The 71,412-nt window shown below is 46.3% G+C and overlaps 1 protein-coding gene and 1 long non-coding RNA gene across 3 annotated transcripts; one reads left to right on the top strand and one right to left on the bottom strand.

Annotated features, from left to right (window-relative positions):
• Nucleotides 1-15,026: 15,026 nt before the first annotated feature.
• ERRFI1 (ERBB receptor feedback inhibitor 1) lies at nt 15,027-28,757 on the bottom strand. Of its 2 annotated transcripts, none has more exons than XM_047872412.1 (4): nt 28,610-28,757; nt 18,762-18,954; nt 18,573-18,649; nt 15,027-17,682 (listed from the first exon to the last, which is right to left on the bottom strand). In XM_047872412.1, the coding sequence occupies exons 2-4, from the start codon at nt 18,881-18,883 to the stop codon at nt 16,499-16,501; spliced, it is 1,383 nt and encodes a 460-aa protein (XP_047728368.1). In that variant the 5' UTR covers nt 18,884-18,954; nt 28,610-28,757; the 3' UTR covers nt 15,027-16,498. The 2 variants fall into 2 exon arrangements, with proteins under 2 accessions (XP_047728368.1, XP_047728369.1); XM_047872413.1 differs by lacking the exon at nt 28,610-28,757 and adding an exon at nt 25,517-28,375.
• Nucleotides 28,758-30,595: 1,838 nt separating this feature from the next.
• LOC125173109 (uncharacterized) lies at nt 30,596-43,902 on the top strand. The gene is made up of 3 exons (XR_007154930.1): nt 30,596-30,769; nt 35,678-35,729; nt 43,254-43,902. It is a non-coding gene; the product is annotated as an uncharacterized LOC125173109 (long non-coding RNA).
• Nucleotides 43,903-71,412: the final 27,510 nt, after the last annotated feature.

Raw genomic sequence — 71,412 nt, 5'->3', positions numbered from 1 at the left:
GAGTCAGACACTTAACTTACTGAGCCACCCAGTGTGGCCCAAAGCATGCAACCCGCGGTCTCGGAGTCGTGAGTTCAAGCCCCACGCTGGGTGTAGAAGATACTGAAAGATAATAATAATAGAGGTTAAAAAAGTGTTTATCCCAGCCCCATTTATGCTGCTTGCAAGGAGGCAACAATCTAAATATCCATCCACAGAAGAATGGGTACGTGTGGCTTATTCATACAATGGAATGAGAATACAAAGACATTTCTACACACATAAATCTCTCAAACATAACATTGAGCAAAAGAGTACTGCTGTATGATTTCGTCGATAGTCAGTCAACATGGGCAAAATTAATCCACAGTGTTAGAAGTCAGAAGGTGGTTTCCTTTAGCATGGATTGTGACTGGGGTTGGTGCGGTGGCAGAAAGAGGGGTCTGAGGGTGCCATAAAGACCCATTTCCCGATCGAATCCGAGTACTAGGTCTGTAGTGTGTCGACTCCATGAGAATTCATTTGATTCGAGAAACACAACAGATGAACACAGGGGAAGGGAGGGGAAGGGAAGGGGAAGGGAAGGGGAGGGGAGGGGAGGGAAGGGAAAATATGATTAAAACAGAGAGGCAAACCAAAGGAGACTCTCAAAGACAGAGAACTGAGGGTTGCTGGAGGGGGGATGGGCTCATTGAGTGATGGGCATTAAGGACGGCACTTTTGGGGATGAACACTGGGTGTCATATGTAAGACGTGAACCATTGGGTTCTGCTCTTGAGGCCAAGACTACACTGTATGTTAACTAACTTGAATTTAAATCAAAAAGACAGGATTCCTTTGAGTTATATTTTTGATTTGTGTACTCTTCTCTATATATCTTCTTGTTCAAGAAAAAGTTCAGTGGAAAAAAAAAACCAAATGGAAGCACCTGGGTGGCTCAATCAGTTAAGGATCTGACTGTTGATCTCAGCTCAGGTCTTGATCTCAGGGTTGTGAGTTCAGGCCCCACGTTGGGCTCTGTGCTGGGTGTAAAGCCTACTTAAAAAAAAAAAAGTTTGTTCCTTAATTGCTAGGTGCGATGTTTATATATTCATTAAATCAAACTTGTTAGGGGCTCCTGGCTGGCTCAGTTGGTGGAGGGTGGGGACCCCTGATCACAGGGTTGTGGGTTCAAGCCCCGCTTTGGGTGTAGAGATTACTTAAAAATAAAATCTTAAAAAAAAAATCTCTTTAAATCAAACTTGTCAAGGTTCCTGTCAAATCTCTATCCTTACTTCTTACACACTTGATCTGTCAGGTATAAGAGAGGTCGCGTTAAACTTTCCCGCCTTAACAGTGCATTTGGCAGCTTCTTCTCATAAATCTGTAAATATTTGTTTTACATCTCTTGAGGCTGTATTACTGGATGCTTACAAGTTTAGAATCATTATCTCTTCCTGATGAATTGGAAGTTTGTATCATTATATAGTCCTCTTATCATGGGTAATGATTTTTGCTTTCTTCTCTGTTTTGTCTGATGTTTAATAGCTGTTCCAGCTTTCTCTCGGCTACTGTTTTCCAGTTTATCTTTTTCTACGTTTTCAATTTTTTACGATCCTTATGTTTTGGAACCACCTCTTGTGACTAACACGTAGAGGAATTGTTTTTAAAAAGTTTTTAATGTTTATTTGGTTTTGAGAGAGATAAACAGATAGACATACAGAGCATGAGTGGGGGAGGGGCAGAGAGAGAGGGAGGGAGACACAGGCTCCAGGCTCTGAGCTGTCAGCACAGAGCCCCAGTGGGGCTCGAACACACGAACCATGAGATCATGACCCGAGCCGAAGTCAGACACTCAACCGACTGAGCCACCCAGGTGGCCCTGTATCCAATAATTCTAAAATCGGGTCTTTGTAGTTCTGTGTCGCTGTCTGGTTTCTGCTGTTCTTATTTATGGTGCTTTGGCTCCTTGTGTGTCCTGTGGTTTTTGCTTGGGAAGTGTTCATTTTCCTCTCTTTTTATTGTTCATTCTGTAGGAATTCTTTGAGGTTTGGGCTGAGGTTGAGTTCTTCCAGGGAGGGTTCACATTTGCTTCTGAAAGTCACCTGAGGGCCCTATTCTCCCAAGATGGTGTGTGTGTGTGTGTGTGTGTGTTTCATATGCACACACTTTGTATCAGTTTTGGAGTCCAGTGCAGAAAACAGAAGCCAGTCAGTGTACATTGAGCAGAAAGAAGTTGAAAACAGGACATCAGGCGCTCGTAAAATCCTTGGAAAGACGGACGAGTGGTCATCAGCAGGCCTCCCCGGAACTGTTGAATTGATTCAGGCATAAGGAAGCGAGGGTTATGTGGCCACTAAGGCTATTGAAGCTGTTACCAGAACAACCGTATCTGCCCACAAAGCTGCTGATAAAACCTTGAAATGCCTAGTCCTGCCACTGCCATGGCTGCCTTTCACACTCGTTTCCATGACCTTAGTTAAAGAAAGACCCGCCCCTGTCTCGCTTCCGTCTACCAAATCTGATGCAGGTCTGGGCAACCGGCCAGACCTAATTCACGTCTAGAACCTAGCTGCAAAAGAGCCTCAGAAACGAAGCGTGTACTTTCTAGCTTCTGCCGGGTCCTTTGGTCCTATTCAGCTCAGAACCACCAGACAGCTCAGTTCTTGCTAGCCTTTGGTCAACTTTCCCCAGTGTATCTTTTCCCTCCCCTTATTTTGACTGGGGGAGACACTATTCACCGGCTACTGAACACTCGTGATTTCCTTCTCTCTTGTATACTTTTACCACCTGGGCTGGGGGAGCGGGGCGGGGGGGGGGGGGGGGGGAAGACTAGCTTCTTTTGTCAGGTGACAACAGTTTTGATTAATGAAACACAAGCCGAAGTCGGTTGAGATTCTGGGAGGGTGTTTGCTTTTCCCGAAAAAGGAAGCAATGTGACTAGTTTTTAGCTTTTCCTTTCCTGCTTTGAGTGTGGATGTACAGGCTGGAGTCTTGGCAGCCTTTCTGTGACCACGAAGAAAAGGTAAAGAGAAATGCTGAGACACCATCCCTATACTACTGAACAAAGACCAGCAGCCACATACTCCCAGACTTCTAGAAGAAAAATAAACCCACTTTGTTAGCTATTGTTAGGTGGTGTTTCTGTTATTTGTACTCAAAAGTAGCCCTAACCAATACAGAGCTTTCTTTTTATGTGTGTCTTCTGTGAATAACATAGAGATTTTGTTGTTGTTAACTAAATCTGAAAGTCTCTGTATTCTAAAATGGGGATTCAATCCATTCTCCTTTTGTTTTGCTGATATGTTTTGACTTATTCCTGCAATGTCATTTGGTTTACTTTTTACCATGATTTTTTTTTTTTTTTGAGATTTTAAGTCATCTCCTCACCCAACCTGGGGCTCGAACTCACAACCTTGAGATCAAGAGTAGCATGCCCACTGACTGAGCCAGCCAGGTGTCCCTACCATGATTTTTTAAATGTTGAAATGTTTCCCTTTTTCTTTCCATTTGTTGGATTGATTTTTTTTTAAGTTTGTTTATTTATTTTGAGAGAGAAAGAGCATGAGTGGGGGGGGGGGCAGACAGAGAGGGAGAATCATCCCAGATCCCAGGCAGGTCCCACACTCAGCACGGAGCCCGACACGGGGCTCAATCCCACGAACCATGAGATCATGACCTGAGCCAAGACACTTAACCGACTGAGCCACCGAGGCGCCCCAGGATTGATCATTTTTTAAAGTTTCATTTTCTTTTTCTTCAAATGGTTTAGAAGTTGTACATCCAATTTCTAGTATTCCCAACTAGGGAATTTTCTGACGGCTTTTCTTTTTGTGTCCAAGACTTTCTACTCATCTGTCTTTATGTTCATGTTATGATCCTTTCTTTTATCCTCTGCTGTCAATCCTCTGAAACAAAAAACGTATTTTTTTTAGATATGGCATTTTTCAGGCCTAAGATTTCCATTTGGTTCTTTTTTATGGTTTCTGTACTACTCCTAAAAACTCCCTATATCTTCATCCATTCTACCCATCATTGCCTATAAAATCTTTATTTTTATGATAATTATTTTATTATCTATATTAATTTAGCATCGGGTTATCTACGGGTCTGCTTCTATGGCTTCTTCCTCCTGATTACGACATGCATTCTCCTGCTTCTTTTCGTGTCTCATAAATTTGTATCATACACCGAACACTATGGATGATAGACAGTTTCTGTGACCTTCCTCTGGAAAGTGGTAAGTTTGGTTTTAGAAGACAGTTAAATTCCCAGCAGATAACCCTGATCTTGTGGTGGTTTGACTATAGGCTTTTTTAGGGTATTTATCTCAGTTTTGCCCTCAGTCTGGGATATGGTGCTCACTTCTTTTTTTTAAATTTTTTTTTCAACGTTTATTTATTTTTGGGACAGAGAGAGACAGAGCATGAACGGGGGAGGGGCAGAGAGAGAGGGAGACACAGAATCAGAAACAGGCTCCAGGCTCTGAGCCATCAGCCCAGAGCCCGACGCGGGGCTCGAACTCACGGACCGCGAGATCGTGACCTGGCTGAAGTCGGACGCTTAACCGACTGCGCCACCCAGGCGCCCCTCACTTCTAAACCATGGCCTTTCTGGGCTTTATCAGAAAGCCCAATGGGTTTACCAAGTACCTCGAAGTTGGCTGGACTCGATATCCAAACTGCTCAAGTTCCTGCTCAGTTCCTTTGGCCTTCTGGTTGCTTTCCACCGGATTCCTTAGAGAGGCACATGTACGTGCACATGCACAGTTCAGAGTTCAGCCAACGATTCGGGGGATGCTTGTACACAGATTTGGGGGCTTCCCCCTTTCCACGATCTGCCCTCCCTCTATTCCTATCTACTCTGGAAGGAAACCCTGAAACGGAACCTCTGTCTTTTCAGTCCAATAAGACTGCTACTTGCTGTTTGAATTCTATTTCTTTAAAAAAAAACAGTTTTAGTTTATTTATTTGAGAGAGAGTGGGGGGGCGGGGAGCACAAGTTGGGGAGGGGCAGAGAGGAGAGACAGAATCCCAAGCAGGCTTTGCACCGTCAGCACGGAGCCCGATGCGGGGCTTGAACTCATTAACTTGTGAGATCATGACCTGAGCCGAAAGTCGGATGGTTAACCAACGTCGCCACCCAGGCACCCCCTGAACTCTGTTTCTTGTAGGCTGAGAGAATTAAGGAACTGTCCGGGGGAAAGCTGGTTACACATGGATCTGCATTAGTTTGATTCCTTTTTTTCCCAGGGCACTGGTTGCTCTCTACGACCTTCACATGGCTGGTTTTGTGTTTGTTTTTATCCTGGGTTTATCATTGTCATAGGCAGGATGGCTAATCCGATGCAAGTTTTTCTATTACCTGAAGTGGAATTTATCTCCCCAATTTTTTATGTACATTTAATAGTTATTCAATTATTTCCGGAGTTAATCAATTCTGTCCTCTTCTCTCGAGAGACCAAAGCATTAATCTGTCTTCAGTTTCTTCCTCATTCCCTTCCTGCTGGGATTAACCTGGGATCTTAGTTCTCTATTGTTCTCGATTCTTTAGCAATGCATAAAACATTATTTAAACTTCACTGTAGGTTATAATGTCTTCTCTTCTCTCCATTGCCCATCGGACACATCTTCCTCCTCCTTGGATCCTTTTTGTCTTGCTGTGTTGCAACCCTTGAGAAATTCTTTCAAAAAGCCAATCTGAGAGTGACAGACTTTCTGAGGTTTGTATGCCCCAAATAGTTCATTCCGACCTTTCACTTGAACGCTATTTTGGCCGAGTACAAGACTGTGGGTTCAGAATCACTTTTTCTTAGACTTGATAATATGGCTCAAGCCATATTTTCTCATTTTCTTATTTTCTTCCAGCCTATCCTGTGTTGCTGGGACTCCTAGAATTCTTGCTCTGTTGTGGGTAACTTCCTGCTCGTTTTTCCCTTTAGAAGGTGTTTTGTTTTGTTTTGTGTTTTCCAACCTCGGTATCCTGCAGTTTTGGGAAATGTGTCTGGGTGTGTCTTACTTTCAGGTAAATCATTTGACCTCAGAGAGTCCTTTCCATACGAGGACCCATGTCTTTCTTCAGATCTGGTGAATTTTTTCCTATTATTATTATTTTTTAACTTAAAAATGTTTAATGTTTATTTATTTTTGAGAGAGAGAGAGAGAGAGAGAGAGAGAGAGAGAAACAGAGTGCAAGTGGGCGAGGGGCAGAGAGAGAGGGAGACACAGAATCCGGAGCAGGTTCCAGGCTCTGAGCTGTCAGCACAGAGCTCGACGCTTGGCTTGAACCCATGACCTGAGCCGAAGTTGGATGCCCAATGGACTGAGCCATCAGGCCCCCCCATTATTATTTTTTAAGTTTTTAATTGAAGTATAGTTGATGTGTAACATTCTATCAGTTTCAGGTGTACAACATAGTAATTCAACAATTATATACATTACAATATAGTATATGCTTTATTTACTTGATGTTGCTCTCTATGCTTGTCTTCTCAGATACTAAATGCATCTTAACTCTTCCTCTGATTTTCTGTTCCTTGGCTCTTTTTTACAATAGCCTGTTTTCGTGGATGTACTATGCTGTCTAATGTCGGAGGATTATTTTAACATCTTGTTGGCTTTGTGAAGTGTTCGTATGGGTGCTGGTCTCTGTTTATTGAATTTTGTTCCTTCCTTGACACTAATTTTCCTCAAGTGCTCGGTGATGTTCGATTTTATGCTCATATTTATGTTCGAAAACCCCCTCTCTCCTATCTGTGGATCCAAGTTCTGATCACATGGGCTTGGAAAGCGGAAGGGCCGTGCTTCCAGACAGAGTGTGTGGTCGGAATGAGCACTCTCCAGCAGATGGGTTTCCAGTCCCACCTGGACATTCCTTGCTTTTATTTATTTTTATTTTTATTTATTTATTTATTTTTAATTTTTTTTTTCAACGTTTATTTATTTTTGGGACAGAGAGAGACAGAGCATGAAGGGGGGAGGGGCAGAGAGAGAGGGAGACACAGAATCGGAAACAGGCTCCAGGCTCTGAGCCATCAGCCCAGAGCCCGACGCGGGGCTCGAACTCGCGGACCGCAAGATCGTGACCTGGCCGAAGTCGGACGCTTAACCGACTGCGCCACCCAGGCGCCCCTATTTTTATTTTTTAATGTTTATTCATTTTGAGAGAGAGAGCTAGCGAGTGCATGAGCGGGGGAAGGGCAGGGCGAGAGAATCCCAAGCAGGCTCTGAGCTGTCAGCACAGAGCTCCACACCGGGCTTAAACTCACCAACCATGAGATCATGACCTGAGCTGAGGACATTTCTTGCTACCTGGGACCTTGATAGGTTTCTGTCACCAACGCTCCAGCTTATGGAAACTCACACTCACTAACACAGCTTCGTACAGGGGGACAGGGGAAGAACGTGGCTGGGGGATACCCTAGAAGGGGCTCCCTAGATAATCACCCTGACGACCGCCCCAGGGCTCCTTCCTGTTCTGTGTCCGTAAAGGCACAGTTTTTCCAGAACTCTCGGAGCTGCTTTCACAAAAGTCGTGTGCTATGGCGACTTCCTTGATCCTACCTCTCCATTGTATCACACCTGTCTGCTCTGTATCTTTCATGAACCCCTGCAACAGTCAGGCATGCCAATAGAGAGGTTTTTGGGTTTTTTAAGTTTATTTATTTATTCTGCGAGAGACAGAGACAGCATGAGTGGGGGAGGGGCAGAGAGAGAGGGAGAGAGAGAGAGGATCCTAAGCAGGTTTCTGCGCAGAGCCCAACGTGGCTCACAAAACTGTGAGATCGTGACCTGAGCTGAAACCAAGAGTCAGACGCTTAAGCGACAGAGCCACCCAGGCGCCCCGAGAGTTTTGTTTTGTACTTACAGACTGAGCCTTCATTTCAGGAGTTTTCAGGCGATGCTTAGCGGGGTGGCAGGGGCCTCCCTGCGTCCGGCGAGGGACTGATTCTCGGTCACCCTACTGCAGTGCATTCCTGGCTGTGAGCCGCACAACAGGATGCCGCACCACTCTGAATAATTAGCAGTTTGCCTCGGATGAGGTTCAGACTTAGAGGAAAGAGGCCTGCCAACATCAGGATTTACAGCCAGAAAAGCAGTTGAAAATATATCCTCAACGTTAGGCTACCAAATTTTAGAAGAAAATCTTTCGGGGGGGGGGGCGGTGGGGAGAAGTCCCACCTGGAACCAGTTATGAAGGAGTGAGGTGATAATTCCAGAAACGTGGAAGGCGACTTCTAAGTCAGCCACAGCTGTGGCACTACACACTGGCATTTAAGTAATATGGCAGAGTTTTATGTGCAACTCAGGGTGTGGCACTTAGGTATGATTCAGAAAGAATAATATGAGATTGTATAGCTGGAAATGGGCATTCGGGTGGGGATTAAGCAAGGACAGAATTATAATGCCAGTGGGTGGTAACACCTCTTTTTGCCCGTACTAAGGCTGTTCAGAGGAGACTCTGTATCTAGAAAACTTTTTTTTAAATGTTTATTTATTTTTGAGAGACAGAGAGAGACAGAGCTCGAGCGGGGGAGGGGCAGAGAGAGAGGGAGACACAGAATCCGAAGCAGCACCAGGCTCTGAGCTGGCAGCACAGAGCCCGACGCGGGGCTCGAACCCACGAACCGTGAGATCATGACCTGAGCCGAAGTCGGACGCTTAACCGACTGAGCCACCCAGGTGCCCCAGAAAATTTTTTGTAATTAATGGATACGTGGAATCCTTAGGAATATGATTTAAGAAAAAGAAAAAGAAAAAAAAAGCCCCGACATGAATAGACGTTGCGTAAAGACGGATAGAGAAGGTTTTAGAGAAAAACGTTTTCAACAAGCCTTTCAGTTTGGTAAATCAATTCCTTAACGAGATCCTCATCAATGCCCAGACGACAAATGACAATCTATTCCCACCATTAAAATTTGTGGATTCTTGTGTAAGGAACATTTGGACCGATTCAGCATCCACGAAACTCTGAGGAAAAAAAATGGGGCTTCGGAAACAAAAAACCAAAACAGATTTCTGGCTGTGGTCCTCCAGATCCTCCCACACGCTGATTAACTACAGGATCAACATCAACAACTGTTTTGTTACACCACTCCCACAGCACAGCCTTCCTCAGCCAGCCACCAACCGGCCCCGGTGACAGTGGGCTCTGGACAGGTGTGTTTTCTTTCGGACCAAGTCCCTTGGTTCTAAGGCTGATTCTGGGGATGTCACCAAACCACACTCAGTGCGCCCAGCACGGTACCTGGCGCGTGACAAGTTTCTGACAACCGGGGGCCGTTCACGGGGTGAAGGGCCCCCCACGGGCAAGTTAGATCAGCCCAGATCCCGTCATGCGGAGGGAACCGCGGCGGTGCGGGGACCCGATGCTGTGCTCTTTGGCACGCCCGTTCAGGCGTGGTGCTCGGGGGTTTTCTGCGGGGCCAGGTAAGGGGGCAGGAGAAAAGTGCGGATACAACAACCAAAAAGGCAGATGGGAAGATAAGACTGTGGCAACGCTTTGGGAGGAAGGGCTTGCGTGGTTAAACGCACTCTTGTTGTCTTTGGAACGCAGTTATTATAATTTGTATCGAAATGACGCACGGGGCTCGGGGGTGCCTCCCCCACCTGGGCGCACAGGCAGTGAGAACCCGGCCCGCGCTATCTTCACAGTTCTGGGATCATGTGAGCCCGGCCACCTGGGCTCCTGCAAGCCCCAGACGTGTAATTAGAGGCTCCCGGCCGGGATGATGCGTAGACAAGTCTTATCATGCGTCTGGGCTGCCGTGGGTGCGTGAGTTCCCTCTGCAGCCTGGAGCTGGTGAGCCGGCGCCTGGGCCTCCCTGAAGCGCCAACCGTCCAGGCTTCTGCTCAGCCAGGAACGTCGATCGGTCGCGACATAGAAACAGCGTACAAAGACACGAGTTCATGCGAGAACACTAGGGCAGCGGGGGGCGGATCACGCACACCCGAAATACAGCCTTCTGTGAGCCGTGGTGCCGGAGGCCGCTCAGGGTTCGGGCCACAGAGACTCATCCCGCCTTACACAAGAGGGGAGTGTATAAAAGTCACGCAGTCCCGGGGAGGTGGGGGGGGGGGGCGGGGAGGCACGGGGCTGAGCCCTCATGACTGTAAAATGAAGAAATATGCACAGAGCATGTGCTTAAGATGTTTATTTGACGCGGATCCGAAGTTATTTCCAAGGAACGAAGTTGCCGCCTTTCTCCATAAGGGCACAAAGTCAAGTGGACGGACAAAGAATACTCCCAAAGACCGCTCCCAAACAAATTGCCTCGTCCCCCTGGCCTTTTTACTTCGTGTGTGTGTGGCGGGGGGGGGGGGGGCGGGGGGAGTAGTTTTATGCCTGGTCACGGATGCTGTTTTAGTGAACTTGCCACAGGCCCACCTGCTGAGGGTTCCTGGCAGTTTTCTGGAATCACCAGGTGAGGGCTGACAGCACTGGGGAGGCACACGTAAGCCCAACAGCCTGATGGCAGCTCTTCTTCTCGTTCTCAGAAGAGCCCTGTCCCACTGTCCCCGGCTCCCTCACCATCCCCAAAGCCCTTCCGCTGCCCAGTGGCGGTGGACGTCGAGGGACGGTTTACAGGGCTGCTCTGATGTGAAGGGTCTCCTCAGACACACCAGGTATGTTTGCCATTGAATTCTGGGCAGGTACCAAGCAAGCAGGGGTGAGCGTGTTTAGACACGCTCCCCTGACAGATTCTCAGCAGCTTAGGCAGAAGGTTCTTGAAGTTCAATACATTCAAGTGAAAAGCAAGCATGAAAATTCACACCCTCAAATTGCATTAGACATGCCTAGATCGTGTTATTTCACTCAGTTGCGAGGGATAAAAGGGAAGGCTGACCAAGTTCAGGCACATCTGAACCTTCTTCCCCGTTCTCCTCACCTTACCCCCCTCTCTGCTTTCCCCAAATAAGACACAGAGAGATTTCTCTTGAAAGTTGTAGGGGCGGGGGTGGGGGGTGCCTGGGTGACTCAGTTGGTTGAGTGTCCGACTTCAGCTCAGGTCGTGATCTCACAGTTTGTGAGTTCGAGCCCCGTGCTGGGCTCTGTGCTGACAGCTCAGAGCCTGAAGCCTGCTTTGAATTCTGTGTCTCCCTCTCTCTCTCTCTCTCTCTCTCTCACTCAAAAATAAATAAACATTAAAAAATTTAAAAAAATCTTTTAAAAAAAGTTGTAGGATTCAGGGGAGCCTGGGTAGCTCGGTTAAGTGTCCGACTTCAGCTCAGGTCACGATCTCTTGGTTTGTGGGTTGGAGCCCCGTGTCGGGCTCTGTGCCGACAGCTCAGAGCCTGGAGTCTGCTTCGGATTCTGCGTCTCCCTCTCTCTCTGCCCCTCCACTTCTCATGCTCTGTCTCTCGAAAATAAAAATAAACATTAAAAAAAAAAGTTGTATGATTCACACGTGGAGAGGAAAAGGAGAACGTCTGCCAAATGATCTAGTCTGCAAAGAAACATGTCTCTGAGTGGATCCTACTTTGAACCAGACTTACTTTCTAAAGACAAGGATACCTCAGAGCTTTGGTACTGGTTTGTTACACATTTCAAAGTCGGGGCGCCTCAAGGCTCTGGGAAACTATTCCTGAATCCTCGAGGTCTGAAGTACTGGCTTTACTAGAGCTCATGCAAATTCATCTTGCAGAAAATCTTGGCCCATCAAAGTTCACATGCATCAGTTTTATCTCAGTTACTATCTGCATAATGAATATTGACACAGCAACATATTTTTAAAGCTTGATTAGCTTTTCACCAAATGCCTAACAGAATGCCAGAATCAATTTATAAATTAATTTTAAAAAGTGGGACCTAAGTCCATTTTGATAGGAACTCGTTCTAAATAAAATACCGTCTGGGAATATTGTGACAAGGTCTATTTCCTGGTTTTGATAATGGACTATAATTTTGTAAGATGTTATCTTTGGGGGAATCTGGGTAATGGGTACAGGGCATCTTTCTGTACGAGTTTGAAACTTCCTGTGCGTCTATAATTACTACAGAACAAAACGTGAACAAACTATGTGTGAAATAACCACACCAAGAGCTTATTTTTTAAGAAAAAGTCTCCATGTACTTCAAAAGTACAAATTAGGTGATGAAATTAAGAACTGAAATAGAGTATAGCTTAATATGTATTTTGATACTCGAGCCAGTGGACAAAGGGATACTGCTCTTTTTTCTCCAACCATGAGATGGTCTAGAAGAATCTGTCGGCCTCTTTTTGGAACAGGGCCCCTGGCAGTGAAGAGACATCCTCTTACAGACAGTTCTTTTCCTAACATGGTTAAGATATCCCTAGAGACGTAGGGAGAACTAAGCAACGTATAAACAAGATGGAACCTTCCATTAGTATGTACGTGGCATTTAATAACAGATGGGCAACACACGATCGATTCTTGCGGCCTGGGAACACTTCACAGTTAGTTCCCCCCACACTTTGAATTGACTTACAAATGAGTCCTCTTGACCTTAGCGTCTGCCTTCTGCCGCGAGACAGTCCCTCATCATAAATCCCTGTGGTTTGTGTGGTACTGTGTCTGCTGGGGCACGGTCTCAGGTTGAGGGGACAGCAAGGCTCGGGGACGTGAAGGGGAGCCTTGGCGTCGGATGTGGGGGGTTGACCGGAGCCTACATTTCCTGACTTTCGGCCAGCACTTTGTTACTAGGTAGTACCTGCCCGATAACCGTGTATCCGGCAGCAGCTAACAGCCGTTTCCCCTGGTGCGGGGGGCTCAGCAGCAGCTGAGAGCACAGGCCCTGCCGGCCTGTGCCCGGAGAACCCCCCCCTTCCCGAGTTCACTGGCTCCTTGCGTCTGTTGAGGATTGAGCTGGCACTCCAGACAGCGTTTAGTTGTGTAGCATATAGCGTTAGCTCCATGGCGAGGTGCACTTGGTTGGCCATGAAAAGACAGGGAGAAAGTATATTCTTGCAAAATCAAGGAAAAACATGAAAGTTCAGAGGGAAGCAAATAATGGAACTAAAGACCGTCTTAACCACAAGGAAAGGGGATGGGGGGGCGGAGAAAAGAGGCAAAAACAACAAATGAAGCACAGGGAAAGATTAATGGGAGTGCTCTGTTCACATCTCCCCTGACTCCCTGCACCCCTGGGGGCTGGAGGGTGGGGCACTGGAGCCGGGCACCCCCTGGCTCCTCCCACTGCTGTCCAACCGGCTGCCTCTACCTTGAAGGATCTCTCAAAGCCGGTTTTCTTCTTCTCCCATCCTGACACCCCCCTACCGACGCCCCCCCACCCCCGCCACCGACACCTTTGTTTCTCTTGGCTTCTCTCCACACAACAGCCACTGTCATCTTAAGACAAATCAGATCCCGTCACTCCCCTGCCTAGACCTTTGCACAGTTACCACCCTGCCCAGCGTCCATCTTCCTGCTGCTACTTCTGGCTTCTGGAAAATGCCAGACTTTTTCCCAGCCTTGGGGTCTCACACAGGACTTCTTTCCTGGGCTCTTCCTCCCTGTTGGCTCCACCTCCTGAGGTTTAGCTTCCCTTCTTATCACCTTGGAGAAGAGGGCCCTTTGTGACGGTCACTGTCACTGTCACTGCAAATTGTTATTAGGTACTGCTTTAAATCCAAGCGGGCAGGGAGTATGCCTCTCTCCCAGGGTCTAGCAGGGGGTGGTATTCCCCAACATGTGTCTGTTGAACCAACTCCCTGAGCTCATTTCTTCATCTGTAAAAGGTCAGAAGTAACACCTTTCAGGGCAATTGCGAGCAACCGATGACCACAGAATCCATCCCTGTGTTGGGCCTTCACCGCGTGCCAGCTGCCACGGTTTACAGGCAGTTGTCACAGATAATTCCACGTGGTGGGTATCATGGCCCCCCCCAACCCTCCCCCCCAACAAGTTTTACCCAAGGACTGAGATTTTAAAGAATATGCCCAGCGGGGCGCCTGGGTGGCGCAGTCGGTTAAGCATCCGTCTTCAGCCAGGTCACGATCCCGCGGTCCGTGAGTTCGAGCCCCGCGTCAGGCTCTGGGCTGATGGCTCAGGGCCTGGAGCCTGTTTCCGATTCTGTGTCTCCCTCTCTCTCTGCGCCTCCCCCGTTCATGCTCTGTCTCTCTCTGTCCCAAAAATAAATAAAAACGTTGAAAAAAAAAAAAAAGAATATGCCCAGCACTGGGGCACCTGGGTGGCTCAGCTGGTGAAGCGTCTAACTTCGGCTCAGATCATGATCTGGTTTGTGAGTTCGAGCCCCACATGGGGCTATTGTCAGCGCAGAGCTCGCTTTGGCTCCTCTGTCCACCCCTACCCCACCCCTCCCCTGCTCGCACTCTCAAAAATAAACATTAGAAAAATAATGAAAAGAATCTGCCCAACACAGACGGAGGTGGAGGTGGCCTTCCAGCCCAGCTCACTGACCTCCGAGTCCTCACTCCCGACTGTGGAGGGTACCAAGTTCAATTAAGGTCATGGAGAGCCTCACCATATTGCCCAGCAGCCTGGGGAGTGGGAGGAGCAGCTGGGTTTTGGCTACAGGGCCCAGGAGAGGGGGGAGCCGGGCGCAGAGCCCCACGGCACCGGGGAGGGGCGCCCTCAAGCACAGAGGCCCAGCTTCCTCCTGCACCTAGAAGCTGCGAGAAGCAGGTCCGTCCTCTTCGTGAGAGGCCAGGACGGGCTGGGGTTCCTTTGGTGGCCTCACATCAAGCAAGAAGCAGAGCCTCCCAAGGGCCCCCAACAACCCGGACCTAGTCCTGAAACTCAAAGTCACGTCCAGTTTGTACCTACGCTCGTTTCTTCCGTACGTTCCCCTTGACGGGGGAGCCCCTCCCCAGGCAGGACCTGCTTTGACAGGGACACCCCAGCATCTGCCCCTTGCTCCCTTTCTGAACTGTTAAAGGGAAATACGGACAGCCCAGCCGTCTTCACTGTGCATTCGTATAATATTAAACATTAATTGCTCAAGTTACTTTCATTTTAGGGACCAACCATAAATTTCAAGCATTTATGAGGCTGCAAAAAAACTTTCCCTTGTGCTTAAAGACGGTAATGGCTGTGAACGTACTGGAGACATCAACTTTTATAGAAGAGCTTAGGCAAGAAACGCGGTTAACGGTGTCATAAATAGTATTATAACTTTATTAAAATGGAAAGACAATATTCAAAATAATGCAACAAAAATGAATAAAATCCTTTGTCCAACACTGTACACATAATGCAGAAATCAGTGCATTTTTCTAAAGCATGTCTCAACCTTCATGTAGTTCATACTAAAATATAAGCTTTAAATAGCTCAAATATTCAGCAGTTTGAATTGTAAACAGCTTGTTTAACTGTTAAGAGAACATTGCAGTAATGTACCTCCGTTAGTGAGCACCTTCTCTTTCGTGCTTGTCTACACAAGATACATGCATCGAAGCACGCGGGTGTCTGAGCGCAGGCTGCGGGTCTCACCGAATCCAAGGGAAGCGGCAGCCGGGAGGGTCTCCAAAGCGGAGCGACGCGGACGCGGCCTGTGGCATCAAAACACACTGCGCTACTGGGCAAAAGCGTTTTACGTGGAAGGCACACCACCCCCAGGAAATACTGAACGGGAACCAGCAACACAAGGCCAGCTTGTGCTGTCCATGTTCATTCACACAGTCTACGGAAACCGACACGGAAACACAACACGGGCCCCCCCAGGGACTCTGTCACGTGGCCGGTGGTTTCACGATCGCTTCAACGGGACGCCCGGAGCCCTGGCGACCGGTCTGCTGGTCCAGGGGAGTCTAACGCGGTGCCCCTGTGGCTGCGAGGCGCATGCCAGACCGGGCCACCGTGGCGGGCAGAACAGAGCAGGGACCGTAAGGAGAACGGACGTGCGAATTCTGTTAGCTTCGCATCTTTCGAGAAGCAGGGCACGTGTGGCTGCCAGATACGCTGCTGTCCTCCCTGGAATGAAACGGAAGGAGCCGGGTCTCGGGGTGACTTTTAGGCTGGGCAGGTAGAGCCTCGGCAGGGACTGCGCCCTGCCCTGTGGGACAAAGGCTGCTTGCAAAGTTTAAAGGAGAACATCACAGGGCCCAGGAGCCTGAATGCTTCAAAGTTACTAAACTAAAAAAAAAAAAAAAAAAATTTTTTTTTTTTTTTTTTTTAATGATTCTGATCTAAACAATACTGTGTTTTCTTCCATTCGCTCAATTTTCAGTCAGGAGTTGCCCCCCAGCTTTTACCATCTTGAATATATATTACTCTAAGGTAGCAACTAATTGGTTACCCTGCAGCTACGGTCTACGGTTACAGCACGAGTTTCTACACAGGCCTATAATGTATGCACATGTCCAAGGTTCCCCAGCCTTCCCTGCCTGCCTGCCCACTTTTAAATTACGGACCGGAACAGACTTTTCTCCAACGCCGGCACGATCGGGGATTCTCGGCCCGAGATCGCCCCGCGACCGCCCCTACCCTTTCTAAGACGGAGGGTTCAGCTGTTCTGTTCTGCAATCCGAGACCTCTTCCGGCCAACCTCAACCGGCCTGGAGGGCGGCTGGGGAGCCACTCGCTCCCACGGAACCCCCGCTGACCCGCGACGCCGAAGCCTAAGGAGAAACCACGTAGGACGAGTGTTTACGCCTCACGTGGCCCCCCAGGTCCAGTCTTGTCTTGGAGTCCAGCTTTTCTGCGGCCGAGGCTGTACCGCGGTCAGCAGACAGCGGCTGGGTGTGGGTGCTTGAGTTTGTTTCCTCTGCTTCCCGGAAAAACTTTTCAAACTTGTCCAGGTACGGCGGTCTCTCAGGTAGTAGGTAATAGTGTGTCGAGCTCACCTTCTTCCCGTTTTCGATGACGGGCAGGATGCAGGGAGCCTTACTGGCGGACCCTTCGCTGTTCTGTCTCTGCAGAGCTTTGCTGCTCACGTACTTGGGGTCAGGGGCAAAGCTCTGCGTGGGGGGCATGACCCCATTGAGGTAAGACGGAAGGCTTTTGGGGCTTGGCGTGCGGGAGTTACTCCGTGATAACGGTTCTCTCGGTGGTACCTTGGGAGGCCGGTCTTCGTCGCTGTAGGTGCTGGAAGTGACTTCCGCCGACCACCTTCTGTAATCTGGCTTCACGGGCCGAGGAGGAATGGGGACCCTGGGGGGCACCTCGGGTTTGTCTTCGTCGGAGTTCGGAGAAGCTCTGTGGATGTAGCTGGATATCCTGATGGCCGGCTTGTTGAAGGATCCAGCTGGTCCCGAATGAGACCTTCTTAATCGCCGGTGGGTCTGAGGCAGAGGAGGATTTGAATTTTGCACACCTCCATTCTGCTCAGGCGCCTGGCTGAGATCTGCCGCGGAGACAGCTGGGGTGTCAAAATACGCGTAGTTGATCTGTCCACACCCACGGAAGCTTCGCCTGCCAGGAACATCGTATTTGAAGCCAGAAAGCGTACCGTCTTCCAAGAGGAAGTCCGTGTCCGAGCTGGTTAGGAACTCGACCTCGCAGTCTGTCTCGTCCAGAGAGAGGTCTTCGGAGATGGGCAGTGGCGGGAGGGGCCGGGAACCGCGTTCACAGAGGGCCGTGCAGGGGAAGGGGGAAGGGGGGCTCTTTATGGGTGTGAGCGGAGGGGGAGAAGCACACACGCCGTTCACCGAGAGTTTCCTAAAACCACACGCGACTCGCTCCTCTTCCCGCGGACCCGGGTGCTCGCCCGGGGGAATGATAAGAGGGGCCAAGCTGGGCTTCTGGGAGGGGCCATGCTCTGCAAAGTGGCTGCCGCTCCTTGGCGCGGACGTCGCAGCGCGCCCTGCAATGCACGAGACAGAAGTTAGCCAAAGAGCCGCCGTGCCCTCCCCAGCCGCCCGGGCTCCGGCAGCTTTCTGCTGGGGTATCCGACCCTCGGTCGCGGCGATCCCGAGGACACCCAGGCGACGGCCACAGGTGTAATTAGAGGCCAGAAGATTGCTAATGCGCATGATCTGGTTCAAAGAACAAATTATCTCTTCTATCTTCCTTGGCCGTGTGCACGGTGCACACCCACACATCTCGGGCAGGTCTGGTGACGTGCGCAAAATTCGCAGCAGGGAGCAGCATATAATTTACGTGAATACCACACCACACCGGCCTAGCCATTTAAGAGACGCGACAATACGAGGCACGCAGGCTGAGAGGGAGATAAGACCGGGTCCTCACGGTTGGAGCCGTCACGGCATTAGGAGAGCGTGGACCCGCCTGCGATGCGCTACGCGCTCTTGACAAAAATCTAAGGACCACAGCGGTCACGTCACAAGCACCAGACAGCAGAGAACACCCTCGCAAGTGTTCATCCACACGTACACTCCCTGATCTCCCTCACACGGGGATCCAACACCAGTAAGAAAGGGGAGGGATCTGGCCCAAGGTCTCCACAAGTTAAACACGGAACAGAGCCGGGCTTAGAACCCGCGGACTGTGGACGACGGCGCTTCTGCACCCAGGTCGTCAGGGCATCAGTGAGTCAGGGTGAAGGCGGGGAGGCTGAGGGCCCAACGCGTTCTCTTCAGAACCTGCCGCCACTAGGGGTCAGGCTACTGCTGGAAATAGTTCAGGTGGCTTCCTCGCTTAAAAGTCACCCGGGAGGACGCACCAGCACCATCCCCACTGTCAACTTCCCCTCGAAGCACCAGCTCCCTCCCCGTGGAGTTTCAGGACACGTACCAAGAGATGTGAGGTGCTCCTGGGCCGAAGAGTTGAGGCTGTAGGCCATGGTTATCGGGTCGATGTTCAAAAAGTGACTGAAAGGGAAGGAAAAACACCTTGTTCGTGAGTGAGTAGCCACCATATTCTCGGTCTTGTTTTAAAATCACGGGCTGGGAGATTCCAGGGGACGTTCCGTCCCGCACTCACTTTTCAAACTCGCTGCGGCCGCCCCAGCAGGCCCTCACGGTCCTCAAGGCTTGGCCATCGTGCAGGAATCCGGTTTTCAACGGGACTCGAATCTCCTGGGCAGCAACTCCTGCTGTGGACATTGTGCCTTACTCTGGAGGTCTCCTCACTGGGGACGCCTAGGGATCTGTCACCAACCAGCAGCTCGAGGTCCCTAGGGGTGGGGATGACAAAAAGACGAGAGAATAAACAATTCCGAAATACCCACACTAGCTAGTACCAGAGAACTTCAGGGGATGCCGGGCAGAAAAACGTAGTGACAGGTGTTCATTCAGTTCCGACATCTTCGCACGAGCAAATTCTCACTTCCCATCATGGTACTTAAATGGAGACGTCAAGAACAATTTTGGGGGGAAATACTAATCAAAGCTTTGAAACGTTTTCAGCAAAGTGAGCTATAATGTACGATGGGCAACAGAGGACTCCCACTGCGGCCAGACGGCTACACAGCACATCGCGCTCACTTGTCCCCAGCACGCAGTTCTCTAACTTCCCATCCGACCTTCCAGGGTGCGGAGGTCACGGCCATGGGGCTCGCCGTCCCCCCAGCCAACAAAGCAATCTCAGAAATTACTGCGTTCAGTACTGCGGCTCGAACGTTCACTAAAACCCAGAGCTTCGACAGAACGAGAGATCCCACTGCGGCCCCAGGTTACCCCCCTGCCTGGCAGCTGTCTACAGGCTGTATTTCAGGCTTGGCCCCAGGAGGACAAATTCTCCAGGTACTGCCTGTTTGAGAATAAAGAAAGAGTTCCAGGTGAAGATACTAATTTCCATTATCCTGTAAAAATCAAGTTCTGCAAGGCCACTAGCTTTGTCGGAGGACTGGACAGCTTCCTCCTCCCTCTAGAAAGACAAACTTAAAGGCACATTCTTCACATTCTTCTGTACGAAGTGCCTGGGGATCCGAGTCTTGCCTCGCTGCAAGGCAAGGATTACAGAGGTGAAGCAGGCGCCTTTTCCTCAGTCTAGTAGTGCCTCAGTGTGAGGGCCCTCGTCCTTGTCAGATGGCCAGTGTCTGCGGCCCCCCAGGCCCCACACCCTCTTTCTAGAAGGGTTCATTAGCATCCATCTCCGCTTTCTTCAGATATTCATGTTTGCTTATAGCCAGTCGAGACTTTTTCTTGTAGACACTAGGACGCAATGTGTCAACTCTCTGTGCAACACTGACCCCCTCTGGGATGTGCACAGCCACCTGGCGAGGCTTTCCCATCCTCTCACCAAGCATGTGTGCGCCCCCCGAGAGCCGGGTGGTGTGCCAAGGACCCGGGGTGACTCAGATGAGCGACACATCCGCGGTGGAGGGCGGAGGGGGTACACGGGCCATTTTGTTGTTGTTGTATGGACAAATCTGTCACCCGCTAGACTGCAAGTCCAGGAAAGAGGCTGGGTCCCGATCATCACTACCTGGAACACCGGAAGTGCTCAAGAGGTGAATGCTCGCTGGACGATTACTACCCGACCCCATCTGACTTTTACCATCGTCAGCATCCAATGTCTACAATGAATAAAGCACATTTTTTTTTTTTTTTTTTTTTTTTTAGCTACAGAGCTAAAACATAGTCTGCGAGTGTTTACCGTTTTGTTTTCACGCAAAAGGAAATGGAGAGCCAGCAGCAATGTTTCAGGGACAAAGTGCAGATGGGTCCTGGTCACTGGTCCTCACCTTTTTACCCTCCTAAAGCCAGCTGCCTCGATACGTTAGGCAGAGACTTAAATAGGTTTCAAACATTATTTCAAAGAGTCAAGCATCCTTTTTCTGTGATCCGTTGCTCAAAGATCCAGGATGAAGAACAGGGGGAAAAAACAACCACCCGCCATTTAAGAAATCTAAGTTAGTGGCAGGTCGTCTTTTGATTTGCCATTTTTGGTCTTTAGAGGATTGAAATCAAACACGTGTGTTCTTACCTCACCTGGATTAAGGAAATCTACAAAAAAAATTTTTTTGAAAACCCATTTTTAGAAAACACTGCTTGGGGCTCCCTCCAGGCACCTGGCCTGTAGGTATGTGGCGCTTTCCCCCAGCGCCCCGCAAGCTGGGGCAAGACCACGGGGCAAGCATCCAGGGTGATGTAAAAACGAAAGGCCAGATAGGAAGAAGAATATGGTATTTAAGTAGTTTGAAAGCACACGTTTGGAGATCACTCATCCAGATTACAGGAAAATGCTGCCGGGGATTCTGGAGGCCCAACCCCCACCTGTCTGCAGGCCAGCAAGTGCTCTCGTAATTACTGTGTGTCAGCCTCCTAATGCCATCTAAATCTTAGCTTTCAACAGAATGATTGTGTAACTATCGCCTCTGCTGGAATGGCCTCGGAATTCTAAACTCACATTTCGGTGGCCCCTTAAAATTTCGTATACGTTCTCGAAAGTTATTTTTTATTCATTGTTCCCATCACCGACTTGTTAGCTTTCTTAAGCAAAAAATTTTTTTAGTATAAAAAGAATTGTGTTCACTAAGCCAGCTCACTTCTGACCACAATAGTGTCTTTGTGTATTCATAGAAGGTGACCCTGCCTCCACATTTCAATGGGGAATTGTGAATGGGCCACGTTATGAAACTGTCCGGACTTCCTACTTGCTGCTCGGAGAAGCGAGCTTCGTGTTCTCTTTTGGAAAATAACTTCCAACTGCAGACTCGGGAAGGGGGACGTGCCGTAGGTTTGGGAGCAAGCGTTTCCTGCGTGTTCCTGGGGAAGCCAGCGGAGGCAGGAAGCCACCTCTTCCCCGCCTCCCTCCGAACTCCGAACTCCCCAAGCCTTCCATATGCACTCCTCCTAGGGGAAGATCAGCCAGGTCAACGTCAAGTCAAAAAGAAACACCACTGAGCCAGTGTTTCGAATCTCGTTCCAGTGTGACTGTCAAACTAAGTCTACCTGACAACTCATTAGGCAGCAACGGCAGAAACACGCGTACGCGCGCAGATCAGAGTCTCTAAGTACAAGATGGCATTCTTGGACGAAACACAAAGTAGGAAGGAGAATGTGCACGCGGGCAGCGCGGTGTAGGACGGGACCTAAATGACCTTGGGTGTAAGAACTTTCCTAAAATCCATCAACTAGTCAGTCCAATAGCAATCCCAGATATGAACGACTTTTTCTTATTAACATCACTTTTTTTAAAAAACTTCAAGACAAAATATAATATCCCCGAAAACCATCTGTTTCCTGCGGCAGCCCTCCCTCTATTTTCTCTCCTCGCAACCCTCGCCCCCCCCCCCCACCCCAGTTTTGATCCACTGCGATGGCTCCAACTCTACCAGACAGCTCCTCCCTCTCCTGAATCTCCACTCCAGCCCCGGCTCAAGCTTCCACTTTGCATTTCCTATTGTCTGGTGATTATCTTTCCACTTGGACGGTCCTCTGGCATCTGCAACTCTACAGACCGAACTCCTGTCACTTACTTCACACCCCATCCCCCTTCCCAAACCAGTTCGGGGTCTGCGAGGATCGGAGGATCAAGCTTCCACAGGCACCACTCTTAACCTGAGTTACAGGTATACATTCAACGACCAAGTTCCATAGCCTATTTGTATGCAGCTTCTCAAACGCGTCTTCCTTCCGTTCACTGGAACCACACTGCCCTGCGTGTGAAAATACCTAATCCAGCCTACACACCAGGACCAGATCAATATTCCTGACCTGGAGCTCAAATTCAGATCTTCCACTGCTCAAAAATCTTCAAGGGCTTCTGAATCAAAGCCCTTCAGGTTATGGCCTTGAAAACAAGGCAGACCCTGACCCACCTTTTTCAAACTCCGGCTTCTGTCTTCCCCAAATCTGTTAGAATCCACCTTGTCCTTGGAGGCCATCTGTCACATCACCTTCTCCACTCACCACTTCCCTTCTGAAAAGCCACAGCGGGGTCTCCACTCTTGGGCTGTTTTGTGCCATGCCCTGACTCCTTACCCATCCTCCAAATCTTTTGGGACCCTCCCCCCACCTCCACTCCCGGGTAGATCCTGGTGCCATTCATTTCTAGTAAATATTTACTAAATCGATACTGAGAAAATACTAATCTCGTTTTTAAAAAAGTAATGACAGGACAGATTCACGTTTACTGTAAATCAGCAAACGAAGGGATAAACCTCCTGATAATAATGTAACAAGTTCAGGGAAGCAGCAGGCAAGGCATTTGCATTAAATTCATTTCCAAAACCTAAAATGGACCATTTGCAGACTGGTTTCTGTTACTGTATATTTCCTTAAGCAACCAGGGAAGAGCTTTCTGAAAATAACGAATTTCACCTCCTCTTCCACACTCTTCCTTTTTGTACCTACTGTTTTTGTTGCTAAATTTAAGGTCACTTTCCTTAAAGAAAACAAAAAAGGCTGCCACCACAGAGCATACATACATGCTTTATTAAGGTGAAATCACATGCCTTTAGCTTGAGGGAAGTCACTTCGAAAACGTTTTTTTTTTTTAAACGAGGCTACCTTCAGAGGGTAACCTAGATGTGTTTACCTTGCCACCAGATCGCATTAATAAATCTCAGAAGCAATCCACAAGAGGGGGAGGGGCACATTTTTGCCATACAACTCACCCAGTTCTGCCCAGTGCTTCCTTATTTGAAAGTGTGATGTAATTTCCTTCTCTCAATCTGGTTTGAGAACCTGATTTCTGTTTATTCAGGGTGATAAATGGGTCTTTTCAACCTTATTTAACAACTACCTACACGACCATTTCCTTACCAAGGGAGATAAAAGATAATCCTACTTAGAGCCAAAAATTTGTAAAAAGAAACTGATTTTGGAGCATGACAAATCCCATGATTTCGGATAAGCCAACCAAATAAACCAACATCTGCGTGTTTATCTTCAGTCTGAAAATGCCTAAAATAATCACCTTTCAGAACATTAAAAACGAAACAAAACCCATGACTTTTATTGTGATCAGTGTCTAAAGCACTAGCACCCAAGCTATTTGACACACTGAACATTTAGTTTAGCCGTTTTACAGAATTGTAACTTTTATTAATAATACGAGAAACTTACTGATTCAATATTCATCGAACACATTCAGTGTTTACGACAGTTAGGGTGCTGCGTGATCTGAGTTTACTTACTAGCAAAGGACTCTTCACAATCAAAGGCCCTAACTCGGGCTTTTTCTCAGATTTCCCTTTAACAGACTGCAATTTGGGCGAAGGGAGTGAAGGGGGAGGTTCAGAAATTTCCTTTGTGGTCCCCTGCTGTCACAGAAAGCATAAATGGCCTTCATAGCAAAAGCATAGAGAACTTAATGTCTTTTATATTAAGTTAGTAAATAAAATGTAATTAGAATTCTCCTGCATGAATTCCAGGTAAGCGTGCCGGTTTCAGCAGCGATGGAGACGGTTCCACGTGGTGAGAGGAACATTCTGTCCCCTGCAGCTCCAGTCCTCCCCTCTCTCCAGCGTGGGAGCACAGCACGACCCACTTGTAGGTGGTAAAAACTGAGGCAACAAGGAAAATAATTTATCTTCAGACTGCTGAAATCAAAGCTAAGTGACCTAATTTCTGGAATAATCCAGAGTATTTTCTAGCTGAGTATTTTAAGAAACGGCAAACTAACAAAAAACCTATTCGCTCCACTGCCATAGTCATCAATGGCCTTTTGATTCACTTAGTGTCCCACACAATCTTCGCGCAATGGCAGAAATGTCCGAGAGCGGGGATAGTCTCTTGTCCTTTGTAACTCTTCCTACAGAGTGCCCCGACCAGCAGCAACACACACACACACACACACACACACACACACACACAGGATGGGAAAATATTATTCCTTTTACACACACACATAATAGATTTCCAAATGGAAAAGATACGTGGGTTCTATTCTAATCTTAATGACAACGAGCACAATAGTCTAATGATGGGAAAGGAGTCTTTAAAACTTTAAATTTACTTAATGAGCGCTGGAGTCACCCAGTGGGTAACTCCAGATTGTTACAATGAACATAAAGCCAGTAAGAATAATAAACTCATCTGACAGGCATTGTTCTGGGTGATTTATATGTATAACTTATTTAATCTTCTCAACAACCGTGTGGGGCGGGTTACTACCATTACCTTCGTTTACAGATGCGGGGCTGGAGGCACTTGGAGGTGAGTAACTTGCTCCAGGGTCATAGCTGGTGAGCTGTGGGGCTGACAGCTGAGCCAGGCTCTCACCACCACACCGCTGGGCCTCCACGCCCCTCAGGCTCTTCAGACTGGGAATAAGGTCTGACCCACTACAAGGCTCATGTTAAGGGTGGCTCAGGCAGACTGTCCTGGGGATTTGCTGCCTGGTACTAGTTTTTCTTGGGTAACCCGTGGACTGTGAAATTTCCTGTTTTACCTCACCTCCCTCAAATTCTCCTGTGAAAGTTATGAACTGCGCATCTGGCCTATGTTATCCTCTAGAAGGGTGGGTGAAGGTATCACTCTTATATTCTGTGACCACTTCAAGCAGTTCTTTTGAAGCCCGCAATCTTTAATGATACACTGATGCCCCACCATTACATAACCCGTTACAACATGATATCTGGGATCACACGGATCTGTCTTTACCCATAAAAAGGGGATATTACAATATACCCAATGGGCCTCCTTTTAATATACTCTCCCAGCACAGATCCCAGCGATGGCATTATAATCAGGCTCTATTTTCAAGTCTGGAACTTAGTAACAGAATATCTTGTATTTGTAAAGCATGCTACAAATTACAAAGCACTTTCTGACACATTAGCTCACCTGATCCCACAACATCCCTGGAAGAGGAGGCAGGGATGACACTGTCCATTTTGCGGATGAGGAAGTGAAAACATCTTCCTGTTCGCAGAAGGGCCATCGGGGCTCTTCTGCCCTATGACCCAGCACTTCCTGAGATCCTTCCAGGCCTCTCCTCTCCTCTCCAAAGCATCTTCATTTTAGGCAACAACGTCCCTTCTCTTGCCAATGTTCTTGGGAAACTGATGCAGGAATGGCCGAGTGAAATGTACGAGACCTCATCACAAGTCAATCACAGAGATCAGAACTCCACTCACAGGGTTTCCCTCACAAATTCTTAGGAAGCAAGGATGCATTATTTTCACAAGTCGTTATCAGATGCTTATTCTGGAGTAGATGCTATGCTAGTGAAGGAGACAGGGCCGCTGCCTGAGGAAGTCTCAACCTAATGAGGAGACAACCAGCAAGCAAGCAATTTCCGATTGTGATAACTTCCAAGGGAGGATCAGGAAGGGAGACCGGATGTACGCAGGCGGTTAGGGAAGACCTCTCTGAGGTGACCTTCTAAACCGAAATTTAAGGATGAAAAAGAGGCAGCCATGCGAGGAGTCAGAAGAGCATTCCAGGCACAGGGAAATGGTATTTTAAATAATCTCTAGCTGGTCAATTTCACGTTCTGTGGATCTTCAATAAAAGCTCTGGACAATGTCTTCTCATCCTTACCATCCTCCTGCTTCCTCTGTGATGCTGAACCATGACACTCTGCAGTGGACAAGGGCTAAAACTCACACAGCCAGAGGCCCGGGTTTGACAAATACACTCACTTAAGCCTGGAACACTGGTCTTTTAGCAATGCTACCCAATTTGTCAGTGTATGGAATTGGACTGAAGTCTCAACGATGACTCCAAATTGCAGAATCCTTTTCCCTTCTGAAACCTGAAGGCCACACTACCTTTTGCCTACCTTAAAGCAAATTCCTCTGTTCCGCTGGCAACTAACTAACATTCAGAACTCTGAAACTCACCAGTTGTACCCACCTTTCCAAAGTATGCATTTATGCTGTGTGGATAACGCCAGAAAAGCCACAACTGGATCTTGTTTATCTAGTCATCTAGTGAGTTATTCATTAGCTTGTACAAAGCATGGCCAAACACCAGCACCAAAAGATGCGAAAGGAATCCTGATGATGAGGTTCCAATTCAGATTTATTTAGATTAAAAGCAGAGCTGTTTCTCTGGCAGAGGGAGCTGATGACATTCAAATTCCTGGAATTACCCTTGGCACCACCTTCCCCTCCTCTGCTCACCTTTCTAAAGCAACCTGATGGTATGTAGACATTCAGGTCAGTTTCAAGCACGTTAGATTGTACCTGTAATTTAGGCAACTTGCTTTTAAAAGCTACCATTAGTATTCGCTGAAAGGGAGTATTATCTGGTTCAACTTCTGAGAAGCAGCAGTTAGGAGTTGTTTTCACACAAAAACTCAAGTCTACAGTATAATTAAACCTCACGGTAAGAGGGACCAGGATCTATTGTGAACTGAAAGGAGGAAAAACAATTCTCCCAAACAGTAATTTTACCTATCTGTTGAAAACATGAATAATTCAGACATTTCATAATAGCCATAAAGAGATCTGCTTTCCACCCTTATCAGTGACTGGTCCAATCCTGCTGAGCTTTAAGACGTAAAATGTGCTTTCATGCAATTAGTTATCAACCATCAACTATGCGCAAGGCTGCGTGAGATAGAAGCCGTACAAGGAAGAGTTCCTGCCCTGAAGGAGTTTACAGTCTAATATACGTTAGGTTATAAATGCTTAGTCCAGGACCTTAGCACCTATCAGCCAGGACCCACGAAACACACAGGTGAAAACCAGCCTGTGTGAAATGAGAATGACGAAAGAGTGTCTGAAGTTCAGGCTAAAACCTGTATGTATTTCTCTCCGGATCTGCTAATATCCGGAGGAGACGGGAATATGCTATTTGATAACAGACTGGTAACCAATCATAGCACCATTAACAAGAAACCAAATTTTATTCCGTCTCAGCAAAATTTGGTCATTTAGTGAAATGGGTACCCGGCCTCCTCCTGTCTGGTCTGTTTAGGCAAAACCTCGCTTAAAACTATAATTATGGTGGGGGGGGGGGGAGGCAAGACTTGGCATGGTGAACTTAGATATTTCAGTATTCTCAGCAAACATACACATTTATAAAAGTTGAAAACCGTGCAGAACACTGTTCTTCAGAAAAAGAAGAAGAAAAGGCATTTTAACCTCACCTTTCTTCACCTCTGACAGTTGCTTAGAAACCAGTCCGGCCCTACCTGTGTTGCAGGTGTACCTCAAGTCACCAACACATCTCTTTTAAAGCTACAGTCTATTCTGACTGCACTTGAGTTTATGACTAACAATCTATTCATATTTTTTATCAGGGAAGAGACTGGTTTCTTTCAAGCAGTGACGAAATCCTAATAAAGACCTAGCAAGCACCAATACAGCACCAATCATGGTTAAGAAGTCATTTCATTTGTACGAGGCTGTGATACACACACACACACACACACACACACACACGCACGCACGCGCGCGCAGGAACACCCACCGAGCACTCACGTTCCGAACCCAGAACCCTGCGCTCCCCGTTCCTTCGGAAGCAGAATTCAGAGCAAAGGACCACGATTCCGAGACAGGCGGAGGGGGGCTCGGAACTACTCCGCGGGGTTCAAGGACCCCGGCCGGGGACGACAGCCACCGTCTCCGAAGAGAGCGAGCAGGGGGACCGCGGGGCCGGCCATCCCCCAGCACAGCGTCCGGGACGCGACGGACGGGCACACGGCGCGCGCAGGGGGAGCGCAGCCCTATTGTGGAAGGAGGACGCCGAGGCCGCCGCTCCCGCAGCCCCGGCCCCCACGCAGCGCCCCCGGGCCGGCCCCTCCCCCCGGCCGGCCGTCGGTCCCGGGAGACTCCGCGTCGCGGCGACCCACTCGGCGCCCCGGGGACCCGCCCAGAGTCCGGAGCCGCCCGCAGCCCCGCGCAGGGGCCCGGCGGGGCGGGGGCGTGGGGCGGCACCGCCCTCCCTTCCCCTCCCCTCCCCACCCCCAGCCCGCAGGCCCCTTACCCCCGCGGAGCCGCCGCTGCCCCACGGCGCCCTCCCGCGCATGTCCGTCCCGGCTGGCTCAGCGCCGCGGGCTCAGGGGCCCGGACACCGCGCAGGCGCCTCGCCGCTCTCTGGCCGCCGCTCCCCGCTCGCGCTCCCCGCTCGCACTCGGCCGCCGTCGGCGCGGCTGCCGACGCCGCGTTATATAGCAAGTGGCGGGGCCGTGACGTCGACGCTCGGCGCCCCACCTCCCCCGCGCGGCCAATCGGGGCCGTGCGCCGCTTAAAGGGGCGATGCCGCGGCTCAGGCGCTGGCGCGGGGTCCACCGGCGTCGCGCGGCCCGCCGGGGCCGCCGCCTTTGTCTCCGTGGGGGAAGATTCTGGGCCTCGGAGGCCTCCGCGCCTTTGCTCTGCCCAATCAGAGCGGCAGCTGCCGAGCCTCCCCCGGAGTCCTGACATCGAACTTTTCTGTGAGGTGTGCGGGCAGCTCGGCCTCGTTCCGCCCAAACCGCAGGCGGCGCCGCGCCTCGAGCGGGGTTTCCCGTCGTTTCCTGCCCCGGGGAGGGTTTGGCGGGTGTTCCCCTGCCCGCGTGGCGGCCGCCGCGGGGTGACCGGGTGGCCGCAGACTCCCGGCCATGGCGAGTGGAGCCACTGCGAGCAGGAGGCCCGCGCGCACCGTAGGCCTGCGGGCCGAGGCGTGGGAGGGACCGCAAGGGACGGTGTGGACAGAGTGGGGCAGCACGGGACATGAAGAGACGGTGTGGGGCGTCGAGGGACAGAGTCGCACACCGCGGGGCAGAGCGGCACAGCACGGGACAGGGTGGCCACCCTGGTGAGGGCCTTTCATGAGCCCTCCTAACGCGGGTCTGCCCAGCCACCTCTCCTCCGACCACATGTTTGAAAGTCAAGGCCGGGCCCTGGTGGCCGTTGACCCGTGGCTTCCAGGAGGAGCACCCCCAGTCCCAACCGGGCCTCGCCTTCGGTCTCCGATCTCGAGTTTACTTATTAGACCCACGCTGCTCTCCGCATCTCCGGGCATCCGGGTAGCCGGCGATGCCCAAGGACAAAACACCAGCTAGCCTGCAGGAGGAGGCTTCTCCCCTGGAAGGTGATGCAACTTAGGCTTATAGTTTAACCGAAAAATAAATAATACAAATGATAACAAACCAAGAGTAACTAAAGTAAGAAAAAAAGCAAACAGACAGAAACCCTCCAGTTTTAACCGGAACAGTCCCCTGAATGGTACTCTCTCTTTAAGTAGAGGCCACAGACCTCCGGCTGACCTCCTTCGCCTCGGAGAGCCCCTTCTTGGTTTCAGCAATTGTGCCCCAGAGTTACACAGTTAGCACTACCTAATTGGGGGAGTTTAACACATAGAATGAGATTCTGACCTCATTATCAGGTTAACTATTAACTTACGCACTCCATGAAACGATTTGCCTTTTCTCCCCTGTTATTCACTTACATTCTTTTAAATTCGATTCAAAGGCCCAGTTTTGAATTCAAGGGCTTCACGCACACACACGCGCACACACAAATCTGAAGTATCCCTTTGCCCTCTCTCAGTTGCAAGACAAACCCATGTTTAGCAGAGAGCTCTCCTCTCCTTTCTGATGGGCTTTTTCTGGTCTATGGGGGCTCTGGGGTCATAGGTCCTGAGTCGGGTCAACCAACTTATGGTCTTATTGCCATTGATTTAGTTATTACTGTAGGATGATGGAAATCGGTTACAACTACTCTCTGGCTTTCTTCACCAAATTAGGCTCTTTGCTGTGCGGAAACTCCAGATCGTTCTCCCCCATTTTGGTGTCATTTATGTTTAAGACTTAGCCATATGCTGTTATCAGTGTATAAAAAGAACTAGCCTGAGAACTTGCCAGAGAACATCTTTTCAGACCTCACAGTGCAGAGCGTTTACTGAATGGGGACCTAGATGAACTCAAGTTTCATCCGAAAGGAACCCTCGTTACGCTAATTCAAGCCACTACAATACAGTTGTAATTTGTGCTTTGGCCTTATTGGCATGCTTTTCCATTCCCCTATTCATTAACAGCGATAATTGCCAGGGCAACCATCAAACACACCCCTTCTTTAGAGAAAGAAGATCCACGGGACACTCGCTCTACAGTTGTCAACCGTATGGTGTCCCGTTTTGGGAAGCTGTCAAAAATCATAAAATCACGTGAGTATAATACATGATTAATCCACTCTTTTCTTCCGATCTATTTTATTTTTTGAAGTTTATTTATTTTGAGAGAGAGACAGAAAGAAAGCATGGGGGGGGGGGAGGGGCAGAGAGAAGGAGAGACAGAATCCCAAGCAGGCTCCACACCATCAGCCCAGAGCCCGATGTGGGGCTCGAACTCACGCACTGTGAGATCACGACCTGAGCTGAGATCAAGAATCAGATGCTGAACTGACAGAGCCACCTAGGCGCCCCTCTTCTAATCTGTGTTAAACGAGCAAAATAAACAGCTATGTCTATTTGTTTGGGGGGGGAAACCCAGTTATAGTTGATAGCTTACTGGATTTGGCTTCTAGTTATGTTCATGTAATATAGCTCTCTCGGCTGTGGCTGAATTACATGAGGAGACTCCTACCCCACAAATCTTTTATCTAATAGTCTATTGGTGATCTTTTGTAATAATACTGTCCTGTCAATGATATTGTATTTAGGGAAGAGTTTAAAAGGAAGGTGCTAAGCAGCTTGCAATAATATTAGCATCTTGTGTGTATCAGGCGATCATTCACTGATTTTTAACAGATTAGAACACTAGACTAGAGGTTTGGGGGAAAATATCCTCTGTGTACTGAACCTAACTTGTTTTAAATTGTCTCCAGGAAGAGAGAAGCTTAAAGTCAGACTTTCTTTTTTTTTCCATCTCTCACAGTCCATTTAATTTTGAAGCACTTCCCAAGGAATTTATATTAGCTGATTATTTTTTAATATGAAAAAAACTAAACATAACATCTAAAATGTTAGACTTACATCACATTGACCCAAATTGTCCCTTTGCACTTGGCCATTTCTCAGTGTAAGAAGAAGCTGTCCTTGGAGTGAGAACAAGGGGACGTTCTGGCTCAGAAACCGTAGAATCACAGATACTGCTTTTCTAAAGATTTTGTTCCTTTCTCTCTTGTCCAGCAATACCAATGCTGGACAGGGGCCTTTCAACCCATCCAAATTTATGTTTGAATGTTATTGAATCCTGCAGAAGATGCACATTTTGGTGTTTTTCTTCTTGATTATAGATGGTTTTGTCTTCACCGTAGAAACAGTCCAATGTTTTAAAGTGAGACACTTTCTGGATTACCCTCTTAGTTCTAGAGCGTTTACTTTTGTCTATTCGTGATATAAATGTGACCAGGCACTTTCCCTTTTTTACTAATATGTGGCTGAGTGTGCAGGAAAACATGACAATGGAAAAATTCCATTTCTTATAGGTCATTTATTAGTATGCCACTTTATGGCTTGGAGACATCTGGGCACAGATATATATCCAATAAACTTTGTGGGTTACTATAAAACATCCATGCTGATAAGAGCCGAGATTCATTCACGAAGAGTCCCACAGCACAGTGGACGTCTCCTCTGAGCTTTCAACTGTAGCAGCCATTTGGAAAATTGCACGGGAAAAGATTTCTTTACAACATCCATGTTTTCCCTTCTGTACTCAGGGATACTCCTCCCCCTTCTTAGATTTTACCCTAAAAGGAAAAAAAAAAAAAAAAAAAGAAGAAAAGTATATGTGGTATATACTGCAGATATGCAGACCATGAAGAATGAGCAGGCTTTTTTTTTTTAATGTTTATTTTTGGGGTGGTGGGGCAGAGAGAGGGAGAGAGGGACGGAGTCTCAAGTAAGCTCTGCATGTCAGCGCAGAACCCCATGTGGGGCTCGAACTCAAGAACTGTGAGATCATGACCTGTGCCGAAATCAGGAGTCGGATGCTTATCTGACGGAGCCACCCAGGTGCCCCATGAACAGACTGGTTTTAACTGATCATTTTCTTGTTTCAGTGTCAGGGCCATGGCTTAACTGCCTTCATAGCACGTATAGTCGTTTATATTTAAATTGAACCACTTTTGGGGCGCCTGGGTGGCGCAGTCGGCTAAGCGTCCGACATCAGCCAGGTCATGATCTCGCGGTCCGTGAGTTCGAGCCCCGCGTCGGGCTCTGGGCTGATGGCTTGGAGCCTGTTTCCGATTCTGTGTCTCCCTCTCTCTCTGCCCCTCCCCCATTCATGCTCTGTCTCTCTCTGTCCCAAAAATAAATAAAAAACGTTGAAAAAAAAAATTTAAAAAAAACAAACAAAAAAAAAACAAAACAAAAAAATAAATTGAACCACTTTTCATTTACCTAATTCTCCCTTAACAAACATTTGATGTGATTGGTGATCATTGTATTTCTTGTTCTAGTCCACTTCTGGAACTTATGACTATCAGAAACTTTTCAGTGTCCCGTACGTACGTTAATTGAATATGTGGATGTTTGCAAGACGATGCTTTTCGGGTTTCTTTTGAACATGAACCTGACTTTATCTTCAAATTTTAACATTTCGTTTCCCCCCCCAAGCAAATGCTGTATTTCCCATCAGCTGGCCAGTAGGGTGTGCTCTAGTCCCTTGCCAGATAAATAAATAAATTAATAAATAAATTGATTAAAAAGAAATTAATTAAAAATATGAATGTCACCTCTTCACCAAGAGATTACAGAAATATACCTCACTCTTTCGTTGCCACCCACAGAGATGAAGTATTCTGCCCACAGACACAGTGAATCGTTCAGCAAACACGGTACCTGTGGGGAGCAAAACTGTCGCATTGAAAAAAGAAACTTTGGAGAGGTGGACCCCTTAGGAGTTAGTTCTGAAACAACTTGCTATGATTTTACCAAATGGATCCCTTGGTCACAGATAGTTTCTTTTATTCTGTGTAAAATGAGAATTAAAAAAATCTGGTGCAGTGATGAAGAACGCAGACCCTGGGGTTTACATCCTGACTGTCTGTCTCACCAGTGACTCAAGTACTTACTTGGCCTTTTGTAAGATGGTGATAATAGTGGTTCCTACTCTGCAGGGTTCCTGGCCAGATAAATGAGATCGTACTTGGGAAGTGCTTAGAACGTGGTCTGGCCCCAGTCAGGGTTCAGTAACAGTAACTGTCCTTTTTTTTTTTTTTTTTAAATCATTGCTATTCGCACTGTTATTGCTGTAAACTCGTTGAGGGATTTTCTGACACCTTTCTTTGCAAGATTCCCAAATTCTCTATTGCTTATTAGCATACATGATTTAATTTGTCTGGGAGGTGCTTTCATTTGTTAAATTTCAGGAGCATAAACGATTTCTAAGACAAACTGTCTCACTTTTCCTGTAGTATTTCCACTTAAGAGGCTATAAAGCCTTAAGCCAAAGACGAGGGTCTGCCATAGGGAAATATCAAGCACCAGCAATCCTTGGGGAGATACCCGACGGATGGGAGACTCCCAGCATCTCTGAAGGGAAGATAACAAGCGGCCACAAATCTATGAGCACCTTCCTGTAAACTCATATTCAGAAACACCCACAGGCATTTGTCCTTTTAAGAAATAGGTTTAGTTTGTACATAAAGTACCTGCAGAACTTTTAAATACAGGCAGCATTACCATTTTCTCTGCAAGGCAAGGGCAAGGAGATATTACCCAGTGACTGGGTACAGTAGCATTGTAAGAAGTCAATGAATCCCAACACTTCTTGGGGCTCCACCTTTATTCATTCATACATGTATTCATTCATTAATAAATATCTATTGAACTCCTACTATGTGCCAGTCCATACAAGGTTCGGGGTAGTGAGCAAGAGAAACATTCAGAGAACGTTCAGCGGTAGGATTATAGACAAACATATGGGAAACTTAATTTATATAAAGTGCAAAAAAGTCTTCGTAACAAGACTAGATTCTGTCTCCTTAAATCTTTGAGAATCAAAGACTCTTTGAACCAGTATTTTTTTTAAAGCTTATTTATTTTGAGAGAGAGAGAAAACAAGGGGAGGAGCAGAGAGAGAGGGAGGCAGAAATCTGAAGCGAGCACTGTGCTGACCGCAGAGGGCCCAATGTGGGGCTCAAACTCAGGAACCATGAGACCATAACCTGAGCTGAAGTTGGAGGCACTTAACCAACTGAGGCACCCAGGCGCCCCTGAGCCAGTATTTTTACTAGTGATACATTGAGGAAATAATCATAAATAGAGAAAGCTTTCTGCTCAAAGTTGCTCAATGCAGTGTTGTTCATAATAGTGAAAACCTGGCCTGTTAGTAGGACAGTTGGCATGTAAAATATCGAATATCTATTCAGCTATTAAAATGATCCTTACGAAGATTTTGTAATTAGGAATAATAACTAATAATAGCTGACACTTTTATAGCATTTGCTAGGAACTGGGCTCTGTTCTAGGGCTTTACCTATAAGAGTTAATTAAACGTTCACACAATCCTGTGAAGTCCATGTTGTTACTATGCCTGGTTTATGAACAAGGTGAAGTAATATGCCCAAGGTTACAAAGCTGGTAACTGTGGGTTTAAACCGAGGCGGTTGCTTTCAACCACTGCAAATTCTTCCATTATAATGCTTGGTGTAAAAAGTAGAATGCGAAATTGAATATGTAGAATATCTATCCTCATGTTATCAGCACCTTTTTACTGTGCTAGACATAAAAAAAATCCAACTCAGGGGCTCCTGGGTGGCTCAGTCGGTTAAGCATTGGACTTCGGCACAGGTCATGATCTCACGATTTGTGAGTTCAAGCCCCGCATTGGGCTGTGTGCTGACAGCTCAGAGCCTGGAGCCTGCTTCAGATTCTGTTTCCCTCTCTCTCTGCCCCCCCCCCCCCACTCTCTCAGTCTCTCTCTCTCTCTCTCTCTCTCTCTCAAAAAGAAACATTGAAAAAAGAAAGAAAGAAAAATCCAACTCAAGTTCATTAAAATAAAAAGGAATTCACTGCTTCGGTTCTGGACAAGTCTTAGTGGCTGCATGCACTGCTTTATTTAGGTGCTCAAATAACGTCACCCACGTCTGGGCTTTCCCTAACTTTTGGTTTTGTCCTATTTTGTAGTGACTTCATCTTGAGGTTCTTCGGTGGCATGATGGCTGCCCGAAGCTCTGAGGTAAGATGGCTGCCAGCAAACCCTGGGCCATTTAATTAAAAAAAAAAAAAAAGCTTATTTAATGGTTTGAACAAAAACCAAAACCTGGGCCTGCTTCTCACTAGTTCAAATGGAGGGACAGGGAACGAATGCTCTGATTGGCCAAGCCTGGGTGCAAGGCCACCCTTGGAACCATGGGTAGAATTAGCTCCACCTGAAGCACATCAACTAAATGCAGAGAAGGGGTGGTGATCTCCTACAGTCAAATTGGACCATGGACTAGGAGAAAAGGGAAATGGATGTTTTTGGTATACATCAAGTATCCACAACAATTTCATTATCTATAGGATAAGCATTTGACCCCGTAACTTGCACCTTGAAGCTTTCTGTTCTTTGACCTTGATGACACTACACTATCATACCTTTTTGGTGTCTCTTCTGAGTCCTCCTTAGTCTTCTAGTCTTCTTTTTCTAGGATGCTTAGCTGTAGGCATCCTCTGGAGCTATTTTTATCTGTTTCTAAGCCATCACATTCAATTCCTAAACTTTTATTATCACCTCTATATGAATTGGGCCCAAATCTAATTATAGCCATATCTTCTTTCCTGACTTCTATTCCATGCTTTCAGTTTCTTACTAGTACTCCCCCACCCCCTTTGGATATTTGTTGCAGATTGGCTTCCTTGGGCAACAGGCTTTGGGATGAAGGATAATTTATTAGAGTATACTCTTGGAATCTATTGAAGGGAAGAGGAAAGAGCAGATTTGGGCAGAAAGAGAAGCTGAGCTGTGGTACAGATCCAAGAGAGGCCTTAGCTGATCCTATGGAAAGATTTGGAGCTGGATTGGTCCTCTAGAGTTGTCCCAACTTAGGCAAGGGAGCTGGATCTTTATTCCTTCCACCCCCACTGGCCAGTCATTGGATGTGGGTTGCCCTTGGGAGGAAGAGCAATATTGGGCAAAGCCATTTTATTTAGCTGAGACACTCTTTAAAGAGGGTTGACAGGTAAGGACTATTTTCTGGCAGCAATCATAGAAGTATGGGGCTTAATCCCAGAAGTAAGACTTCAGCCCTCCGGGGGGACCTGGGTAGCTCATCATTGTAGCTTCCATTTATTTTATTTATTCTCCCTGGCTGTTGGTCTACTCTCCCTCACTCTATTCTGGTAATGTTGTTGACATTTTTACTTAGATATTTTGAGGCTATGTTATTAGGTGCATACAAGTTTAGAATTGTTAAACCTGTCTGGTAAATTGAACATTCTGTTAATGTATAATGAGCTTCTACTAGTAATAACTTTTGCTTTAAAGTTTGTTTTGTTTGGTATTGCTATAGTCACGCTGGATTTCATTTAGTTTGTATTTTGGTGAATCTTTTTCCAAAATGTTCTTTTTAATCTTTGAGTTTCCTTAAGTGTTAGCTGTGTCTTATAAAAAGCACAGAGGTTTGTTTGTTTTTTTTAATTTGTCTTCTAAGTAGAGAGTTATTTCACTTGGATCTATTGTGATTACCGATATACTTACTGACAATTATAACTTATTTTTATCATGTAAGTTTGTACCTTCTATTTGTCTCGCTGTAAGAAGTTTCTTTTTTCTTCTTTCTTGCTTTTTGGATAGTCATTACATTTTTTTTTCATCCCATCCCTCAATTCAAAAATTATACTCTCTAGTTCTCTTTTTAAATGGCTATCTAGAAATTGCAAAATGCATACTTAACATAGTAAAGTCTAAAGCTAATATCTTTACCTTTCTGAAAAATACAAGGAATGATTAAGAACATGTTAACTCACATCACTGCCGTCCAATTTTTATTTTCTTATTTGGAATTCTAATCTCTCTTTCTTTAGCACCACTAATTGGAAGTTATTATTATTATCATTATTATTATTATTATTATTATTATTATTTATATAGTCAATATAGTTGACCCTTGAAAAACACAGTTTTGAAAATATAAGCATGCAGGTTCATGGATTTTTTTGGATGAATACAGTAGAGTACTATAAATGTATTTTCTCTTCCTTATGATTTTCTTAATAGCATTTTCTTTTCTCTAGCTTTCTTTATTGTAAGAATATAGTGGTGCCTGGGCAGCTCAGTCAGTTAAGCATCTGACTCTTGACTTTGGCTCGGGTCATGATCTCGTGGTTGTGAGATGGAACCCCGCATCAAGCTCTGCACTGTCAGTGCTTGGGGTTCTCTCTCTCTCCCTTTCCTTCTGCCCCTCCCCCACTTGTGCTTCCTCTCTCAAAATAAATAAATAAACATTAAAAGAAAGAATACAGCATATAATGCCTGTAACCTACAAGACATTTGTTAATCAACTATTTCCATTATGGGTAAGGCTTCCAGTCAACAGTAGGCTATTAGTAGTTACAGATTATTACAAATTATTACATTTGTTTTACCCTTTTACATTCTTTACATTTTTATTTGAACCACTTACAGATAAGTGGCAGACATGAGGCTATGGCATTAAATTTTTTTTTTCACGTTTATTTATTTTTGAGAGAAAGAGAGACAGAGTGTGAGTGGGGAAGGGGCAGAGACAGAGGGAGACATAGAATCCAAAGCAGGCTCCAGGCTCTGATCTATTAGCACTGAGCCCGACGTGGGGCTCGATCCCACGAACCTTGAGATCATGACCTGAGCCAAAGTTGGATACTTAACTGACTGAGCCACCCAGGTGCTCCAAAGCTATGACATTTTAAACAAAAGCCATCAATATTTTTAAAATAGACTTTATTTTTTTAGGGCAGTTTTAGATTTACAGGAAAATTGAGAAGGCAGTCCAGAGTTCCCATATACTCAGCACCCAGTTTCTCCCCTGGTTAACATTACTTACAATTAATGAACCCATAGTGACACATTATAAATATTTTTAAAAATTTTTTAAATTTATTTTTGAGTCAGAGAAAAACAGAGCATGAATGGGGAAGGGTCAGAGAGAGGGAGACCCAGAATCTGAAGCAGGCTCCAGGCTCCAAGCTGTCAGCACAGAGCCCGATGCGGGACTTGAACTCACGGACTGTGAGATCATGACCTGAGCTGAGCTTAACCAACTGAGCCACCCAGGCGCCCCCCATAGTGACACATTATAATCAGCTGAACTCCATTGTTCATTTGGATTTCTTTAGTTTTTACATGATGCCTTTTTTTTCTTTTCCAGGAGCCCATCCACAACACCATATAACATTTAGTTGTTATGTCTCTTTTAGGCTCCTCTTGGCTGTGACAATTTCATACTTTCCTTGTTTTTGATCATCTTGACAGTTCTGAGGAGGACTAGTCAGGTATTTTGTCAAATGTCCCTCTATTGGAATTTATGTAATGTTTTTCTCGTAATGCTTTTGGTTTAAAAGAGGAAGATCATAGAAGTAAAGTGCCTTTTTTATCACATCATATCAAGGGTACGTGCTATTAACATGATTTGTCACTGTTGATGTTGACGTTGACCTGAGGAATACTGAGCTATTTAAGGCTTCTGTAAACATTATCAGTGGCTTTCACGTCAGGTCAACTATTCTGAAAAAAATTTGGAAGTTCAATTATTTTTGAATCATCATGAGAATTGTACAATAGCCGGAAAATTCATTGCAATTCATGGAGCTGCCTATGTTGGTGGGAATTCCTAACTGTAATGTTAATTTTTTTTAAATATATTTTTTAAAATGTTTATTTCTTTTAAGAGAGAGAGAGAGCATGGGAGAAGGGCAGAGAGAGAGAGAGAGAGAGAGAGAGAGAGAGAGAATCTCAAGCAGGTTCTGTGTTGTGGGCGCAGAACCCCATGCGGGGCTTGATCCTACAAACCATGAGATCATGACCTGAGCCAAAACAAAGAGTCAGATGCTTAACTGACTGAGCCACCCAGGTGCCCCTATACTGTAGGGTTAATTTTATACAGTGTGTTTTTGGTGAGACTATGAACTAGGAATTAATGTTAGAATGGAATGTCTTAACATCAATTCTTTTTTTTTTTAATGTTTTTTTTTTGAGAGAGGGAGAGAGACAGAGCATGAGTGGGGGAGGGACAGAGAGAGAGAGAGAGAGGGAGACACAGAATCTGAAGCAGGCTCCAGGCTCCTAGCTGTCAGCACAGAGTCCGATGTGGGGCTCGGACCCACAGACCGCGAGATCATGACCTGAGCCAAAGCTGGACACTCAACTGACTGAGCCACCCAGGGGCCCCTTAAGATCAATTGTTTAAAACATTTAGCGTATTTGAACAGAGATTTTTGCATACATCCATTTGAAGCTAAGAGCATCTGTATCCATCTGTACCCCAGATGTAGCTTTTGATTTTCTAGAATTGTTTTGCAAAGGAACACATCTTATCTAAAAAATGATTTAGCTGTCTTGTTTCCACTATTCTTGTTTCCATTCACTGAATAAACCTTTTGGATGTGTGAGCAATTACATTTCCCACATCCTACATTTGATCATTTCTAGGAGCCAATAAGAGAGTTCAGTGAAGTGAATTTGAATGATTTATTTGTACAGAAAGAATGAATTTCCTCTTAGCTGTACATCCGACACCCACACGATACCTCATCTCTGATGCTGGGAAGGAACATTTTCGGGAGAAATTTGATGCCCAATTAGTGTGTTTTAATTTGGTCAGTGGAATTTCCATCTGGCTCTGATGTGTATTCTGGAGGACAGACTAGCATGTAGTTATACAGCTTATTAGTTTGTGAGATGGGGTCATAGGTACAGAGGACATTTCACCGAAGCAGGATTTTATAGATTCTGAGTCTCCCCCCCCCCTCTGTTTTTGTTAGCTACGGGGTGCATGGGGACAGGGAAAGCACGTGATACTTACTTTGTGGTTGAACACCTTATTATCAACAGCTTAAAATAAGAAAGAACATCGCAAATACAGACTGCGGATAGAGGTCTTCTCTCCTGAAGAAACGAGACATTTACAGATACAATGATATCTCACAGATAGGTACTTCCTTGCTGTAGAATTATTGGTCACAAAACTTGAGATAAATGTGTTTAGCAAAAATTACAAGTATGCTTTTAAAGTTTTATTGTTCCATATATGTAGAGGCAGGAGGAGGAGGAGGAAAAGGAGAGAGAGAGAGGGAGAGGGAGAGGGAGAGAATAAACATACTCATCCCTCACACCTTCTGTACGTTGGGAGTATGCACACGCTAATACTGAAAAGTCTAAGATAAAACATGCCTGTTTTAAAAGTGAAGTTTTCACTGCAGGGTTTGATTCCTGTTATGCTGAAAAAAGCCAGGAGATTCCAGATGTAAGGGATCCTGGCCAAAAACCTCTACTTCCTATTTTTTGCAATGTATCTTTTTAGTCCGTTTCAAGGAGGCACATTCTCTGTTTTCTGGCCTTTGCTGTTCCATTTTTACACACGGGAGCACGATCTTAGCTGATGCTGTCCATGTCCCTTCTTCCTCGAAGAATTACACTCCCTTCCTGGGTCCTGTCAGCTCTACAGCTTTGTCACACTGTGGAGTAAGGTCCACGCTTGCTTGTCTCTTAGTGTTGTCCCCGTCCTTTCTTTAGGCACCAAATTCGCACGTATTGTTTTGATTTTCTGTCTTTCACTAAAGTGTAGTAATAACAATCTCAAATGGTTGTGGGATGTCGGGTTTGGATGGGAAGGTCTCAGTGTGTTTCTGATGCCAGTTCTTAATTTCAGGTGATTAGCAGTTCATTATTTTTCGGAGAGAGAGGTGACTGTGTATCCATAAAACTGAAATCTTGACTTTTGCTCATGCACAATTCCAACTGTACTGAATCACGACTTCTAAGATACGAGCGAACAAAGCCCCAGGCAAAGAGGTTTACTGTGAAAACATTCAGTCCTTCCAGGAACAGGACCAGTAATTTCTCCATCTGTCTGTAGAGTCTGAACCTCAGGATGTCTGTGAACGTTTTATTGTGTTCCACTGTACCCTCGAGTCTGTTTCCCAGCCCTGGAAAATGCCCATGAGAAAGGGTTGTGCAACGCTAACTGTTAGTCACTTTATATTTCCTGAATATTCCCTATTTAATTCCCTGGTAGCTGGCAATAACATCTAGGATTTAAATTGCTGAAGGGAATTCGGGAAAACCCACATAAATGTCTAAGCTGGGGTTTGGCAGGCTCTGTGTTTTGGTGACATAACAATGCCATAACGAGAGATTTCATCTCCCAGAAGAGGCAAGAAATCCCTACCACCGCCAGACACCCACCGACACTCATCTGAGTCTGAGGATCATCGTTTGTTATAAATGGATTGGACATAGTTTTTCATCTGATTCCCGGGCTGCTGGAATAAAAATTTGGCCTTGGAGTTTAAATGCAACGAGATTTCTTTAGAAATGGGCACCTCGAAGGGTTAGGGGACTTTTTAGAAAGACAAAAGAAAATGTAGTACGTTTTCTGTAAGAGTGGGCAACAGCTTCTCCGCGAAGAGCCCACCCCGCTCCCTCCGGATGGAGTCTGAGCTCTGCGGAGGGACAGGCTGGGCCTGACCTATCCACCAAGCCAACCCCAGCAATCAGATGGGTGATGCTGTTCCCAGGCAGACTTTTCTCACACCCTAGAGGCTAATGGACGCGATTTTTAATTTAAGACAGCCTTTTACAAATTGAGGTATCATCTTTACCCTTATCACTGCGAAAATGGTCTGACATGTCTTGAATTCAATTCCACCCTCCATGTTGTTTGATGCTTTATAAGTTTTGATTACTTCAAGGTACCTTTTCTCTTTGTTCATTTTTTGTTATTATTGTGGTTTGGACGTAAGAATATGACCGTGTGCTCTAGAATTTCATGGCTTTTTTAAAAAGTTTATTTATTTATTTTGAGAGAGAGAGAGCAGAAGAGGGGCAGAGAGAAAGGGAGAGAGAGGGAATCCCAAGCAGGATCCACACTGTCAGCACAGAGCCCGAAGTGGGGCTCGAACCCACGAACCATGAGATCATGACCTGAGCCAAAATCAAGATTCGGACGCTTAAGCGACTGAGCCACCCAGGCGCCCCTAGAATTTGATGACTTTTTATTGGGGAGACTTGTATACTCGCAAAGGAAGTTCATTGTCCCCCTCCTTACTGTTCTCCATTTATACCTGCTAATTCTGTTGTAGTTACTGAGTCATCCGGGCTACTGCTCTGTCTAGTTCTCTCATATTTAATTCTGTCACTTTGATAAATGTTGAGGTCACCAGTTACCATTATCTATACTACTGGCTGCATTTCGCCACGTAAGACATTTTTATTATATTTACTGGATCACGAATAGTATGTTGTGTTTTTACCATTTCATGGTCTACTATTACATGGTGATTTCATCTGCCCGTGGTTCTTGCTGTGGCCTTGACTTAATCCGACACTGTGGCGGTCCGCTCAGCTCTTCTGAAATTTGTGCAGGTGTCTTAGAATGTAAGCCATCTCGTTCCTTCACAGGTTGTCATCGGCTCCTGTTCACGTGACTCCTGTGGACAGGAGACTGTTGGGCTTCGCTGAAGGGTGAAGTCTAGTCTCTTTCCTCATTGTGTTGCAATGATATCTCCTCATTTACATCTGTAGCTCTAACTCCAGAAGTTGGACGTCTAGAAGGCATCTGTATTCATTTCCCAAGGCTGCCATCAAATGTACCGTAAGCCGGAAGGCTTAAAACCAGAGAACTCTGTTGTCACGCAGCTTTGGAGGCCTCAAGTCCAGAATCGAGGGTCAGCAGGGCCACGCTCCTTCCGAGATCCTAGGAAGAATCCTTCCTCAAGCCCCCGATGGTGGCATTCCTTGACATCCTCGGTGCTCCTTGATGTGGAGCCGCATCTCTCCAATCTCTGCTTCATCTTCAAATGACCTCCTGGCAGAGACGTTAGTCATATTGGACTCTGGGCCCACCTTGCTGCAGTACGATCTCGTCGTAAGGAATTACACCTGTAAGACCCTTTCCCCGAATAAGATCACATTGTCAAGTACTGGGGGCTGGGACTTTAACATATCTTTTGGGGAAGGGGGACACAAAATTTTAATATAGTTTCCATGTCATTTTTTAGCAGCTTTGTTGAGATACCTTCCTGTGGTTTTTTTTGAGATAGTTTCTGCCTTATGACCTTTCCGTTTGCAGTGTCTTTGCCCTAGTCTTCTCATGGCCTCCTTAGGTCCTTCAGCCCTCTGCTCGAAACTTCTTCAGAGAGGCCTCTTCCGACCACTCTATTTAAAATAGAAACTCTCGGGGCGCCTGGGTGGCGCAGTCGGTTAAGCGTCCGACTTCAGCCAGGTCACGATCTCGCGGTCCGGGAGTTCAAGCCCCGCATCAGGCTCTGGGCTGATGGCTCAGAGCCTGGAGCCTGTTTCCGATTCTGTGTCTCCCTCTCTCTCTGCCCCTCCCCTGTTCATGCTTTGTCTCTCTCTGTCCCCCCAAAAAATAAATAAACGTTGAAAAAAAAATTAAAAAAAAAAAAAGAAGAAAAAAAATAAAATAGAAACTCTCATCCACTTACACATATCACTGTCTGACATTTTGTTTGTTTGATGACTGCACATTTCCCCAGGTACATTGTAGGACCTGGGAGAGCAAGAAATTCACCTTGCCGTTGACCAGATGTCCCCAGGGCCTAGAACGGTGCCTGGCACACAGTAGGCGTTCAGTTAATACGTGCTGAATTAACGTGAGAATGAATATAGTCGTAGCATCATCCATTGCCCTATCACTTTATTGAGCAGAGTTCTGAATCAGAGTGAATAAGGAGGAGATATATGGGAGGAATGTTTCAGTGGAGCATAGGACACCAGTATGTGCAAAGGGCCTGAGGCAAGAGTGTGCTCGGCATGTCCAAGTAACAACAGGGTTGGCCAGTGAGTGTAAGTGAGCAGTAGGAGATGTGATTGGATGAAGGGACCATATCAAGCCCCTCTCCCCCTTCCCACAATCTTTGGGCCACCTGACGTTCTTTCCCCGGCTGTTCTAATAGCTGTCTTCCCATTCTTGGGTGGTGGCTTAAATACCACCTCCCTCATATTCCACTGCCACAGCATCCCATGGCATTTATCACCAGCAGTGAATCCACTCACTTCTTTATTGTCTTGCCCTCCCACTGCCCCAACCGACACATAAGTGCTGTGTGAGTCAAGATCACGTTTGTTTGATAACTGTTGTGTTCCTGGCATCCAAAAAGGTGCACACTCCCGCAAGTGTTGGTTTGTTGGTCGAGTGAGTGCATGGAGAGGAACTTCTATCAGCAAACGAGTTCCCCTGAGTTGCTTAATTCCGTTTATGAAAACACAGTTTATAAAAGTTTCTCTTTTCCGGGGAGGAAAGGAAGGGGAGAAGAGAGAGAAAGGACAGCCATATCTAAATATGCTTCCATCTCCCATATTTATTACCAAATAATACAGTTATATTTCTGGCATTCTCCTGCGTGACATTTTTCTATTCCCATGACCTTAAGGCATATCCCTTATGGATTCTGAGGCTCTGTTTTCTCTCTTGCCACACGTATCGAGTTTTCACCCAACATATTTTCCCAGTGTTTTTTGATTTCTTTTCACATCGTCTTCATAACGTTAACCTTCTAAGGCACATAAATATTTCTAATCTGAGTTTAAACAAGAAAAAAGTGAAGTTAATTGTCTAGAGTAAGTCCATCGATGAACTTTTATTAAGTGGTCTGCTTACCAACTCCCCGTATATTTATTGTGTACATACTGGATACGAGGCACTGGTCTAGGCTCTGGGGGGTCCTGGAGTAAGCTGGGCAGGCGAGATGTGGTTCTTGCCTTCCCAAAGCTTCTGTTCTGGTATGAGGCAGACACTAAGAATTATTTTCATGAGAAGTTATTGAATTAAATCTGCACGTAATTGATACACAAAAAAGGAGCATGTGATGCCATGAAAGCATCTTACGGTAGGACCTGAGCTAGTCTTAGGTGACTACTCACGTGGTGGAAGTGGACCGGATGGTGCCGGCTGAGTTTCGCTTTCCTGGAGTAGATTCCGCCTCTTCGTCCTCAGTCTTCTTTCCACTTCCCCCTTGGTAGGGGTGTCCATGGAGTGATACGAAGACCGAAGTCACAAAGGCATTGACGATATCTGGGACCTGGTGCCCCTGCCCTTGGGTTTCTATCCCCCAACCTCTTATGAGGTGCTAACAACGAGCCCCTATTTGATGAAGCCACAGAAGAGGGGTTTCTATATCACGCAGCTGGGTGCAGTTCCTAGTTAATACAAGCTTACTTGAGGAAATGGCATGTGAACTGGGCTTTGAAGGATGTGAGTAGCAACTAACTGAGTCCCCACGTGCTCTGCGTAGACCTAGGGCTTTTGAACGCCGGGGTCTCATCATCTGAGTTGAAGGGTATCGGAGCACAATTTCTTAAATCCCTCTACAGTCGGACTTGACGATGAACCTGCCGGAGGAGAAAAGGCTAAAAGCAGCAGCTGGCCCTTGCCGTGTGCGAGGCACTGTTCTAAGGGGTTTACACCCGCGACCTCTTTCAGTTCTTACGACAACCCTTTGAGAGAGGTGCCATTGTTGCCTCCTCTTATTTGAGGAAGCCAAAGCAAAGACAGATCAAGCCAGTGGCTCAAGATTGCATAGCTACTAAACGGAAGAGCCAGGATTTGAAGCCCCGAAGTGTGGCTTGAGAGCCTGAGCTCATTAACTCGTGACGAGTGGGCTTGACCCAAACTTTGGACTCATTCCTGTCTCCTTCCCTTTGATGCCTAAGAGGCCTCCTGAGATGTGGTGCCCAAACAGGAGACGTTGACTGTTCTTACCAAGGAGTGCACTTCTGGATTCTGTTCCTCGCCAGCTGATAAGCCAGTTAGGCGATGGTTTTGGAATACCTTCATGTCGGTCCTCTCTTTTTTTTTTTTTTTAATTTTTTTTTTTTTTACGTTTATTTATTTTTGAGACAGAGAGAGACAGAGCATGAACGGGGGAGGGGCAGAGAGAGAGGGAGACACAGAATCGGAAGCAGGCTCCAGGCTCCGAGCCATCAGCCCAGAGCCCGACGCGGGGCTCGAACTCACGGACCGCGAGATCGTGACCTGAGCTGAAGTCGGACGCTCAACTGACTGAGCCACCCAGGCGCCCCGGTCCTCTCCTTTTTGTTATTTCTGGGAACCCTACTGAACCAACCGTTCCCTCAAGTCATGAGACAGAGAAGTTCTTGATAGTCTTTTTTTAGACCCTGACCCAAAGTCTATCAATTTGTTCCAAGTTGCGATAAAAATATTTATCGCAAGCACACGCGGGTTGTTTTATTTTTTCCCTAGCTTCTGGACCGTTGCTTTGTCTGTCTTTTATTGCCGCTTCTGGGATGCCCCTGGAAACACGGAAGCTTCCCCCATTAGGTCCAGCTCAGGGTGCGACTCAGAAAGCAGTCCGTGGATTACTAGTTCAAAACCAGTTCGAAAACTGTGACTGGTCTGCGACAAGATGAGTAGGGAAATGAAGAGGCTTTGGGCAATTTGGCATGGCCACGATGTCCAAGGATGTGGTCCCTGAGCTAGTCTTGTTGATGGGGCACGGGCCGCTCCGGGTGCTGGCGCACTCACCCAATGAGCTGGTTGTCACGGGAGCTGTGTTACAGGCATGGGCAACAGGACCACTTGGTTCACGATGGATTGGAAATGAGAACAAAAGTGCTTCTTCACGACACATAGTTTGAGAATCCCACCTGTGACTCGCGGTGGCAATTCAGCGTGTGTCATGTAACCTGGCCCTCGACCTTATTTTGGTAAGCTTTATTCTAGTCATTTCATCTGTGGGGCCTCCTTGCCTGTGATGCCACAGCCTGTCCTTTCTTTCCTTCACATCTACCGTAGCACTTAGCAAGGTGCTGGCCACATACAGGAGACAAACCTCAAATGCTTTGGGGCGCCTGGGTGGCTCAGTCGGTTGAGTGTCTGACTCTTGATTTCAGCTCAGGTCACGATGCCAGGGTCGTGGGATCGAGATGGCAGTTGGAGTCTGCTTAGAATTCTCTCCCTCTCTCCCTCTCTCTGCCCCTCCCCTGCTGGCACTCTCCTCTCTCTCTCTTAAAAACAAAACAAGGGTTTTGTTGTGTTTTTGCCGTGATTCAAATCATGAGATGAGGGGGGTTGGGCAGGCAGGAGAAGAGTCAACTTTGCCTCCCTTGGTGCAAAAAGGGAAAACGATCCCTCATAACTTAGATTTTAGAAATACAATGTCAAGGAAGAAGCTTCAGGAGTACTATTCTAATGACCATTTATGGGAGCCTGTCGCACACCAGGCATTATGCTAGAGGCTGTATTTGTTTCCATGTGTCGCTTCACTTAATCTTTGTACCATCTCGTGAAGGTAGGTATACTTACCACCATTTTGCCAATGAAGGAGATGACGTATCAGAGAGGCTGAGTGACTTATATGAGGTCACACAGCTACCGAGTGGTGGTGGTCTGTCTGACTTCAAAGCCTGTGTGCTTTTTCTTCTTCCCATTATTACTTAGTGACAGCATGTATGGCTGAAAGGGAAGGTTACCGGATTTAGAAAATGACTTCAAATGTATTTTAAATATCATTTTTCTAAAATAGCCTTTTTGGTGATTGTTGCTATGTCTTAGATTTCCATTAAAGCCCTTTCTGTTCTATACTTTGCTTTTACTTCAGACGATGGGGCACGATCTTCCTCGGCCCAGGCCGTCCAGCAAATTACAATTCCAGATTCACCTTTGCACCTCTTGGGAGAAGACAGACAGAGCCTTCTTTTTGGGGTCTAATTAGGCCGCGATTTAGCCTCGTGGCCCCGGAGGTCGGGACATGCAGCTTTAGCAGAGACGTGCATCCCGTCTCTGGGGACAGCAGGGTTGTTACATGTCTCCGTGGTGTATCATACGCAAACTGTGTCTAGGATGGGCTTTTCAGATGCCGCTTTCTGGCTCCTGGGGGAGAATTGTTTTCTAGTGTTTTTAGTAGTTTCCAAAGGCTTTTATTGTCTAATTTAAATGTATAATTACCTGCTCCTAATTAGGTCCCGTCTCTGAAAACTGCGTCAACAACTTGCTGTCCGGAGTTAAGGTTGAACTGCAGTTTTGACCAGACAAGGGCACATTTACTGAGGACCAAGAGATACTCAGCCTGGTTGTCTAATTATCCCCCCGAACACAGATTTATAATTGTATTCCGTTAGATGTATTTTAGAAAACTGAACTGGCTGCCTTAGGGATGAAGCAGGTAAAATGGAGATTTTTATGGTAGTTTAATTTCTTTTTTTTTTTTAACGTTTTATTTTATTTTTGAGACAGAGAGAGACAGAGCATGAACGGGGGAGGGTCAGAGAGAGGGAGACACAGAATCTGAAACAGGCTCCAGGCTCTGAGCTGTCAGCACAGAACCCGACGCGGGGCTCGAACTCACGGACCGCGAGATCATGACCTTGAGCCGAAGTTGGCCGCTTAACCGACTGAGCCACCCAGGCACCCCTCTTTTTTTTAAGCTTATTTCTTTTGTGAGAGAGGGGTGGAGAGAGCATGAGAGGGGGAGGAGGAGAGAGAGGGAGAGAGAGAGAGAGAGAGAGTGAGGGGGGCAGAGAGAGAGAGAGAGAGAGAGAGAGAGAGAGAGAGAATCCCAAGCAGGCTCCACTGCCATCGCAGAGGCCAATTCAGGGCTCGAACTCACAAACTGTGAGATCATGACCTGAGCCAAGACCAAGAGTTAGATGCTTAACGGCCTGAGCCACGCAGATGTCCCCTCCTCCACTTCTTTGTTGTTGTTTTTTTTCTTGTAAGTAGGCTCCACACCCAATGTGGGGCTTGAACTCACAACCATGAAATCAAGAGGCGCATGCTCTTAACTACTGAGCCAGCCAGGCGCCCCAGTATTTGAATTTCTAAAGCAGAATCAGGTCTGTACTTTACGAACTATTTTTATGTTTAAAAAAAAACAAGGTTACTAGGAAGTGTCTATCCTCAGTGTGAGTTCGTCGGTCCCTAACACATTCCAAGGAAATTTGATTGTGGAAAGGTGTTCGAGAAACGACGTCTTTTATATTTTGTTTATGTTGCGGTGATCTAGTAATTAAATGAGAAAGCAGACTAATAGTGACTCAGGATTCTAATATGAAGAGGAGAGACATAAGGAAGGAAGAAAGTAAATTGCCCTCTTCAGAACGTAAGCAGTCTGCTGAAAAGTAGTTTACCTAGCATAGCATCTCTCAAATAGATGTGTGTGTACTTAAGTAATTTTTCTTTAGCCAATTATCTCTGTCACATCACTGTTTCTTTAATCCCTCACATCTAATTGCTGATCAAAGCCTAAATTCCAACTGCTCAATGAAGCTCTTAATCTGTCCCTTCCTCTCCAATCCTGCCGCCCTATAGCTACTTTACCTCTTGTTCCTGAACTGGTCTCCCTTGACCCCAGGATCTTCCACTCCCTGATCCGACTTTTGCCCTGGTACCATGGTGGTGGCTTATTCGAAAACATGTACTTGATCATGTCACTCTACCACTGAAAAGCCTTCATTTCTCACAGGAAGAAGGAGGAGGAGGAGGAGGAGGAGGAAGAGAAAGAGAGGAGGAGGAAGAGGAGGAGAAGGGGGAGGAAGAGTGGGAGGGAGGAGGGAGGGGGAGGAGGAGGAGGGAGGAGGAGGAGGAAGAGAAGGAGAAGGAGGAGGAAGAGGAGGAGAAGGGGGAGGAAGAGTGGGAGGAAGGGGGAGGGGGAGAAGGAGGAGAAGAGAAAGACAAGGTAGAACCCAGACACGAAAGAAAGATAAAGACAAGATGGAGCACAGAGCCCCTGCTTCATGGTCCTTGTCCACCTTTCCTCTAGCATCCCTGCTATTCTAGCCTCAGGGCCGAGCCGGTGGCTCCTAGGTCTCTCCTTCGATCAAACTGCTCTTGGTCGAGGATGCTCTTCGCCAGCCTGCCTCCGATCCCCAGGTTTTGGCATCGGCTCCTCCTCGGTAAGCCTTCCCTGACAATCTCTTCCTGCTCCCTCTGCTTCTACTTAACAACAATCCCAATGTGTTTTCAATATCAGTCTGGGTGCCATCTATTTTAATTATTATGTTTTTATCTAATTATTTTATTTTATTATTTTTAAAGGTTTATTTATTTATTTTGAGAGAGACAGAGACAGCGTGAGCAGGGGAGGGGCAGAGGGAGAAGAGAGAGAGAATCCCGGGCAGGCCCTGCCATGTCAGCACAGATCTTGACGTGGGGCTCGAACTCATGAACTGTGAGATCATGACTGGATCTGAAACCGAGAGTCAGACGCTTAACCGACTGAGCCACCCAGGTGCCCCTAATCCTTGTATTTTAATGACAGTGTGCTGACCACCTAGATTTGGATTCTAGCTTTGCATTTCCTAGCGGGGTTAAGTTGACAAATGGCTTAAGCTCTCTGTACTTGGGTTTACTCGTTTGTAAGGTGGGGATATTAATAGTGCCCACTTCTTGGGACTGTAGTGGAGATTCAGTGAATTAATGTGTGCAAAGCTTTTGGAACCCTGGCTGGGACAAGCTGGGTGCTTCACTGATTCCACGGAAAAGCCATTATGTGAGTTGCATAGATCTTATTTGAGAAAATACTTTAAAGGCATTTTATTTCTGCTCTTGTGCTTACTTGTGAGATAAATAATTGGATACTATTAAAATCTGTAGCAACAACTTGCTATTTGTCTGTAGCGTTCTGAGAAAAATGAGAAACTTTTCAAATAAAGGACTGTTATACTCCTGGGCAGAGAAGTTTACTGCGGTTTGAATATGAGTAATTTTAGTCAGAGCCTTGACTGATGGGCAGCTTATCTGCAATTTACCCAACTCGTTTACTCGGTTTCTAAGTTACCTTAATTAACCACACAGCAGAACCATAGGTAAGCAGCAAAGATTTCTGGTGTTGGTTCCTGGACCATGCGATTCAGGGAACGGCCGTGAGGTTCCTCGTTTTCTGTGGGTGATTCTATTTTTCACCATTATAAATGATGCTGAAGTGAACATCCTTTACCCAAAAGTCTTGTGCACCTTTAATTATGTCCTTAGAGCAAGTTGATCAAAGTAGAATGGTTGAGTCAAAGGAAATGAATGGATATTAGTTATTAGCTTACCTTCCAAACAAGGTTTTATTCATTGATACTCGTACCAATAGCACTGGGAAGTGTCCCGTCTCCTCCACACTTCTGCTATCGCTGAGTATTCATCTCGTTTTCTTTTTTTAATATTTCTTTATTTTTGAGAGAGAGACAAAGTGCGAGCGGGGAAGGGGCAGAGAGAGACAGACACTGAATCCAAAGCGGGCTCCAGGCTCCGAGCTGTCAGCACAGAGCCTGATGCAGGGCTTGAACTCACAGGCTGTGAGATGATGACCTGAGCCGAAGTCGGACGCTCAACCGACTGAGCCACCCAGGCACTGCTTTATCTTGGTGGTGGTGGTTGTTGTTGTTGTTGTTGTTGTTGTTGTTGTTTTTTAATTATTTCCTTCCTTCATAAGCCAGAGGAAAGAAAAGACAGACGAAGAAGGTGTTTTGCTCATACAGGGGAGGAGATATTCACCCTCATTTCTCTTCCTTATTCATCTGTAATAAAAGATTCATTTGTAATAAGAGACTTATGCTTTAGACTCCACTCTTTTTCTGACCGCAGACTTTTAATAATCAAAACTTTTCATACTCAGTACGTTTCTTTTAAATCTTCATAAATGAGGTGCAAGAACAGAAACCTGCTAATACTGCCACTGTGTGTAGTAAGTACGGATAAGAAGAATCGCAAAGACTTTAAACTCCAGAATCCCAAGACTCACTTTTAAAAAGGGACGTGAGGAATACCAAAAAACAGTGGGAATCAAAGAAGCTCAGCCTGGAGCTTAATATTTTCACTTATTGGATAGGACTGCGTAGAGTTTAATGAGTGAGCCTTTAATTGGAGCCTTTAATTTCTTTAAAGTTTTTATTTATTTATTTTGAGAGAGAGAGAGAGAGAGAGAGAGAGAGAGAACACAAGCAGGGGAGGGTCAGAGAGAAGGAGCGAGAGAGAGAATCCCAAGCAGGCTCCACACCGTCAGCATGGGACCTCGTGGGGGGCTTGAACCCGTGAACTGTGAGATCATGACCTGAACTGAAATCAAGAGTCAGACGCTCGACTGACGGAGCCACCCAGCTGCCCCTAGAGACCTCTGACATACATGGTTTGTGGAGCGACTCAAGATCTCTTGGTGACATTGTTTGAAAAATGATCAGAACAGTTAATTTTATTCTCTTTTTACGCAAAAAGGTGTGAATTAGAAAGATTAATACATAACTTTGTGATGATTGGTGGTACTATTTATTACTTCCTACAGTTTTCTTATTAGGTACTCTCTGGAATGATTATGTACGTATAAAGGAACGTTAATGCATATTTATAGCTAAAAAGGAGTTAGACATGGGGATTTTCACTCTACTGTATACGTATATATATTTTTTTCACTATGTATATGTATGTATACATACACATATATATACATATATATATCTTGAAAGAAAGGACCTTCATGATGTTCGAAAGTAAAAATCTGGGGACCTGCGGGAGGGAAGGAAGGGGTTAAACATGGCAGGAGGGTGCCAGGACAGGCCTCTGGGCTGACTTCTCATTAGGAAATCTGGTATTTCAGGTTGGACTGGGCCTTGGGAATGGCTGCTCCTTTGTTCAAGAGAAAAAGTGCATTAGATCTGGCTGCACTTTCAGACCTGACTTGTAGAAAATGAATTCTAGAACTTTCTAGGGTCAGAAAGTGAGGCGGCCCTGCAGCACCTTGAACAGAGGTAACCCCTTGAGATGGTGTCCCTGATCCTCAGGTTACGCACACTGACAGCCTGGACACCCATGGTGGTGATTAACCCTACGGATCCCTCCATTCCCCTCACATTTATTTTGAGATTCGCTCTTTAGTAAAAGCGACCTTGACGCTGGCGGGATTTTTTTTTCCCTTCAGATTTTATTTATTTATTTGTTTGTTTGTTTGTTTATTTATTTATTTATATTATGAAATTTATTGCCAAATTGGTTTCCATACGACTCCCGGTGCTCATCCCAACAGGTGCCCTCCTCCATGCCCCTCTCCCACTTTCTCCTCCCTCCCACTCCCCATCAACCCTCAGTTTTTATTTCAAGTGCTTTTGTTTTCCTGCTTTTCATAGCTCGGGATACGTTTATTTAGATTTCTCTGATGACCAGCCTCTGTGCGTGGACTCCTTCTTACGCCGTTTTTTCAAAAAGTTGCTCCGTTTAACCTGTGACTAATTGGTTAGATAAAACCAGCATATGTACTCCTAGAACCTAGGAGTACATTTCGTCCCAGGCCTGGGAAGGAGGAGTACATTGCACTTCATTCCTGTCATTCTTTCTCTTTCCCTTTCCTGCAAAATTATCATCCAAAGTCGTGTTGGAAAATTCTTCATTTGTCTATCAGAGCTCTTTCATTCATTCGTGTATTATTCCGTAAATCTCCCCGCTCCCAGCCAGCTCCTGGACTCCAAGTGTCCTCCCACCCACACACAGCACAGGAAGGGAAGCTTCTCTAGGAGAAGAAACCGGTCAGGAAGGAAAGAGTAAGGAGTATGGAATGTCAACTAAGTGAAAAATTTGTGATTTGGTGGAAAGAACAACGGACCAGAGTCTAACACGTGGGTTCTAGGCTTAGCTTCCTACTGATGGGTTGTGTGAAATTGTCCAATTGCATCTAATGTCTTGAGTCCCCACCTCCTTCGCTTGTAAAATGGGGTGGCCTGCTTCCCTAGGATGGTTGTGGGAATCCGATGAGACACTGCACGCCAAGTCTCTCTAAACTTTGCTCAGGCTCTTTCTGAAAGCACGGTGCCATCATTATTCTGGAAGGAAAACATGAGACAGGCAGGACAGGGCGTCCATGTTGGGAATTCATTCTGGAGCGAGGTCGCAGCAGTCATTGGGAAGAGTCTTCCTTGGGCAATTTCATATTTACTTATTTAAGTAATCTCTACACCCAACGTGAGGCTCGAACTCATGACCCCGAGATCAAGACTCGCTTGCTCTTCTGACTGAGCCAGCCAGGTGCCCCATTCCATGGGTAACTTAAATGACAATGCCTCGAGGAATTTTCCCTGGCTCTACCCCTCCCCAAGTCCAGGTTGTGCCCCTGGCATGTGCCCCTAACACTGTATACTTTTGTCCCCGAGCATTTTGCAGGTAGTGGTACCAGTGTCTGTCTACAAGACCGTAAGCCCGTCGAAGTCAGGGCCTGCTCTCATCCATCACGATGCCCACAGATCCTGGCGCTGTGTCCATAGGGACAGTAAGTAGACAAGTGGAAGTATTTCTCACGAGCGAAGGCCCGGATGAGGCATTCGGTCAGACAGCGTGACACGTCAAAGGATTCTGCTGGGCACTTACGCTGTGTGGGAAAGTCAGCAGATTGAAACCAGGTTTGGGGTCCAGAAGGCCAGTCTTAAGTCCTAGTAGTCTCACTGCTTAGCTATATTATCACCAAGACATCCCTGTGCTATCGGGAAGCGTGCTATGGCTTCTCAGCTTCGGAGAGTGACAACCTCTCTGTGCTTCAACAGCCTCACTTGAAAAATGGAGCAAAAAACCACCTTCAAATGCCTTATCTTCTTCAGCCGCGTTAAGGCGCGGTTTGGGTTTTTGTTCACGGCGCCATAAGCAAATGCTCTAACGCGTTTTGTTTGGTTTTCATTTTCCTGAAAAAGGACAACATTCAGGTATTTGCAGCATTTCTCAAATGATGGGTAAAATTGTAACAAGAGCCTTGTCCTCTTTCTCTTGGCTCATCTGTAACTCCAGACTTCCTGTTTGTTCGGGTTGTCGGACGGCTTGGAATCCTGGAGGTTTGAGGGAAGCCGAGTACCTGAATAAGGCTAATGACTTTGCAGAAGCCCATACTTCTTGCCTAGTGCTCACCTCCCACTACCACTAGCCTCGCACAAGCCGCTGTCATCTCCGGCCTCCTAACGCACTTCCCCTTCTTGCCTCCTACCCCCTCTTCACAGCACAGAGCAGACGTTCCCCGAATGCACATCTGATCTTACTCCTACTGACCGAGAGCCCTTCGGGAGGCCCCCCCCCCGGCTGGCCAGGGCTCTTTCTCAGGATCCTTCTCTTCTCTGTCAGTCTGTCTGTCGCTCTGTCTGTCTGTCGCACTCTCTCTGTCGCTTTCAGTTCCTCCAACCAGCTGGACTCCGTTCTCTCCACCCCAGACCTAGTTCTGCTCTTCCTTCTGCATGGAATATTCTCTTCTGTCTTTGCCTGGCCAACTGTACTATCGTTCGGGTCTCAGTTTTAATGGCACTTCTTGGTGGTGGGCCTTTCCTGACCCCCTAGACCAGACTGAGCATCCTTGTGATGTGATCCTGACTCTTCCTCTGGCCTGCCTTGTCCCGTAGAGCTGTCTGTAAACTCCATGAAGGCAGGAGCAAGCTTCTCCTGTTCACCTCTGCACCTCCAGAACCTGTCGAGTGCTGTGTGCCTCGCGTAGATGGCGTGCCTCAGGTAGGAGTGTGCCTGTAATGGGTTCATTTTAATAGAAAGGGTAGTTCCAGGGTGCCCGGGTGGTTCAGTCAGTTGAGCGTCTGACTTCGGCTCAGATCATGATTTCACGGTTTGTGAGTTTGAGCTTCGCATCGGGCTCGCTGCTGTCAGTGCTGAGCCTGCTTCCTATCAAATCCTCTGTCCCCCCTCTCTGCCCCTCCCCTCTCGTGTTCTCTCAAAAATAAATAAAACATTTTTTTTTTTTTTAAAGAAAGGATAGTGCCACCTAGCCAAAGCTATATCATTTACTCTTCCACTATGGTGCTCATTAATTCAGTTGTTAATCCTCTACTCTGCCCGGCACTGTTCTGGGGGCGGGGCATACAGCACTGAACAACACAGCTGTAGATTGAGCTGGAAGGACATTTCAGGCAGAAGGGAAGCCTGCAAAGCAGGTGGTTTCAAGGAACAGCTCGAAGGGCGGGCGGGAGGCTGGAGAACCATGGGCCAGGAGAAGGAGGAAGGAGTGAGGACTTTGAACTTTACTCTGCCGGGGGTCTGAGCAGAGGAGGTAGGGGAAATCCAACTGACTTACGTTTTAAAAGGATCCCTCTGACCTATGTATAGATTACTGACTCAAGGGAGATAAGGCAGAAAGCCAGGACGCTAGTTAAGGAAGCTTTTCGAAAATCCAGGCGGAAGGATGGCAATGACTTGACCCAGCAGCTAGCAGTGGGGGTGGTGAGAAACAGTTAGCTTCTAGATCTGTTTTGAAGGACAGGCCAAGAGGATTTGCTGATGGGCTGGATGTGGGATGTGGGGACAGCGGGTGGCAAGGATGACACCCAGGGGCTTTGGCCTGGGTGACCAGAAGGATGGAGCTGCCGGTAAGGGGACGGGCAGGTGGCCGGTAGAGCAGGTTTCGGGGGACAGATGAGGAGCTCAGCTTCCACATACTTAAGATGCCTATTAGTTACCGGCATGTTTTTGCGTCCTAAAGTAATGCATCTAAGACGGCAATTTTCTTTAATCTATATATGGAAATAATGAAATACCATACATTTCTCCCCCCCACCCCCGAAATGGAAACGCAAGATTGCCCTTTTCTGTAAAATTCTATGCCTGGCCATTTCCTGTGCGGGTGCACTAGGATTCCATGTTTCTTAGAGTAGACGTCAGCCCGGATCCCGTTTTAGAACCAGTAGAATTGTGCACCGCTGATGTTTGCTTCACTGTATAAGGCATTTATTTACTTTTTTTTTAAGTTTATTTATTTTGAGAGAGAAAGTGTGAGCAGGGGAGGGGCAGAGAGAGAGGGAGAAAGAAAGAATCCCCAGCAGGCTCCGAGCTGTCATGGTGACCTGAGCCGAAATCAAGACCCGGATGCTTAACCAACTGAGCCACCCAGGCACCCCTAAGAAACTTATTTTTATAGTAAGCCTGTTGGGGAAAAAAAAACAGGTAACTTACTGTATTTCCATACCTGAGTAAAATGATGCTAAGTACAATTTATCCAATGACTGAGGTCTTGGGTCACCACTTAGAATAAGCAGCTGCCCGCTGGGCACGCTGAGGGCCTCCTATGTGCTGGTAGCTCTCCTCACTGTCACCGTGACAGGTATGTGAGGTCCCTTGGGTGAGTTGGAGTTTTTGCCATGGTGTTCGCTCATTCTATCCTTCCCACTTTTTTTCCTTGTGTCCACCGCCCCCCCCCCCCACACACATACACACAGATGATATTTTTAGCACACTTGCTTTCCATTTCTGTTCTGACTGTTGAAATACCTTTTTCTTTTCCTTTCTCTTCTCCTTGCCTTCCCGGCGAGTTCCAATGAGCTGAGGTTGCCATATGTGATTCTTAGATAAGTGGGCTGTTACTAGTTTTGCATTTTCCCTTCTGCAACTTTAGCTTTTTGCCTGAGCTGCTGGGGGCCATACTTACAGGCCAAGGAGGCTGAAGGGCCGGGTTGATGCTGAAAAGCTACTAGTGGATGACATCTGACAAGATACAGATAATCAAGAGTATAGTCATGACTATGTCTGTGCAGAACTGGTCTGTATCCTTTTCCTCGGCTAGATAAGTTTTATATACTCCCCCCAAGAATAGCATTCTTTTTTTAAAAACTTTTTTAAAAGTTTATTTATTTTGAGAGAGAGAAAGTACACACAAGCTGAGGAGGGGCAGAGAGAGAGAGGGAGAGAGAGAATCCCAAGCAGGTTCCATGCCGTCAGCACAGAGCCCAACGCAGGGCTCGATCCCACGAACCATGAGATCGTGACCTGAGCCGAGATCAAGAGTCAGATGCTTACCCAACTGAGCCATCCCGGTTCCCCCACCCCCCAGGAATAGTATTTTTTACAGAAGATGCCCCAATTCGTATTGTTGATAACTAACACCGAGCAGAAAGAGCCATTTCAGAGGAAGAGTTTTCGAAACTGGAAGACTGTGTATGCCGTGAAAATTAATGTTAGTAAAGTCAGATATGTTGCTAGATATTTGTATCCAGAAAAATGGATTTATCACTGAGTTAACTTAAAAAATTTTTGCCTCATCCAAAAATTACTTTTAATTCTAACCACCGAATGATAAAGCATAGTTCCTAGAATGGATGCATTCTTCCAACAGCTGGTTTACTCGGATTATTCGGGATTTTTGCTGGAATCCAAGTGGTCTTTCAAGAGAACCGATGATTTTCTGATGAAGCTGTTCACACGCTTTTGAAGCCAGGAGAAGGGGTGAGTATTAATTTGCATTCTCTTCGGCTATAGAATTCTCTCTCAGGCCAGCAGTGTTTGATGAAGTCTGAATTCCCATTTCAGTTGTATAGACAACAAGACTGTATGAAGGTATGAAATTGTCTTGGTAAGACGAATAAAATTGGGCCACCACACAAGCAAACATGGACATCACCTGTATCTGGAGTCTCAAAGTCATGAAATACGCAGTGTTTGAAAGGATACGAGAAATACATTGATTTGATCTTTTTCTTTGTGGCCATCCTTCGTGTTACAAAACAGTTGAAGCTTAGTATCATTTCAAGCACGGAGTGTAAAGTGATCGGTGAGGCTGGATGGAGGAAAGGCAAGAGAAATGAATTTGAAGGACAAAAAAAAACCCAAAAAAACCCCACATATCCTTCGAAGACCTCCCTGTCTCGAGGACAGAAAATGCCTTGGCAGTCGCGATTTTTGTGCAGTCAGAAGGGAGCTGATTTCCCAGCTGTTCTGGTGTATTTTCCTTATTAGTCTTTGCTCCCACGGTCTAAAAGCAAATACCGGATCTAAGCGCCTACAGTACTGGTCAAGGACTGCAGCTTCCCTCGTGTGTGACTCACAGGCGCGAGCAAACCACCTACTGTAACAGCTGGCCCCAGACCCTGGCCCGGCCACAGCGCAGCAGCTGCTTTGCTGGACCCCTGCTTGCTTGGCTATTAACTGTCTTAACTGTTGCTCTTACCTTTATGGGCTGTGGTAAAGGCAGGCTTTATTTATTTATGTTTGTTTGTTTTTGAGAGAGAGAGAGCGCGCGCGCGCGCATGTGAACAAGTGAGGGAGGGGCAGAGAGAGAGGGAGACGCAGAATCCGAAGCAGGCTCCAGACTCCGAGCTGTCAGCACAGAGCCCGACGTGGGGCTCGAAGTCACAAACCGTGAGATCATGACCTGAGCCAAAGTCGGACGCTTAACCAACTGAGCCACCCAGGTGTGCCAAAGGTGGGCTTTAGATACATAGACCCTTGGGTCCATTTCTCCCCAATTGTATTTCTCGGTTCTTACTAAAAGATCTCAGCGGTCCCCTGGAAGCGTAATTTCGATTTAGGATGCTAGAAGGCCGGTCATCATTTACAACGGCCCTTCATGTGCTTTTCTGCATGCGTGATTACTTTCTTGATGAACAAAGGTTATGCTTAGTTTCAGGCTTGGTTATTATTTGTTACTATTACGATCAGTATGAGGTGAACCACCTTTATAAGAACTTGTTTCCTTTTTTTTAATGTTTATTTTTGAGAGAGAGACAGAGGGCAGGCGGGGAGGGGCAGAGAGAGAAGGAGACACAGAATCCGAAAGAGGCACCACGCTCCGAGCTGTCAGCGCAGATCCTGACGGGGGGCTGGAACTCACAAACTGTGAGATCGTGACCTGGGCCGAAGTCGGACGCTTAACCGACCGTGCCACCCAGGCGCCCCTATAAGAACTAGTTTCTTAAAACGGGATGGCATCTTGCTGCGTTTCTTTGACTCTCCGCCATACCTCTCCTCTGCCCAGAGGATCATTCTCGAGGCTTCACTAGAGAAAGGGAGAGCACAGCACCTGGCCTCAGAAAGCCTCCAAACCGGTTGTGGCTACAGATTAACATGTGAGAATCAAAGATTCCCAAAGGAAGGCAAATCAGAGGCAGTTTCAGAGAAAGGAGAGATTTTTTTTTTTTTTTTTTTTGCGGGGCAGGTCAGTCTGTGCCCCAGTGCTTGTGTCTTGCAGCCTTGTGTTTTACTGGGTATTAGTATTGTTTCGCAAAAGTTGTTCTGGAGTCACACGCCATGCCATTTTCATCTTTCGATCTCCCTATTCTAGTACATTCCGGCCCCTGCACGGGACACGACACTTTACACATAACACGTGCCAGGTAAACATTTGCTGACATAATTGAATGGGAGAAGGCTTTGTGGAAAAGGCAGAGCTTGGGCCCAGCTTTAGATAGAGAGGGGAGGTTGGCCAGTGACATACTCTGCCTGTCTATGAGTCATTCGTTCTGGGCCTTGAGGAAGAACTGGCAAAGTCAAAACAGAGCGGAGACACGTGCCAGGTCGAAAGAGTGACTACGGCAGAGCAGAGGGTTAGTGTATGAAATATGGGGTCAAGGAGGAGGCCTGGCAAGACATTCTGGAGAATAACTGGGACGGTAGGGTAGTCAGATACAACAGCAGGGCCCCTCGGACGTGCTGTGGGTGGTTGGACACCAAAGTAATAGTCTTTCTCTCCCTGTCTCATGCTGAGGACACACTTTTCCTTTGTACCTTAGCGCATTTATTGTAGTCTTCAGGGGTGGGCGGGACCTGTCAACGTGATGTCATACTTCCCTTCTTTACATGCGGATGTTTTATTTGTTAATCGGTTTGTTCTGGAGTTGGTTTGTTTTTAGGAAAGAGGTGGAACGCATTTTGAAACACCACTTGAAAATTGGATTGAGAACATTAACGTTTCTTTTTTTCTTCTTTTCTGTTTTTCCTGGGACCCTGGATGACTTTATAGAGATGCCATGGGTGAAGAAAAGGAATTCTTGAAAACTAGAAAGCTACCTAGCTTGGGGCAAAGCAGGAAAAAAACAGCAGGTTTGGGGACATGAGTGTTTCTGCGCTGGCAGTATTGTGGGCCATCGAAGAAGAGACAGAAATTGCCATTTGAAATCAGGGCTCAAGTGTGAGAGAAGCCAGGGCTGGAAAGAGATTTAACAGTGGAAGTGGTAGTTAGAAATGGGGGACAGTGCCTGGGGAGAGCAGGTGGAATGGAGTTCTTTTTTTTAAATTTTTTTTAAGTTTTACTTTTGAGAGAGAGAGAGAGAGAGAGAGAGAGAGACAGAGTGTGAATGGGGGAGGAGCAGAGAGAGGGAGACACAGAATCCGAAGCAGACTCCAGGCTCCGAGCTGTCAGCACAGAGCCTGACGTGGGGCTCGAACTCACAAACCCCGAACCGCGAGATCATGACCTGAGCCAAAGTCGGACGCTTAACCGACTGAGCCACCCACGCACCCCTGGGATGGGGTCCTTAACTGGGATCCAGAGTGGCTCTGGCGATTGAAGGTCAGGGCTCTATAGCCACCGGAAGTTATGAGCAATATTTTCTTTGAGTTTCCACTTGGCATGTTGGGATGGAGTGTGTTTGTAACTTTGGTCAGGTTCTTAGAGGTATCCAAAGGTTAAGAAATCGCTGATATAGAATGGGAAGAGGAGAGCAAGAAGGTCAGAACTCTGAGGGGAAATCAACGTTTAAGGAGTTCTCAGAGAAGAGCCATGGAAAAAGGCCAAAGAGATTGGGAAGGCAGAAATCTATCTGGGAAGTCAGGCGGATGCCGAAGGCAATGGAATGCGTGGGCGCGGGGCAACAAGGTTAAATGGTATCTTAAGGTCGGGTAGGGCTAAAAGAGTGTGTTCGATTGACCATTAGGAAGTCATTGGTGACTTTCAGGAGAGCAGTGTAAATGGAGGCACACTGTGATAAGTGGAGGATGGGACTCAGGGAGCCGGGAAGTTAAGTCCAGCTTTCTCTTTCTGGAAGGTTAACATGTGATAAGAGTGAATATTTACTGAGTTCCTGAGAAGGGCTGGAACTTGGCCATTCACTGCAGACATAAATGTGAGCAAGGTAACATAGGCTTTGCTCTCACGGATCTTAGGGTCTCGTGGGAGAGATAGGCATTAATCAAATAATGTCACAGAGTAAGCATGTCATCACAAACTGGGAAGAAATGTGGTGCCCGGCACTGAAGCATGACCTAATCTGGGGTCAAAGAATGACCCCTGACCCCTGAAGAAGTGAGCTTTGAGCTCAGACCTGCGAAAAGTAAAGTTCTCCTTCAGGTGCTGAATACCGAAGCTCATTTGTAGGCAAAGGGAAAGAGCAGTGGAGAGAGAGAGCTTGAAGACATACAAACCCAGAGGGGACACACGGCTACTAGAATCGGAAACACTGTTCTCTAAATCGCGAAGACGGGGCTGGTGAATATACAGGTGTGGTTACAGGTAGAAAGGAGGGAAACCGAGACACGAAGACTTGGTTCATGAAGGGAGGCTTGTGTCTGCTTTGGGGTGACGCTGTGACCCCCCGCCCCCAAATAATAGGCTAGCATCAGGCTCTGGAGGATGAACAGCAAGAGACTCTAAGACAGTTCATGGAAGGGACACATTTACCATTTGTGTACGTGCACAAACACTGCCTGACCCTCACAGTACCTCTTGGAGCCCCTGTTTCAGTTTTATGATTAGAAACAGGCAGGGAGCTTTAAATGTGCCAATGTCCAACAGCTGTCTCGAGCTGTGTTCAGAAATCTCCTCTTCCCCCGAATCCATGAGGTGGTTTGCCCAACATTGGGTGGTGGGTGTCATACAATAAGGAAAAGCACAAATCTCAGACACTCGAGTTGTTACTCAGGAGAACCGGATCATTGTCTTACAGACAAGGCACCCACACAAGTCTGAATTTCCAATGACGTGTTAAGTTGCATTTCATGCTAACAATTAAGTCCTCCCATAAGGACACCAGTGAGGCCAATCAGTCTTTAAAACTCAACACTGATTTTGGGGCACCTGGGTGGTTCAGTTGGTTAAGTGTCCGACCTCAGCTCAGGTCATGATCTCACAGTCTGTGGGTTCGAGGCCCGCATCGGGCTCTGGGCTGACAGCTCGGAGCCTGGAGCCTGCATCGAATTCTGTGTCTCCCTCTCTCTCTCTGCCCTTCCCCTGCTCATGCTCTGTCTCTCTCTGTCTCAAAAATAAATAAAAACATTAAAAAAAAATTTGAAACTCAACACTGATTTTGGGGCACCTGGGTGGTTCAGTCGGTTAAGTGTCCGACTCTTTGACTTCGACTCAGGTCATGATCTCATGATTTGTGAGTTCGAGCCCCGCTTCGGGCTCTGCGCTGACAGCTCAGAGCCTGCTTGGGATTCTCTCTCTCTCCCTCTCTCTCTCTCTGCCCCTCCCCTGCTTGTTCTCTTTCTCTAAATAAATAAATAAACTTAAAAAAAATCAACACTGATTTTAAGTTTAGTAAGAAAGATGCAGTGAGAAATCATATGTCAGATCTCTCAAGTCGAATGTGCCTATTTAATGTCCTAGCTCAGAAAAAGAGATCGGGTTTTTAGTTGACCTTTAAAAAAATGATCTGAGAGATTCATGTTCATCCCTCCCCCCTTCTGATACAGTTGTGGGAAACTTGGAGTCTTTCAACACATCAGATCCAACTGCAGAATCTCCGAGTGAATCTACGTGTTTGTGACGACTCGTGCTGCAGGGGTATGGCTTTTTTTTTTTTTTTATTTAAAAAAAAATTTTTTTTTCAACGTTTTTTATTTATTTTTGGGACAGAGAGAGACAGAGCATGAACGGGGGAGGGGCAGAGAGAGAGGGAGACACAGAATCGGAAACAGGCTCCAGGCTCTGAGCCATCAGCCCAGAGCCCGACGCGGGGCTCGAACCCGCGGACCGCGAGATCGTGACCTGGCTGAAGTCGGACGCTCAACCGACTGCGCCACCCAGGCGCCCCAGGGGTACAGCTTTGTCACAAAATGGCTTTTCTCTCTGCGAGAAAAATGTGTATCTTCTGAGCATGGTAGGAACGCGCCATGTTGAATTAGAAAAGAGCAGTGCGGTACCGGCGGGAGGAATAGCTCTGCTTGGCAATCTTGAAATAAATGCAGCTGGGATCATTTTCGATTCAACCCTTGGCAAACCTTCAGTGTGTACAGGAAAAAAAAAGCTGTGGAGGAGGCTTAAATGCTGTAGGCGCTCAGCAGCCATCACTCTATCTCTCGAAGTTTCCAGTAAACGGTAGGTCAGCTCTGCGTCCTGCTGAGGTCTGGTGAGCACTCTGGGAAGAAATGGTTCTTGTTAAGTGAGTTCATACGTCTAATTGCTGAGCACAGGGCCTGGCACATTGGAGTGCTTAATGAATATTAGCTTTTATTTTTAAAAAGTATTATTATTTAGGATTATTAACTTCTCAGGGCTCAATGTGTACCCTGAAGGGTCACGATTATGGACCCAATTTCCTCCTCTACCCATATGGTCTCTCAGTTCTAGACTGACATACCCAGGTTTTATACCCCACGCCTTCAAAGGAGACCACGTACTGCTGGGAAAGTGGCTTTCAGTTCCATAGCAGCTCTGAGACTGATTTCTGTATTACAAGGTTTCAGGTGATCACGGTTCACTGGTAGAATCAGGGAAGTTCAGCAGCCGACAGAATCTCCCCCTTCTGGGCCGATTCCTTTCTGAGTTCCCAGGAGAACTAGGTTTTGGAATTTTCCCTAAATGTCTATCCTCCTAGGGCTGAATCGAACCTTTGGCGTTTCCTGTTCTACACTGGGAACCAGAAGCTTTCTGAATTATCTCATAGGACATTTCCTGATCTGTGAATCTTTTAGAGCCTGAAGATCATGTTTTTCCCCTCATCATCTCCTGACTCTCAGTCTCCAAGGAACATGTGCGTATTTCATTACAACTCCACCGTTTCCCGCGTTCGGTGATAAATATGTGAGCTACAAGAGTGTACATTCATAACACAACACCAAAGGTTGGCAGTACAGATTTATGGCTCATTACATCATTTTAGTGTGGGGCTGATTCACCCAATCAGTTTATTTAGCAATAAGAGAATATTAAAGAAGGCAACTGTACCAACCTACACCAGCCCCTGTCTCGGCTGGGTCCATTACTTCTGCCCTCTCCTATCAGTGGCTTGATAAGGTTGATCTGCGCTCGCAGAGATAGGCCTTGTCAGGGAGCCAGAGCGGGAGCTTCCCAACAGGCCCTGTCTGTACTCAGGGACTTCAAGAAGCAGAGGACGCTGTGAATCTAAAAACATAGCATTCCTCTCATAAGGATTACATTTTCACTTTTGAGGTTTTGAGTGTTCCTCTCTCTTTTTTATTTTTAATTTTTTTAAATGTTTATTTATTTTTGAGAGAGAGGGAGAAAGAGTGTGAGTGGGAGAAGGGCAGAGAGAGAGAGAGGGAGACACAGCATCCGAAGCAAGCTCCAGGCGCTGAGCTGTCAGCACAGAGCCTGATGCGGGCCTCGAACCCATGAACCGTTGAGATCGTGACCTGAGCCTAAGTCAGACGTTAAACCAGCTGAGCCGCCAGGTGCCCCTCGAGTGTTCTTCTCTTGCTATTGTTTACTCCATCCTTTGTTGTTCAGATAAGCTCATTCTGCCTGCTACCTCCAGAATGAGGCTCTCTTTCCTGGGACATCCTGGTCAGCCAGAGTCATTTTATCCCACCCTGCCGGTGTCACTGGTCACAAAGCTCTTGACGTTCGATTAGGAATAAATAAGTTACCACCAGAATCAAAGTCAAGTTGAGTTTATCAAACGTCGGGTGTCTTCGCAGGGCGGGGGGGAAGGATGGTGGAAATAGGTGGTGGGAATGAAAAGGACACTTACCGTGATGAGCAGTAGGTAATGTACAGGATTGTTGAATAGCTATACTGTACCCCCCAGACCGATACCACACTGTATGTTATCTGTGCTGGAATTAAAATTTAAAAGCTTAATTTAAAAAAGGGATGTTTCCAACATTTTATTTTTAAAAGCTTCAACTATACAGACATGTTGAAAGAACTGTGCAGCGAGCACCCTCTACCTGTCGCCCAGAGTCCACAGTTAGTATTTTTATTTATTATATAACCATCTATCCACCCATCAATCCATCTTATCATGTTAGCTTTTTGTTTTGAAGTAATTTTAGATTTACAGAAAAGTTGCAAGAATAGTGCATAGGGTTCCCAAATACCTTTCATCAGCTTCCCCCGATGTTAGCGTCTTACAGAACCATAACACAATGATCAAGTCAACATTAGAATGATCTGACACAACACTGCCAGTAATATAACCTTATTTTTAAGAACCTTTCTAACAGTGAGTTTCTATTTTTTATTAAAAAGATTTTTTTTTTCCAGCTGGACTTTAAATAAAAACTTGGGAAACGATACTGCAACACTATTAATGAATCTACACATCTTACTTGAATTTCATCAAATTTCCCACTAAGGTTCTTTTCCTGGTGGAGGATGCGATCCAGGCTCCTGCCCTGCATGTAGTTGTAGTATGTTGTTCGTCTCCGGCCTATGACAGCTCCTCTGTTTCACATACTCGTGACCCTTTTGATGTATACTAGCCATTTATTTTTTGAATGTCCTTCAATTTGGGTTTGTCTGAAGTTTTCTCATGATTACACCAAGACCGCATTTTTTTACAAGAATACCACAGAAATGAGATTATGCCTTTCTCTGTTCATCACGTGGTGGGGGGTGGGCATCATATCACCCTGTAAAATTGCTACTGATGTATCTTTTATCAATTGGTTAAGGAGTTGTCTGCCGGGCTTTTCCACTGTAAATTTATTATTTTTCAGTTTGTAAAAAATAAGTGTTTTGGAGGAGATCCTTTGAGACCATTCAAATATCTGGCTTCTCCTTAAATCTCGCCTACTAATTTTAGCAGGCATTGGGGGGTTTTGCCTGGAGCAGTTGTTCTGTGGCTCTCTAATGGTGCTTTCCCATGACCCCCATTCTTTCTACATTGATTAGCTAGGGTTCTACCTTAAGGAAGAGGTGTCCCCTCTTCCCCATTTATTTATCTGTTCAATTATTTATTTATGTCAAGACGGAGTCAGGGATCTTTCTTTCATTCTTTGGGTTCCAATCCAGTATTATCACAATTTATTTTGTTGCTCTGTCTGTTGGATCATTGGAAACTCCCTTCAGATTAGCTTCTGCATCCTTTTGACCTGCCCTGGCATTTCCTGAGCACTTCTTTACTTTCTGGCAACACAAGATGTTGCAGACTTATTTTGTATTTTCCCTATTTTCTCTAAGGAGCTCTGGGTTCTTTTTATGAGAGATTGGTGTTTAGAAACCAAGATCTGGGCATTAAGTGTGCTTACTGCTGTGGGAGTACCATTGTCTTTCCAGTGGATGGAGCTAGAAAGTGTGTGTGTGTTATTGATATGTAACATCTATATTTCTGTATTTATCCATCTGTGTGTGTGAGTAGATATGTGCGCATATATATTTACATATACATATTCCTCTAAATATTAAATCATGGGCTCATGCAGATGCCCTCGAGTCCAACTGAACACCACGGTTTTATTCAGGACTTCCCCTTTTCTTAATTGCCAGCTTCTAGCTCTGCAGAGGAAAACCTGGCTGTCTTATCCATAGTATATTTACTTATTTGTCCAGTCCTTGTAGACACATAAAGTGGTTTCAGAGTTGCTAATCCATACCTCCTTGGAGGGACGAATTTACGAATTAGAGTCCAATATTAGTACATGATTCTTTTTGTCCTTAGCATTATAGTTTGTGGCCAAAAGTTGCTTAGATTAGTTCTTTTCTTCCCCACCCTCTTCAGGGTGGTTGAGTTATTGGTTTGTAATAATACGGTTAGGTTCATTTGTTACTGCTTGTATTCTATTTTGGATTCCCTCCATATCTTGATTGATTTAAAAAATTTATACTTTCTTGGTGTATATATGGGCAGTATGTGAAACACTGCTGTGATTATTTTTTAAATATTTTATTAAAATTTTTAATGTTTATTTATATTTGAGAGTGAGCGACAGAGAGAGAGAGATTGGCGGAGGGGTAGAGAGAGAGGGAGACACAGCATCCGAAGCAGGCTCCAGGCTCTGAGCTGTCAGCACAGAGCCCAACATGGGGCTCAAACCCACGAATTGTGAGATCATGACCTGAGCCGAAGTTGGATGCTTAACCCACTGAGCCACCTAGGTGCCCCAACACGGCCATGATTCTAAAGTAGGAGTAATAAAGAAATGTTCACCCAGAGAAGTGCTGCCCTTTCCCTATTCTTTCCACCACATTCTCACTCTTTGCAGGTGACTAATCGCATTTGTTTCTGGCTTATCCTTCTTATATTTCTTTTGCACGTGTTAGCAGCTTCATGAACACCTCTATGTTTCCCTTTCTTTCTTCCATGAATCTACCTTATTTTTGATGCATTTCACAGAAAGTTGCAGCTCTCAGTACATTTTTACCCTAAACACTTTGGCATGCCCGTCATTAACTAGGTTTCAATTTTTGTCTATTTTTTTTTCACTGTTATTTCTTTCAAGGTAAAATTCACACGCAATAAAACTCAAGAATCTTAAATGTACTGTCGAATACGTTTTGACAAATGCATATACTTGTGTAATGCAAACCCCTAACAAAACGTAGAGCATTCCCATAAGCTCGTAAGTTTCCTGCGCCAGCCCTGAGACAACCGGTATTCTAAGTTTTTTCTACCATCGTTTGGTTTGGCCTGTTCTAGGCTTCCTAAAAGCGAATTATACAATGTGTACCCTTCTGCATGAAGCTTCTTCCACTCTAGCCTGTCTTTGAAATATATCCATGTTGTGTGTATCTCTAGCTCATTCCTTTTATTGTGTTAGCGTTCTGCGGTATAAACATACCAGTGTATGCAGGATGAACAGTATAGATTTTCTGTTGATGTGGAATTAGCTTATTTTCACCTGATGCTTCAGATTCTTCTGGTGTTACAGTGCCGTGCTACACATCTTTTAAATTATTTTAAGTAATTCCGTTTTATATGTTTCGCCTTGTGCACACATACATGGTGCTTTCCTTTCAGAAAGCTCAGTGTTAAAACACGATTAGATTCTCTCTGTAGAGAGAGGTCAATGTACTTTGAGACATTTAATACTGAAAAATTCATACAACAAAAACCTAAGTCAGTGACTATTCTATTTGAGAGAGAGGCGTGGGGGAGGAGGGGCAGAAAGAGAGAGGGAGAGAGAGAATCCCAAGCAGTCTCCACGCTCAACAAGGAGCCCAGTGCGCGGCTCAGTCCCAGACCCTGAGATCATGACCTGCGCTGAAATAGAGTCGGAGACGCTGAACCTACTGAGCCACCCAGGTGCCCCTTGGTAACTATTTCTTGAACATTGATTATACGCAGTTACTGCCTTAGATCTTTGGGAATATAGGCACGAGGAAGACAGAGGGCTGTTTATGGATGTTTTAGGGCATTCAAGGTACATTCGGACGCCACCAGAGACAGGATTTCCCGAGAAGAACCCCAATCATCATCTCAGTTGTGTGCTCCAAGTCGTGTGAGCAATGCGGTACTCCTCCAAACAAGTAGTCCTTGTTGAGAAGCCGCGTCCTGGCTTTTGCAGCTGTCGCGTGGGCTCAGGGTGGTGGAGAGGGATCGGCCGGAGAGGGGAAGACAGGGGAACACAACGGAGACTAACACGAGCCCGGAGCTGTGCCGCCAAATGGGGATGGCATCAGGAAGGAAGCATTTCCGGAGCACGTGGGGCCAGCATTTCCGGTGCATGCAGTGCGGCCATTTCCGGAGTATTACGTGCCGGCATTTCCGGCGCACGCGGTGCTGGCTCTCACCTGTGGCGGCCGCCGCTGACACCGAGGTGGGAGCCGGGCCCAGTGCTGACCGAGCCGCCAGCCACCGCTCAGGCCTCCGATGGCACGGCGGGGAGGAGGCATCTGCAAAAGGCCACAGGCCGCGTCACCCCTTAGCGTGCACGAAATGAGGCAAAAGGGTGGCTCAATAATTTGGCCCAGGACACACCATGGAAGGCGTTCAGTGAATGCTAATTTAATTGTCTAGGTGGGTCCATTTAAAAGGTCTCTCTCGCTCTCTTTTTGAAATCTTAGCAACCTGGAAGAAACTTTTTGGTATAAATTCAGTAACTTCTAGACTTGGAAATGATAAATGCTTTTTTATGTTTTATTTTTTAATAAAAACATGAACTGGAATGGAATGACTTCCTTCCAAAACACTTTAAAGAAACAAATTGTCATGTGGAATCTCATTTTGCATGAATCAGAGTACAGTAAATCTCAAAATATCCACTGAACTGCCTGTTGTGGTTTACTAAACAGGAAAATGATTTCAGCAGGATGGTCTTTTCCCCTAGATCCACAGCAGGCAGCCTTTTGTGCTGTTCTGAAAACATCTTAATTCTTCCCCAAGTACCATGTTTCTTGGAATTATTCACCGGAAATTAATAGTATTCTGAGTTTTAAAGTAATTCAAACCACAAGTGACTTTGTAATCATGCTTAGCAGTAGTATAAAGAGCCATCGAGCAAGCAGAGGTTATGACAGTATTAGTCACAATTGCACATAGCATCCCCCACACAAAGATGTATGTTTCTGTCCCGACCGTGTTCACTGGGCTGCCGTACTGGGTAGTGACAACAAACAAATGAGTAAAATGTGTTGGATAATGTCAAATGCTACAGGGAAAAAATTGGGCAAAGGCGGCTCTTAAACATGCTGGGATAGAGACAGAGAGCTGTTGAAATTACAGATAAGGTGGCCGGGGAAAGGCGTCACTGGGCAAACGATATTTGCATAAAGACCTCAACGGTATGTGAGTCACATGGACATCTGAGGAAGAACATTCCAGGCACAGGAAGAGCCCGTGCAAAGGCCCTGAGGCAGGAGTGTGCCTGAGGAACACAAGAGCATAGCTGGAATGTAGTGAATGAGGGCGAGGGAGTCATTAGGGA

Source organism: Prionailurus viverrinus, chromosome C1 (genome assembly GCF_022837055.1).
Source record: "Prionailurus viverrinus isolate Anna chromosome C1, UM_Priviv_1.0, whole genome shotgun sequence".
Lineage (NCBI taxonomy): Eukaryota > Metazoa > Chordata > Mammalia > Carnivora > Felidae > Prionailurus > Prionailurus viverrinus.
This window is presented reverse-complemented; position numbering and strand designations above follow the sequence as displayed.

Coding starts and splice junctions, on each gene's coding strand:
- ERRFI1 (XM_047872412.1), bottom strand. CDS start 18,883: ATGTCCACAGCAGGAGTTGCTGCCCAGGAGATTCGAGTCCCGTTGAAA. Junction 18,650..18,761: donor GGCCGCAGCGAGTTTGAAAA/GTGAGTGCGGGA, acceptor CTTCCCTTTCAG/TCACTTTTTGAACATCGACC. Junction 17,683..18,572: donor GGAGCACCTCACATCTCTTG/GTACGTGTCCTG, acceptor CGTGCATTGCAG/GGCGCGCTGCGACGTCCGCG.